At 41.5% G+C, this 60973-nt stretch overlaps 1 protein-coding gene across 1 annotated transcript; it reads right to left on the reverse strand.

Annotated features, from left to right (window-relative positions):
- Window positions 1–7113: 7113 nt before the first annotated feature.
- Window positions 7114–49315, reverse strand: Brms1l (BRMS1 like transcriptional repressor). Its single transcript, XM_048415643.3, has 10 exons — window positions 49038–49315; window positions 44436–44526; window positions 39039–39166; window positions 36813–36892; window positions 17265–17361; window positions 16315–16398; window positions 15441–15505; window positions 14473–14512; window positions 11592–11718; window positions 7114–8700 (listed from the first exon to the last, which is right to left on the reverse strand). The coding sequence occupies exons 1-10, from the start codon at window positions 49177–49179 to the stop codon at window positions 8583–8585; spliced, it is 972 nt and encodes a 323-aa protein (XP_048271600.1). The 5' UTR covers window positions 49180–49315; the 3' UTR covers window positions 7114–8582.
- Window positions 49316–60973: the final 11658 nt, after the last annotated feature.

Consider the following 60973-nt stretch of genomic DNA (forward strand, 5'->3'; position numbering starts at 1 on the left):
TAAAGATATGAAGGCAACATTAACAAAGGTGATTAAACTGGAAAGTGCGTTGTACTGTAGCCATTCATTATACGTAGTGCCCCCAAAGTGAGGAACTATTTGAAAGCTATTACCCAGTTCATCAATGTTCCTACATCACTGGCAAATGAGGGAACTGCTCATCTTTATAAGAGTTATTCTGTTTCTAGGATTATGTATAAACGGGGGGTGGTATATGATTGCACATGCCCGAGGAGTCCAGAAGAAGGCGTCAAATACCCTGGAACTGGAGTCTTATAACTAATATATTTTATAAATTCATTTTTTTGTTTTTTTAATTCATCTGTTTTTTGTTTATTACAACACAGGCTGGCCTTGAACTATTGATGTTGTTGCCTCAGCCTCCCAAGGGCCAGGATTATAAACAGACGTGAGCCACCACATTCAGCTTAACTCATTCTCTACATTTCGTTTAACTATCTTAAAATTATATGTACCTTTATCACACAGTTTAGTTAACTTGACTACATCTGGGACCAATTAAAACCCAAGATGCTGGACACTCCTGTAAAGGATTTTCTTACTCCACTTATTTAAACAGGAAGATGGACCCTAAATCTGGCCACACCCAGTGTCAGGTCTTATGAAAGGACATGGCAGAAAGAAACTTGGCTTTTTGCCTACAAAAACAAAACTTCATTCTATAAGTTCTGTTCCTTTAGAGAGCTGACAAATACAATAAGGATAAGTAGAGCATGGGAAAATTTTGTTTAATGCGTGTGTGGTGCATGCATGCATGCAAGCATGCATGATGGTGCATTTATAAGGACATGGGGACCAGGCAAACGATTGGGAAAGCACTGCCCTTGTTCACCCAGAAGGCTTTCTTGGCAGTGATTCTACAGCCTCATCTTAGGGTTTGCTTCCTATCTACTAAGTAAAACCTCTGTAAAAAAACAAAGGCATCTATTTCTGGACTCCATGACAGAAGCCTAGGCGAGAGCAGCTGGCACTGGGAATAGGCTGGAAGGGTGAGAAAATTCAGGGAGTTTACACCCCTTCCCACTTACTCGTTCGGGCACATCTCTCACACTCATTCCCACCACTGAGCTGACAAGTGTTAAGGATTTTTAAGGTGACCAATCCCTCCTCAAAAGGGATTACAAAGTCCCAGAGTTTGTAAACTGAATCCAGGAAATTAGGAGATGTCAGGTATGTCTGCTTAAACAAAGTCTGTTCTCGGACTACCTGGAATTTTAACGTAAGACCCCAAAGCGCCCTCTGCTGGCAGCCAGGAAGAAAACCCAAACAGTGGAAGGAGGGAACACAGTTACCCTCTGACCTCCTCACATTATGTAAATAATATGATGCAAAATGAAAAGCTACTCTATTTACATATATTTACAGTGCATACCTAACTTTATCTAGAAAAAAATCCTAGAAAGTCTGTATTTCCTAAGTTTTAAAATGATAATAATCGTATGCCTATATATTGAGCTAGCTAAAACCTTCCTAAATAGGTCAATGATATTTATTCTATAAGATTTTAAGAAAAAATTCAATCTAGATCCTTATGTAAAAGATGAATGGGGCTCGGAGTGCCGCTCAGTGAGGAAGCACTCCCTCAGCGTGTGCAAGGTGCTGCAAATCTAATAACCAGGTGGTAGTGGCACACGCCTTTAATCCCAGTACTCGGGAGCAGAGGCAGGTGGATCTCTGTGAGTTTGAGGTCAGCCTGGTCTACAAAGTGAGTTGCACAGCCAAAGCTGTTACACAGAGAAACCCTGTCTCAAAAAAATCTAATTAATTTTTCATTTTCCAGTGTAAATTCATATTTATTAATTTGTTCTAGGTAAAATTTCTTTATTATGAGCTAGGGCTGGATGTGACTGCAGGTATCTTCAATGTACTCAGAAGGCTGAGGCAGTAGGATGAGGAGTTCAAGGCTAGACTGAGCTCCAGGGTAAGATCCTGCCTGTCTCAAAGAAGAAAGCAAAGATAACGATGCTCCCGATAATATTGGAGCTCTAATAAGATAATAAGAGTAATGCTCTAAACCTGTGGGTCGTGACCCCTTTGAGGTCAGACTACCTTTTCACAGGGGTTGCAGATCAGATATCCTGAATATTAGTATTTACATTACGATTCATAACAGTAGCAAAATTACAGTTAAGAAGTAGCAATGAAATATACGGTTGGGGGCCACCACAGTAGGAGAAATTGCACTAAAGGACCGCAGCATTAGGGAGGTGAGAACCACTACATTAAAGAATCGACTGATGTGAACCAAATGATTACGTTATAAAAAGCACATGGGCTTTATTAAAAGTTTATTTTTAAGAGCATATTTATTTTAATAATTTCACAGATGAGCCCACTAGAGAATCAATAGACAAATACAAGCCGTACTCCTGCCACATCCCTTCAAAGCAGTTGTTTGTATGAAAGTTCTAATGTTTCTTTGTTTAACTGAATACTTTGTTACTATAGTAACTGGAAAGCATATAATTGGCTGCAACTTCCCTAAGCCTTTAACACGGCACATTCTTTAGTAAACAGTAATAAAATATAATCCTTGTTTAGAACTTCATCATCTTCCTGAATATCCCTTAATTAGTATGCAATGGGATTAAAATCAACTTTAGCCTCATAAGATTTTGAATCGTTAGAAGGAAAAGTCCAAATTCTAAACTAAGCACACATATCTTGTAGGAGTTTGCTGCCACCTTCAGGCTTTAATTAAATGCACAGGAACTAGAGCGTCTACTAAATTTCCTGGAGACGGCCCCTAGGTAGTGTAGTTGAAATATTATTGCTTTTAAAGGAAAAAATACAATTTAAATTAGCCTTTGGCAAAAGTGTCTTGAGATAGGCCTTCTTTCCTGTCTTTATGTCTAATGTGAGTCATTCAATAACATGCCATTGGAAATGAAAACTGAAGTTTATTTGATCAGGCATTCTAACTGCAATTATATAGTGGAAGCTGCCGCAACACTGCCCCAAATAGAAATATTTTTAAGTTCTAAATCTAAACAATAGTTCTTAGAACTAGTTTAAGGCCAGGCACTATGGCACATGTCTGTAATCCCAGAACTTTGAAAACAGAAGAGGATTAGGAGCCCAAGGTTGTCCTGAACTGTCTCAAAAGAACCAAGAAGGGGCCAGCAGGATGACTCCGTGGGTAAAGTGGTTTGCCAGACAGGCCTGACGACCTGAGTTCTATCTCCAGAACCCAAAGAGTGGGAAGAGAGAACCAGCTCCACAAAACTATCCTGTGACCTGCACATGTGTGCTGTGGCACACACAAACATGCACGTGCGCACACACATACACACACACCATTGATTTCAAATTAAAAAGGTTTTTAAAAAACAACTAAAAATTATAATTTAACTGTCTTAAATGTTTCGTGTAGCAAAAGCTGAAGAGATGACTCAAGAGGTTAAGAGAGCCTCCTGTTTTGTTCCCAGCACCCACCCTGAATGGCTCACAACCACTTGTGAGTCCAATTGTCACGGTTCCTATGCTCTCTTCTGGTTTCCATGGACATTCACTTACACACCATCACACATATACACATAAATAAAACTAAAATCTTAAAAAAATAAAAGTTAGTGTTTTGTATATTGATGGTCCCCAAGCAAAGGTCAGCAGGAACTCACGCTGGCCAAGCGTAATTTCTCATACACTGCTGGTTGTGAGCACACTACGAGAAACAGCAGGCTTCTGAGTAGGACAGCATTTAGAAAGGACTCATGGGATTTGACTTCTATTAGAGCTGGAGTAGGCTTCCAGGAAGGAGGCTCTGTCTTGGACAAGAAACTCACAGGGGTGCATGGAGCACTGTGATTTGGGCACATTGATAGTAAATCCAGATGAACAAAAATAAAGCAATAAAGCAGCATTTACACAGTTACAAGAGGGAACTTTTGACCTCTTGTGGTTCGCAGATAGACCTTCTGTATGTTTACAGTTAGACAAGCGTATGGACATGGAGAGGGTGTTTTTTTTCTTCTTCCCCATCAGAGTGGCCTTGCCAGATGCTGGTGTGTGGTGTTGATTGCTGATGCTTATAAGGGAATGCAGGGTCTAGCAATAAGGACCAGGTAGTACTGACTTGGGCACTGCTCTCTCTCTCTCTCTCTCTCTCTCTCTCTCTCTCTCTCTCTCTCTCTCTCACACACACACACACACACACACACAATATTCCATACACTTTAGTTTTTAGTCTTTGAAGTTGTGGTTGAAAGTATAAAAGTTTATTATGTTCTTCAAGATGGAAATCAATAGAATATGAAGATCTAGAGTTTGTCATGTGCTTCAAGAATGTGACTGGCTGAAGAAAATTTAGAAAGAGGCAACCTCTCCAGAAGTTTCTGTAACGCAAGCCTTGAGTGCAGTCAGCTGATACCAGCAAGTTCAATGCCAAGGAACTGTTAACCTCTCAGCTCTCCCAAAGGAGAAAACCTTGCCTATCATTCTCAACTGTCATTGTCCCTGCTTCAGCATCAGAGGTACACTGATTCTCTTCTTCAGTTAGTGAAGGACCCCAAGAAGGGGCTACATGCCCACCTCATCAGGACACAAGGACTTAGACAGGACGGATGTTAGAGAAATGGTGTTCTTGCTGGAACCACGTAGTCGGACCAGGCAAAAAACATTTATTGGAGAAAGTAGAAACACAGTACATAAGCAAATGAAGTAAAGTCCAGCTGGGAGTAAAAAACAAAACTCAGATCTCAGTTTTAGAAATACTGTTAACGTTTCCTATAGAAAAAGTTAGGTCATCACAATTGTTCCAGTAAAATATACCAATGGCTAAACTGGGGGCATTAGGAAGAGGAGAAAGGGGGCAATTTTAGAAAATGTTTATTAGAATCTGTAAGAATAGATAATTACATAGATGTGTGGAGTGCAGTAATATATATATATATGGGGAATATGCCCAAAGGACTCTCTATTCTACTGCAGAGACACTGAAGAAGAGAATCAGTGTACCTCTGTTGTTTTATATACGAAAAGATTTACAAGATATAATTTAACACCACAGAGTATAAGGTTCAAATAGAAGACTTTCAGTCTCAGGAGGCAGAAACAGGTGGATCTCTGAGAGTTCAAGGCCATCCTGCTCTACAAAGTATTCCAGGCTAGGACTATATGAGACCCTGTCTCAAAACAAAACTGCTAGAGTTAGGGTTCATGGATAATTTAAAGGGCTCAAGGTACTTAAGTAAAATGACCCACTAACACACTTACATAATTTACTGAAACATGACTTCCACGTGCAAGCACGTGGGCCCCTAGAGACGCTGGCTGCAGAGTCCTCCAATAACAAATGAAGTAGAATATCTCTCTCAACATCCCTGCAGAGAAGGTAAGGTTGAGCCTCTGACTAATGATTTTTCCTCACAGTTTAACACGATTTATAACCTTTAGTAAAAAAGGTTACCATTTGGCCTGCTTCTAATCTAAACCAGAACGAGGGAAATCCTCTCTTCAGAGGACTACAGCTACCTTCCGGCAAGGTCACTCACCTGAGCCTATTTTAGCAACAAAAAGACAGAAAAGGAAAGAAGACTCAAAAGGTACAGCTTCTAACTGCTTTCAGCTTTCTTTTAATCAAATGTCTTCAAAGAGAACATAAGCTTCAATTTTGGGGGAAAGGAATTATACTCTTACAAATTTTAGCTTTCCATGGCAGAACATATACATATTTTTCTGAAAGATGAACTATTTGAGCCTGTTTCAAAGTGTTCACGGTATTTACCTTTCATATTTGGAGAAAAATATAAGGTCAAAAAATCCCAACATAGGACAAATATGTAGTTAGAATTATGACATTTTATTCATTTTGGTTTTGAACATGCAAAAATTAATGAATTTTAGCTTTTACATTAAATACAAATTATCACACGAAAGGCACTCAAATTACGATTCTTTTTAAATCAGTGGATACCCAGGGTTCCACCCTGTTCCTATAAATTGGTCAGATAATAAAATACATGGTCTAAAAAGAACCTAGAAGGGGACTGGAGGAGATGACTTGGTGTTTAAGAGCATCTGCTGCTCTTCCAGAGGACCCAAGCTTGGCTCCCAGCTCTCTCATCTGGTGACTCACAAATACCTGCAACTCCAGCTCCAACGGATCCAATGCTCTAATGACTAGCACCCCATATACATGAGATTCACTCACACAGACACACACACACAAATGAGTGTTCTTAAAACTAAATCTTAAAAAAAAAAAAGTGGGAAGCTATGGAGGGCAAGATGCTGGCCCACAGTAACAATGGGGACTTCCCACAGGTCACCCACAGCGCATCAGCCGTGGGTCCCTACTGCTCCGTCCATGAGGACAAGAGAAATGCCTCCTCTCTGCCTCTGAACTTTTCGGTGCTTTTTCATATTTTACATCTCTTAATTTCAAATACACTAGCTTACATTCCAATTTGGCAAGACTATAACAATCCTAGTTAATGTACTTGTCCACCCCTTATTCAATCCCTTTCCTTAGGAGACATGAGTTTTCAGTCCACTTTGTAACAGACTTACACAGTCTTAGATAATGGCTGGGGTCTTTTGTGTGAAGTGTGAGAGGGCAGGGCAAGGTGAGCCTGACGTGAACAAGGAGCTGCGGTAGGAAAGTCCAGAAGCTGACAGCAGGAACTGATGATAAACACGGTAGCAGCAGCGGCTGGCACATCTCATCGCTGGGTTCCCGATGATCACCAAAACTAAAGCTAATAACTAAAAGACTAATGGGAAACTCTGCAATAAGGTATCTCATGGTTTCAGATCACTGACAAGGATGTGCTTGCCACAACCTTAAGATGGTGGTGGAATAGTAAGTATGACAGAAATTAAAGTCTTCACAGTGAGCATGAGAAACACGTCTTTATTTTTTTTTTCTGGTTAGAATTTCAAAATACAGAGTATACTTGCTAAGGTATAACACACCTGTGTGTATATTTTAGTTAAGTATAACTTAGGCCCTGAATCCCTACGCATGCCCCACAGAGGTGCAAGTGTGGGTAGCAGAGCACAAGCCCCTTCCTCCACACCGCTGTGCGTCTGCCCAGAAGTGGGCAGGGTAGAAACCACTAAGCATAAGTGAATAACACACAGTACCACAAATGACACTCAAACACTTCTTTTTATTACATACTAAATTTAAAAATACAAATCTCATTAAAAATGTTTACCAAACATCATATATATATATTTATATATAAGTACTGTCAAACGCTCCTGGATTGCGACAGTATGTGCAGCCGCTACAGCTGATGAGAAACAGAACAGAGCAGCGCAGCACTGCTGATACTAATTTCAAAAGTCAAACGGGTTACATTTGGCAACTGTGAAGTGGTGACCTGCACAGGATACCTGCAGAGGTAAACTCATAAGGAACTAACGGAATCATGCAGAGATTCCTTGGCTGAGTGTTAGCAAGTGAATCTTCCTCGTCCTCCTAAATACCATAGTAACAGAAATTAAAGTGCATGAGACCACCAGAAAACACTTGATTTGGTGGCACCCTAAACACATACTATAGCCAACCGTGCTGCCAAGTTGCGGGCTTCAGTTTTCTACCTGGTTCCAGAGGCTTTGGAAGTTAATTATGAATGTGGCTAAGGGAAGAGAGGCCAACATTTTCTAAATTGCACCAAATGGCCTTAAAATGTAAAAACATGGAAGATTTTTTAAAATGCTAATGGGGAGGGCTAGATTCAAAGAAAGTGTTCACATCTATTTCACCCTAGCAATAAAATTAGAATAAAGATCTAGCTTTGCCTCCAGAAAATGCTTACTATAATCTTCAGATGGTCAGACGTGCAGAAAGCACCACAGCACTGCCAGCCGCTGCTCCCGCAGACACCGCATTATCAACACCAGGGGACGCCGGCCCTCCAAAAGCTCACAATAAACACAGGCAGCAGCGTGGTCACACGTGACACAATGCTACCTATACACCTCTAATATGATCTGGAAAAGAGGCCACCACCACGAGGCAGAAGAGAAGGAGATCCAGTCTGTAAAAGTGCTCCCTTTACTTCTCAGACCCAACAGTTCAACTTGGGGTAAAACAACATTGGACGGCTGGGCTGCCGGTTCTAAGTAAGCTGATGATGCCATATATACATACTCACAGACATATGTATAAATTTCAAATGATTTAAACTAACGCACTAATACAAATTATGTATAGGAAATATTTTCTCGGTCTTATTTACAAACACAATGAGTGACGAAGGCGTGGAGACTTTAAAACTGCAGCTAACTGTAGTTTGTAGTGCACTAAAAGATGAGACACTCACATAATTAAAACAAAATGAAACAAAACTGAGGGAAAAGATACCTACCAAATATACCTGCTGGCCACTGGACCTAAGAGGCAAATAAATGTGATGGTCATGATTAAATTCTTTTCACTATTTTTCTTAATGACTTACCAAATGGGGTCTACGTAAGAGTACTACCTAAAAGACACATTCTCTCATGACTCGATGAAGATATTAAGCTGCTGAATACATTTTCTTGGCTCCCATGGCACATTACACTTGGTAACACTAATAAGGTAGATTTGGATAACACTTAAATTGTGATTACGAATGTTTAATTGAGTATTTTCCTTTCTGTAGCTGGGAAATGTAAAGCTTAGATTTGCTTCCATCAGGCCTCTTAAACCAAACTTCATCATGGTTAATTGTTGTAATTACAGCACTAAAAAAGAAAAAAAAATGAATGAATTACAATGTGGTTCATTTCATTTCATTTATTTTATTATTATGGGGGTTTATTTCTCTTTTCTTTTTCTTTTTTTTTAGACATGCCATAGAATGCCCAGGCTGGCCTTGAGCTTGCATTTCTTCTGCCTCCTCTGGGTTTTACTAATCTCATTTTAGATTACTAGCTTAAAAACAAGGTTCCATACTTTACAAGCTCAGTAAGTTCAGGTATAAAACTGACATTTACCAGACACTGCACTGTCAGCAGGGCATGGAGTAGAAAATATCACGATAATCATCAACTTACCTTCTTAATGAAATCAATAAATTCCTCTTTCTATTAGAACTAAGCCATGAGAAACATTCTGATCAACAATAGACTGCATAGACAACAGTGGCTATGAGCTAAAACTTCATAGTTAAGCTGCACTGTCAAACATTACAGCACAATGTGTTCTTCGTGTGTGCGATGACACTGGTACACAGAGACCTCCTGTGCTGTCAATCACACGAAAGCAGAGCAGATACAGTCGCATGCAGTGCCTGACACTTGACAAAGATGATTCACTTTGCTACCTGCCTATGTACTTACGACATCAACATTTTCCCCAGCTGAAGATTGACACCTGGACCTTGTGTAGGATTGCCAAGCTCCCAACCACTGAGCTACATCCCCAGCCCTGTGTTGTATTAGACTTTTTTGTTAAAATTTTAGCATATATGTCTTTCCAATTATTTTTTTAAATAAAACAAAAAGGGTTGCTACAAAACATCTTACAACTCTTGGTTGCACCAAGTGGCTGCATTATACTCCCTAGGTGTGCAAGTGAGCTCCATGGTGCTGAAAAGCCCTGTGGTACACATCCCCTCGTTGAGCGAGTCACTGGCTGTTCTAAAACACACCATTTCTTCCGCATCAACATTTCATCCTCCAAGAGGACAGAGGACCTAAAGCCCTTATCCAATAGCATCAGAGCCTCTTCTACCATCAACAGGGAGTCTTTTAAACACTAACCTGTCAATTCCCAGTGTTAGATCATCTGTTGTACTGGTTCTCTTCTCAATACTACTAATCTTTACACAGAAAAGATATTCAAAATCTATTTTCAAAAGATTTATCTCTTTTACTGCTATCTCTTTTTAATCACTTTAATGCTAAGTAATAGTAAAATGTCTCAAAAACCAATAAAACAAGAGAATCCTGGGGAATCAAATGAAATTGGTATTATGATAAACGAACTTCTATGAGAAAAGCTGTTATGCATGTTCTTGAAATCCAAAAATTTACATATGAAATCATAATCCAATTAAACTTTCAAAATAAGAAATCAAACTAAACTCAAATGTTCTTATGTAGAAAAGACTGTTTCTTACTTAGAAAGATGATACTTTGAGAATTTAACCCTAAAGGATGAAAGCAATAACTCATCGATATTTTCAAAAAGACCACAGCAAGATAACTTGTAGGCTGCATGAATAATTAACATAAACATTAAATCTAAATTAACACTTAAAGACTAATTTCTAGTTTTCAAGTTATATTTTAGTTACAAAGTACTCTTTTTTAATGCTTTACTTTTGTTCTTTGCTTTATGTGTGTGACTATTTTAGCTACATGGTGCACAAACTGTGTGCAGTGCTCGCAGAGGCCAGAAGAGGGAGCTGGAGTGAACTGACAGCTGTGGTACTGGGAACCAAGGGTCCTCTAGGAGAGCTGCTCTCTCTCATCAGCCGAACCATCTCTCCAGCCCCACTACGCATTCTTAAAGTTTTCATTAATTTTCCATTTCTTTCCTGCCTTAATACTTTTTTGTCTGAAATGGAGTCTCTCCTGTAGCCCCAGCTTGCCCTCCAACTCTAAAGCAGCTAAGTGTTGGGAACAGAAAGGTCCTTGTGCTCAAAGATAACGTCTAGCGGAACCAGGAATGTTAAACACACGGTTTTCCACCCAGAAGGCTGGGAATGGAGGTGGCTAATAGACCAGATGATCCTTGGGTTATGTGCACAGCCAACTCTCCCAGGCTCCCACACACAGGATCCAGGATGGGTAATAGTCTAGATGACCTCTATGCGAGACCACACCAGATCCTCCCGAGGCCCTTAAGATAACATATGTAGCCTATTTTTAGAACCCACCTTCACAGAAGAAGTCACATGTACTTTGAGAAGAGTTTTCATGTAATTATGACTCTTTGTGCACACAGGATTCTGTTACATCAGGAAACTTTTTTTCAAATGTACTGTATTTAAATATCCCTAAACTAAACTGCTCAGGGTTAGACTCTAGAAGTTTAACCCAGCACTGGCTACTGCATCATGATGAACTGTTACTCTGCTGGCCCTGCCATTGCAGAGACCCCAGCTAAGACTGCCCTTGAACTCCTGATCTTTCTGTCTCCACCTCCCTAGTGCTGAGATTGCAGGCTCCCCGCCTGCCCGGGTCATGTAGTGCTGGGGACTGGAGCCAGAGCTATTGGACACTAACAAGCACTCTAAAAACTTAGCTGCATTGCCAACTGATATGGCTTTTTAATCCAGAAAACTGAAATGGAACCAAAAGAGTAAAGAATTAATAGGTCCACCAAAATTTCTTAGTGGTCTGGTTTGAAAGTCATTATATTAGGATTGTAACAACTAATTATACTGTAAGAATTAACAAACAGGATCACTTCATGGATGAGTAACCCCCAACACATGCGCTTTTTAATGTTGTGCTCAACTCTCACGTGAAGTCTCGTGTATGAACATTACCAACTGTGCACACACGACTGGATCCTGAGGAACAAACGAAACATGGCAAATAACCTACAGGGGCTGCAAATGCTGATTGACAATAGGCATAAACAGCAATTCTCAGCAACACTGAAGTGACAGGAAGCTTCTTACCTTGTAGGACATTCATCTTTCTTATCAATACATATTGTTTGTCCACGTATATACCATTCACCATCATAATACAGTCTTCCCTCTTCGGATCTAGCACTGTGCAGGTGTTTCTCCAGTTTCACAGGTGCTAAAGGGATCATTAAATAATTGTGATGTTAATAAGATACTGTCAAAACGTTAAAAAACAACAGTAATCCATGTACATGTGATTCTTACATAGGAAATTCTCTGACTTTAGAGTTCACTGTCTAAGAAGAACAAAGGTCAGTGAGGAAGAGTCAGGAGAGTGCGCAGGCACGAGAAAGGTAACTACCAGCACCACTCTTAAGTGCTCCTGAAAAACATGAATTGTCTTATTTCCAATTTTGAAAATTGCTTTTCAAATCTCCTCCCCTAGAAGGCATATCATACTTGGAAAAAAGCAAAATCTAATGTATAATGAGAGGTCCCCAGAACTTTTAATTATCGTAAGCAGAACTTCCAATTCCAACCCTGAGAATGGTCTGGCATTACTAGATGAACGACTGCAGGGAAAACACGCTCTTAGGGGAACGTAGTCAAAACCACATCACGCAGTAGCTGCACCTTCATCATTCAGCGGCCACCTCTCAGAAAGTCATCACCGCAGCTTACCCGGGCTCCATATGGTTATCATCATCTGGTACTAACTCACCTACTTACTAAAAGGAGCCTCCAAATCTCCTTCTGTCCCCATTGTCTCTTCAAGAACCTAACTAGTCTCTGGTATGAAGAAGGTAGTGATAAACATATATGCATTTGTCTTTAGTTATTCATTCGTTCATTACACATCTGAGCCTATCCTATACACAGCATACTGTGCTGGGTGCTGAAGAAAAAACAAGTAAAAAGATAAGTTGCCAGCCTTTGTAAGGCTTACACTTCAGTCAGGAGGCAGATAAACAGGGTGATGAATTTAAAAGTACCAATGGGGCCAGTGAGATGGCTCAACAGGTAAACCAGATGCTATGTAAGCCTGATAATCTGAGTTTGATGTTTGAGTCTCAAAACCCCCAGTGAAAGGAAGGAATCAACTCCTAAAAGTTGTCCTCTGATCTCCACGTGTGTGCATGGAATGCGTGTAATCACACATGCCCTAGATGCACAATACATTTTCTTTAAAAAGAACTGTGGAATTTATTATTCTTAAAGGCACAAACAGAGGTAAATGTTATGGATCAAAGTCGTGGAACATTAGCTAAAGACAAGTTAGAAGAGAACCATTGGATAGGGTGGTGGGACTCTAATCCATGAGGGGCTGGGGAGACAGCTCACTTGCTACACAAGTGTGAAAACAAGAATCTGAGTAGCAGCCAGACAGGCACAGCATCCACGGAGCAGAAACAGGGGCTCCCCAGAGCATGCAGGGCAGTTAGACTCACTAGAATCAGAGCTCTGTTCAACAAGAAATCTTACATCAATAAAAATAAGTGCAGAGCCATCGAAGATACATCTGTAGCCTCCACATATACACACATACCCACACAAGTGAACATGCATTTCACACACACGCATACACACACACACACACACACACACACACACACACACACACACCAAGAAAAATCAAAGACCCAAAATCATTCTAGAGATTCAGGCATTAGTCCCTGCCAGACAAGGGTAGTACATAGGTATAATACTGCTGCAATTTATTGATATGAAATAAAGTTTAAAGGATCCATTAAAAGAAAAAAAAATGAAGCTTTCTTAAAGATAAATACCTCTTAAAGAAACTTTTGAAATGAAGCAAGAAATTCTTTTCCTCACTATTTAAAACATGTTTTTCAAAAAGCTAACCTTTAAAGAATTACAAAAATCTACAAAAAAAAAAAAAAAGCAGAAACAGACACCAGTGCTCATCACAATTTTGGCAGCTGCCTCAGAGTTGAAAACAAATATATATAGTTGCTATATATATATAAAAGCTAACACTAGCACTCAGGAGAGAGAGGCAAATAGATCCTAATTTCCAGGCCAGTCAAGGCTACTTAGCAAAGTCCTGTCTTAAAACACAACAGGTAAACCTCATTGGTAGATAATCTCTCAGTATTCCACTGTCAGAACCCTAATCTCTGCTCATGGGCAAAAGAATTCCTAAGAAATTTAATACACAACCCCTAGAGTGTCTAGACTCCCTGAAAACAATTCACGTAGTGATATATTATTTGTATTTTGATAAATAAATCTTGCCTGAAGACCAGAGGCAAAGCTAAAGCCACTAGAGATCAGGTAATGGTGACATACACCTTTAATCCCAGGATTTAAGAGTCAGATGGATCTCTGTGAGTTCAAGGCCACCCTGGGCTACAAAAGATCAATGCAGAAACAAATCCAGCTGGTGGTGGCTAATGTTGATCCCAGTACTAGGAAGTCATACGCCTTTAATCCCAGAACTGGAGGGAATCTAGAATGCGAGGAGAGAGAGGCTTAGCAGTTTAGTTTGCTGTCACCCAGCCTTGGTAGAATTAAGACTTCTCTAGTGCCTTGGCTGCTTTGCTTTTCTGGTTTTTGGGTTGAACTAAATTTCTGTCTCTGGGTTTTTATTACTCATGCTACAAATTCATGAGTTCTCAACACTTCACCTAAAGAAGTAATGGGCCAATTAAAAACAAAACAAACAACAAACAAAAACACACTGGGTAAATGCATCTTGAATTACAGAACTAATATCAGTAAGACTGATTCAGCTTAACAAGAAAGAAGAAATTGAAGAGATACATATGAAGCTTTTACATGAAGCAGGAGACTCCAGAGTTCCTTGTAATATCAGTTAGAGTTTGCTGTGATATAGTTTCTCAACACACAGGGCATTTAACCACTCTGATTCAATAACTCTCCACAGACAGGATGTCACATGACTTACGTTCTGTTTTAACTCGGTGTGGACCCAATGTAGCCATTGCCTTAGAAAAAAGAGAAAAAGAGGGGAAAGTCTGAGTTCAGACTGAAAATGCATTTTGTTATCTATAACATATATAATTTTCTTCATTGGTTCAATAATAGAATAAAATATAAACATTAGCTGCTCTCATTTTCTTCTGGTGCTGGGGAAAGAACCCAATGCATCCGGCACACTAGGCAGGCACACTAACTAGGCAGGCACACTAACTAGGCAGGCACACTAGGCAGGCATGCTAGAACTGAGAGGTATGCCAAGCCTCCAGACTGACAATGTAAGTCATAGAGAACACCTTCTCCCATAGGCATTATTAAAAGCTGAAATCTTTTCTCTGGATAAATTATAAAAATGAAAACTTTTAATAAGGAAAACAAGTCTCAAGCCAGGTCTGTATCACAAGCTTGTAATCTTGTGATTACAAGCAAGGCCAAGGCAGGAGGTTCATAAATTCAAAGTCTTTGGGAGTTACAAAGTGAATCCTAGAGCAGTCTGAGCAAAATAAAAGGTAAAAATGGTAATAGAAATAAATAAAAAGTAAAAAAAAAAAATGGGAAGATATACAGCTCCATTCTTAAACAAGCATCCAAGTCCATCTTGCCTCAATAGTTATTAATAGAATATAAGACACTTAAAGCTCAATGTATTCATTTAACAAATATTTACTGGGTACTTTCTATAGAGTAGAAATAGGGCAAGCTCTGAGTCCAAATACTCTAGAGCAAACTAAACATATTCAATTCCATATTCTTTTATAAACTATTAGTGGCTTTATTACAGGAAAAAAATACAAATTACAAGCATGTCTAATTCTTAAAATATTCTGCAGCCCACTGCAAAGCAAAGTATATTTACAACAATTATATGTTTATATATTGATGAACAAGCTCCTAAAAGGTTGACTATACTTCTGTTGTACCATTTGTTAATCATACCTTTCTAATTGTTGTCCAGTCCTCAAGGATATCAAGGTCCTGAAGCATATAAACTATATATGGACGTTGAGAAGTCAAGGTCAGCTCAGCACTGAGCAAATCATAGAGTTTGGTGGCCAATGTGGTACACGTATCTGTGATTCCTGCACTCAATGAACTGACGCAAGATTAAGGGTTCAAGGCTGATGAAGGAGGATCATCTGTCTATGTGTTACTTTCATTGGTTAATAAAGAAACTGCCTTGGCTTTTTGATAGGGCAGGATTTAGATAGGTGTAGAAGACCGAACAGAATGCTGGGAGAAAGAAGCAGAGTCAGGCAGACGCCATGATTCCCCTTCCCGAAATGGACGCAGGCTGGACTCATGCCAGTAAGCCACAACCTTGTGTTGTCATACAGATTATTAGAAATGGGTTAGTCAAGATGTGAGAGTTAGCCAATAAGAAGCTGGAGATAATGGGCCAGGCAGTGTTTAAAAGAATACAGTTTTCATGTAATTATTTCAGGGATCAGCCAGGCGGCCAGGAACTGGGCGGTAAGCAGCCTGCTGCTGCTCATCTTTACAACAGAAGGCCAGCCTGGGCTACATACAAGACCTTGTCTCAAAAACAAAAAGCACCCGTGAAAACTAATCACACTGTATTATAAACGGCTGTCCCCGCAGTCCTGTGGGTGGGACACTATCAGTTTCCAGGCTGAGGTGAGGACCAGGGTTCCTCCTCTTGTCCCCTGCCCCCAGGGCCGCAGTCTATCTCTGGCTTCAGTCATTTTGTGAGTCCCCGTGTGCTTGTTAGGAAATAGTCCCAGTAAGACCCGTGTGTGATGGAGTAAGGAAGGCGGGCAGTGTGGAAACCAGACAGCGTGGGAAAGGATATCTGAAACAACAACGGGCTTCTTTTTGTCAGGGCTGAAAGGGTCCTTCCTCTTCTTCCGGGACTGAAGCTCATCATTCCACAGCTCTGCAAGAAAATCACAACAACAGCTGACTTCCGGGGCCACAGGAAGAAAGCGTAGTACAGAATTTCACGTTTACAGCTTACTGACATACAAAGCTCCAAGGAAACTATACAGAGGGAGTTTGTTTTCAGTTTTTACATTTATTTACTCACTATGTGTGTGTTGTGTGTGTATGCACACTTGCACACCACAGCACACATGTAGAGGTCAGAGGGAACTCGTGAGAGTGGGTTCTCTCTTTCCACCACATGGGTGCTGGGGACCAAATTCAGTTTGCCAGCCTTGGGGGCAAGTTCCTTCACCCACTGAGCCATCTCGCCAGCCCTGAGGTGGCCATTCTTTTCCAGACAAGGACATCCATTTAGAAAAACTAAGCAACTGTCCACAGACACCCAACTCACAAGCAAGGAAACACCCACACTGATCTCACCACATCTGCCCCAACTATAGCAGAGAAGCAAAATGCAAACCATAAAGACAATACATACTAAAGAACTGTGGGCTAACCTAGTAAAACGTCTATTAGTGTGCAACAGAAAACTTCTCTACTGCCATCCAGAAATGGACACATTTCATACTGAGCTGATCTAATAGTCAGGGTAATATTTCCTTTCTCCAAGGCAAAAACCTGTCACCCTGTAACATTTATCCACTCGCCTGGAAGAACACGGGACTGTCTTCCAGTCTGGTCCCGTGGCAGCTCCTGTCATACTTCTGTCCCTTTTCCTATGCTGTGCTTTGTACATCTTCCTAGACAACCTCAACCTGATCATTCTTTAGAAGGCTCCTCCCCTGCTCCCTCTGGCTGGGACACTGTATTCACATGAACAGCATTAACACGAGGACACCATCACACCGCGGCCCTGACCTGAGGTAATGTCGATGCTGTGCCTGTCCTCCTCAAGCCTTCTTATCTTCTCCTCAAGCTCACTCTGGACTGTATCATATAACAAAAGCTTTTCACTCTGGAAAGAAACATGATACTCAAGTGAAAAGAAAGAAAATATCAGTTCATCTTAACTAACAATACCAAATTATTTAGAGTCCTATAATGCATGGTGGTTGTGCTTGCTTTTTTATTTTCTCTTATTTTTACCCTGCAGCTCTGAGGACTGAAGCAAGGGTGTGTGTGCTAGGTAAGTGCTCTGCCACTGAGCTACGTCCTCAGTCCCACAACTGAAAACTTTTAAAGAAGAAATGCGCAATATGTAAAATAAAACCAGGGAACAATTATAAAAATAGATTTAACTAAGTAAAATAACATCCTGTTTAAGAATGTCTTAATTAGAGCCAGAGATGTGACTCAAGGCAGTTGCTGCTCTTGCAAAGGACCTGGGTTCAGTTCCCAGCACCTATGTGGTGGCTCACAACCATCTATAACTCTAGTTCTAGGGGATTTGATGCCCTCTTCTGACTTTCATGGGCATGCACACACACATACACACATGAGTAAAAAAAGCTTTTCAAAATTAAATAAAATAGATATTGAATTTTTACTGTCTCTACATCATATTAAATACAGCAATATACTACAAAGAATAATATTTAGATAAAAACATTACAGTCATTTAAAGTAATTCAATAAAATATCACATTTCAGCTAGAATATATATAAGCAATAGACTGACCTAGAGAAAACTGACATGTTAATTGAATTATAAAATTATAGATTAATTACACCATATTCACATACTAAAACAGGGTAGGGATAGAAATACAGCCCTAGCGGGAGAACACTTATCTAGCATATTAAAAGCTTTATGTTCAATCCTTAGCACCACACACAAAAAATAAAAACATGAATAAAACAGACAAGAAAAACAAAACAAATAAATAAACCAGCAGATAGACAAATAAAAGAGAGCACTGGGATTAGAGAGACGGCTCCACAATTAAGGCACTGGCTGCTCTACCGGAGAACCATGCTCAACCCCAGCACCCACAGCAGCTCACAGGAGTTACAGCTTGTCTGTAACTCCACTTAGGGGATCCAGGACCCTTTTCTTGCCTCCTCAGGCACGAGGCATGCAGGTGGTACACAAACAGGCAAAATATCCACGTGTACAAAAATAAATGTATAATTTGAGAAATAGTAAAATAAATAAAACAAAAACACTGTTTTACCAGATCAGGTTCTAAAAACACTGTTTTAGAACCCAGGCTACAAGGTCCAGTTCATTGGTTTTGACTGCACGCCACTGTAGCTCTTTTTATAAAAGCCACAAAATGTACATAAATATAATACAAGGCCTTTTCATAAAAAGCCTATATAAGGCTAGTCATGGTAAAGAAGGTCTATAATTGCAGTTTCATGGATGACAGGGGCAGTAAGATCCCAAGCTCAAGAGCTATCTGGACTCCAGACTGAACTCAAGGTCAGAACAGGCAACTTAGTAAGATTCTATCACAAACTAAAAGTAAAAGACAGCTGTAGGTCAGTGGTAGGTACTTGCCCAGTATGTACAAGGCCCTAGGTTCAATCCCAAGTACGAAGGTGAAGAGGGGATAAACCTCCAACAAAATCGAAACCCACCCCCACAAGATTAGCTCAAAATACTAGGTTATTGTAGACTTGATTGTCTTATGAAATCTACTATAATAGATAGGACTTCTTGTGGGGGAAGGTGGGGAAGCCACACTACTGTAGGTAGCATGCCCATGTCAATTATGAACTCTTCTAATACAGATTTGAAATTTAATCTGCACATACCTGAAGATTATCCTGTATGATAGGGAAAAGACAGGGGTTAAAGAGACAGCAGCTTATCTACGGCCAGAGTATGCAGAACTTGCCATGCTAATCTGAATCCAGAGGCTCAGGTGTGGTTAGTATCCTGATGGGAGGGTGAAAGCTAAAGCCCAACAAATGTCAGATGCCGGAAAGAGAGCAAGAAAGGGTGGTGAAATGGATAAAGAAAGAGTACACGGTACAGATATACAAGAACTTAATGAAACCTCTCGCTTGGTACATTAAAATATTTAATAAAACACTAAATATCAGGGCTGGAGATATGGCATAGTCAGTAAAGTGTTTGTCACATAAGCATAAGGACCCCAGTTAGAATCCCCAGCCCCCACTTAAGAAGCTACATTTAGTAGTACACTCCTTGTGGTAATGTGAATGTAACTGGCCCCCACAGGCTCATAGGGAGCGGCACTATCAGAAAGTGTAGCTTTGTTGGAATAGGTATGGCCTTGTTGGAAGAAGGGTGTCACTGTGGAGGTGGGCTTTGTGGCTCAACCACACCTAGTGACTCAGTTCACTTCCTACTGCCTATGTAAGGTGCTACCTCTCCAGCACCATGGGACATGCTGCCATGTCCCAACATGATAATAATGGACTAACTCTTTGTTAAATGTTTTCCTTTGTAAGAGTTGCCATGGTCATGGTGTCTCTTCACAGCGATACAAACCCCAACTAAGTCACTCCTGTAATCCCCGTGCAAGGGATACAGAGACAGGGGGATTCCTGGCTTGTTGGCCAGTCTACCCAACTTAGCAAATTCCAGGCTCAGTAAGAGACTCTGTTTCCAAAACTAAAGTGGAAACTAACTGAGGAGACATCAGATGTCAACCTCTGGCCTCTACATGCCATGCATGCACACAAACATGTACATACACATACATACACAAAATAAGTATGTACTGGGGTGAAAATTATCTCATTACATGCTGCTCTAAATACTTCCTTTTGTTTATTTCTCTGACTTAAAAAAGTCTTCTGAAATATTCCAACTATATCTGTATTGCGTTACAGAAATGAATAAGTTACAGAGAAGAGAAAAGGAAAATAATCCTCAAGAGAGAGGCCTCATGGAAGCTGTCAGCAGATCCAGTTTCCCCAAGCAGAGATGACTTACATAAAGAGATAAGGCTTTGCATGTATGAATATGAAGTTAAACTGGTATACTCTCCTTCCTTTATACTGGTATACTTGCTGTAGGCGACACAGAAATTAAGTCCACTAACCATTCTTCATGATTTGTTTTAAAAATCCACCAACATAGAAAAATGTTTGAAGCTTTCAAGTCCTTTTTTAAAATATTAGATATATACCCTACAGTGGGCAGGGAGGGGTGAGGCTAGGAATGTAGCCTAATTGGTAAAGTGCTAGACTAGTATTGACAAGGCCCTGGGTTGTATTTTTAGTACCTCATAAACGAGGCGAGGTAGGACACACTTCTAATCCCAGCTGAAGGGAGTTCAAGGCCAGCCTGATCTATAGTGAGTTCCAGGTTACCCAAGGCTACATACTGGATCCAGTATTAAAAACAAAAGACAAAAGCTTAACACTGGAAACAAGAGAACCTGTTTTAAAAAAGAAATAAATTAAAGAATGAAACACCTTATATCCATTCACATTTCAGTACCTCCCTGAATTAGCCACTTTTTCATTGTTGTCGCAATTATACATCTGGCAAAGGCAACTTAGGAAAAAAACTGTTTATTCTAGCTTCCAGTCTAGCCTGAGGCGCTGGACATAATGCATCCAGTACACAAGTAGAGAGACACTGCTAGTGCCCAGTTATCTTCCGCCTTATTGACTACATGACTCTAGGCTGTAGAATGGTCTTTTTTTTTTTAACTGATTTTATCGAGCTGTACATTTCTCTCTGTTCCTCCCTGTTGCTTCCTCTCCCCTCCCCTTCAACCCTCTCCCATGGTCCCCATGTTCCCAATTTACTCAGGAGATCTTGTCTTTTTCTACTTCCCATGTAGATTAGATCCATGTATATCTCTCTTAGGATCTTCATTGCTGTCTAGGTTCTCTGGGATTGTGATTTGTGGGCTCGTTTTTTATTTTTTTGTTTTTTGCTTTATGTTTAAAAACCACTTATGAGTGTGTACATATGTTAATTGTCTTTCTGGGTCAGGGTTAACTCATTCAATATGATATTTCCTAACTCCAACCATTTGCCTGTAAATTTCAATATGTTATTATTTTTTCTGCTGTGTAGTACTCCATTGTGTAAATGTATCACATTTCTCTTATCTTTTCCATTTGATATTTTTTGCTTCTTTATCAAAGATCAGGTGTTCAAAGATGTGTAGATTGTTATCCAGGCCTTTGATTCAGTTCCATAGGTCCTCCTGTCTGTTTTTATGCCAATACCAGGCTGTTTTCAGTACTGTAGCTCTGTAGTAAAGTTTGAAGTCAAGGATTGTGATGCCTCCAGAAGTTCTTTAATTATACAGGATTGTTTTGGCTATCTTGGGTTTTTTTTGCTTTTCCAAATGAAGTTGAGTAACATTCTTTCAAGGTCTGTGAAGAATTTTGCTGGGATTTTGATGGGCATTGCATTGAATCTGTAGATTGCTTTTGGTAAGATTGCCATTTTTACTATGTTAATTCTACCTACCCAAGAGCATGGGAGATCTTTCCACTTTCTGGTATCTTCTTTGATTTCTTTCTTCGAAGATTTAAAGTTCTTGTCATACAAGTCTTGCACTAGTTTAGTTAGATTTACTCTGAGATATTTTATGCTATTTGTGGCTATTGTGAAGGGTGATGTTTCTCTGATTTCTTTCTCAGCCCACTTAGGATCTGTGAAAAGAAGGGCTACTAGTTTTGTTTTTGTTTTTTGGGGGGTTTTTTTTGTTTGTTTTTTGTTTTGTTTTTTTGTTTTTTGGGGTTTTTTTTTTTTTTAGCTAATCTTGTATCTGGCCACATTACTGAAAGTGTTTATGAGTTGTAGAAGTTCCTTGGTAGAATTTTTGGGGTCACTTATGTAAACTATCATATCATCAGCAAACAGTGAGAGTTTGACTTCTTCTTTTACAATTTGTATCTCCTTGATCTCCTTTTGGTGTCTTATTGCTCTAGCTAGGACCTCAAGAACTATATTGAATAGAGATGCAGATGGTGGACAACCTTGTCTTCTTCCTGATTTCACTGAGAGCACTTTGAGTTTCTCTCCATTTAGTTTGATGATGGCTTTCTGTATGTTGCCTTTATTATGTTTAGGCATGTGCCTTGTATCCCTACTCTTCAAGGTCTTTATCATGAAAGAATGTTGTATTTTGTCGAAAGCTTTTTCAGCATCTAACGAGATAATCATGTGGTTTTTTTTATTTTTAAGTTTGTTTATATGGTAGATTACGCTGACAGATTTTCATATGTTGAACCATCCCTGCATCTTTGGGATGGACCCCACACAGCCTCACAAACATGCCTAGTGGTCTGTTTCCAAATCCTGGCAAGTTGACAATGAAGATTAATATTCACACACTTTTTCTTTTTTTCCTTATTTTTTAACCCTAGAAGACCCTGAGAAGCCTCCCCACAGAGAGAGAGAGAGAGAGAGAGAGAGAGAGAGAGAGAGAGAGAGAGAGAGAAAATCATAATTGAGCAGCCAGAAGCCAAAGGATACCTGAAAAAAGACACACAAACACAAAAACTGTGCCTGCAGTTGCTGTTCGGGAGGTGATTTTGTCTTTAACTACTTATAAGGGATCCAGACCTCTGTTCTCACACTTAGACTAACTAACTGAACTTATTCATTAGTCCCTCCCCAGGTTGACATGTCCACTATTCTAATTAGGAAAGTGATGGAGGAGGGTCATCTGTCTATGTGTTATTTTCATTGGTTACTAAAGAAACTGCCTTGTCCCTTTGATAGGACAGAAAATTAGGTAGGCAAAGTAGACAGAACAGGATGCTGGGAAGAAGAAAGCAGTGAGGCAGTCGCCATGACTCTCCTCTCCAAGACAGACACAGGTTAGGATCTTTCCTGGTAAGCTACCACCTCATGGTGCCACACAGATTACTAAATGGCAAGATGTGAGAATTAGCCAATAAGAGGCTGAAACTAATGGGCCAGGCAGTGTTTAAATGAATACAGTTTGTATGTAATTATTTCGGAGGTAATGCTAGCCGGGAGCCAGGTGGTGGGACACAGCCCGCCTTTCCTGTTACAGAATGGTGCCCACGTGGATAACTGCATCCACAGAAAGCCTGAGAAAGCTTGGGAAAGAATAGAGTAAAGCATGTTTTCCTGGTAGCAGCAATTTCTCAGGTCTGCTCTGCTTGCTAGAGGCAAGCAAGTGCTCTCATTTAAGAGAGGCTTACTGACTCAGCTTTAGCTGCAAAACCCTGCAGCTCTTTTAAGAGGTGCTGCCATGAAACACTTAAATGATGTTGATGAAAAGATGAACGCACGCTTTTAGGTTTTCAGTCATAGCAGGAAAAAAGCTGCACTGTTTTAAAATGCTAGCTTTCTGGGCTGTCCTGCCAGGGTAAACTCTGAAAGGCAGTCCGACTGAGTGTGGTCTATGAGCAGAAAGCTGCAGCTTGCATACTGGCAGGGACCTTGAAACGCCATAGAGTTGTGGCAATAAAAATGGTTCCAGCGGTACCTCTACCATGAGGCTGGAAGGCTAAGGAATGGGCTGGATCCAGCCATCAAAGCCACAGCTTTAATCCTCTCCTTAAAGACTCACAAGATCAGAAAAAGAGAGATATACAGTAAAGATAGATTCAAAGATAAAGAAAACCTCTAAATGTTTTACAGTGTGATAAAAATATATGCATGCTAAAAGTTAAAGTACATAAAGTTAAAAAGAAAAAGAGAGTAGTTGGGTGTGGTGGTACACACCTTTAATCCCAATGCCTGGGAGGCAGAGGTACATTGACCTCTGTGACTTCAAGGGGCAGAGGTAGATTGACCTCTGTGACTTCAAGGTGTGGTAGCGCAAGCCTTTAATACCAATGCCTGGGATGCAAAGACAGACACATCTCTGTGAGTTCAAGGTGTTGTAGCACACACCTTTAATCCCAGCACTGGGGAGGCAGAGACAGATGGAACTCGGTGAGTTCAAGGACAGTCTGGTCTACAGAGTTATTCCAGGACAAAGATACACAGAGAACCTGTCTCAAAAAAAAAATAAAAGTAAAAATAAACGAAACAGAGGTTAAAATAAAGCCGCATAAAGATGGAAAAGACACAGAGAATCTTGATACTGTATGTTATTATGCTCTCTTTGAATTGTTTGAATGCTGAGGAAGGAGCAACAGCTGCTAAAAGACTTTTGTTTATAAATGCTGCTGAACTAACACAAGATAGGTATTTTGAAAATACCTTGGCATCAAAACTGAAGTCAAAAGGTATGTTACTTTGGAGAAGAGATTTTGCTTTTGTTTCCACAGAAAATGAAAGGCTGTGGATTCACTCTGAATTAAGAAAAATAAGGTTCAATCAAGGAAGACCACCTGAGAAATCTCCAGTAGGAACAGATGGCCTAGATACAGAGTTCTACATCCAAAACAGATTCAGGATTGCTGCCTGCGGTGATCAAGACTCACAGGATACTCCAGTCAGGACTTGATGATAATTTTCTTTAGTTTCCCATAAGATTATCAGCGCCCCCAACCAGCAGGAAGTAGCCTGGAATACTACGTCCACATTCCCAAAAAATGGACTACGGATATTTTCCTTTGTTTAAAAAAAAAAGAGGGGGAAATGCTGCGGGAGAATTATCTGTAATCTGTCAATCATATTTTAATTAAATGCTGATTGGCCAGGCAGGAAGTATAGGTAGGAAAACCAGACAGGAAGTAGAGGTGATGCAATGAGAAGCAGAACACTCCCTCTGCCATTCCTGCCCAGACCACAGAAAAGCAAGATGTAATCTGCCCCACTAGAAAAGGTACTGAGCCACATGGCTAACACAAACAAGAATTATGGGTTACCGTAAGATGTAAGAATCAGTTAATAAGAAGACTGAGCTAATAGGCCAATCAATTTATAATCTTATGGAGATCTATGTGTGATTTTCTTTGGGGCTTGCTGGCTGTGGGGTACTGGGTGGGACAGAAACCCCAACAAGCTGGCCCTCATGTTACAGGGAAGGTAACATGAAGGAATCCCAGGATAATGACCCCAAGGTTCCATTTTTATACGAACTTCATACTGACCTATGTTCAGAATAAACTTCCCTCTGGTAGTTCTGGATTTAAGTGCCTCAAAGTTCTCAGCTTCCTTCAGGATTGGAGCCCTGGGAGATTTTGAAGGAGTAGCATTATCAGAGAGTAACACACACCACAGTAGCCAGGATTGGTGGTGCATGCCTGTAATTCCAGGACTTAGGACGTGAAGGCAAGAGAATCAGGAGCTCAAGGCTAGCATGGTTACGTAAGTGACTTTAAGGTCAGCTAAGCTACCTGAAACCTTTTCTCAATAATACCTTAGGCTGGCAAGATGGCCCAGCAGTTAAAGTCACTTATGGGACAAGCCTAGCGACTTAAAATTCAATCCCTGGAACCCATGTAAAAGTAGAAAGAAATGGTCGGGAGGTGGTGGCACATGACTTTAATTCCAGCACTTGGGAGGCAGGGGCTGGTGGATCTCTGTGAGTTCGAGGCCAGCCTGGTCTACAAGAGCTAGTTCTAGGACAAGCTCCAAAACTACAGAGAAACCTTGTCTCAAAAAAAACAAAACAAATGTAGAAGGAAAGGTCTGACTCTATAAAATTGTTCTCTGACCTCCACATGTACACTGTAGCAATGCACATACACACACACACACACAGAGAGAGAGAGAGGGGGGAGGGGGAAAGTAATATTTTTTTAAAAAGCAATGCACTGAAATTTGAAAGAAAAAAAAAACTTAGAACAAACCTGAGGCCCTGGCTACGGGAAAATCCTAATAGTAAACTTTCAAATCAACCACAAATACAATGGATGATAGTAGAAAAGTAAGTTTAACTCTATCTACAGGGCTGCAGGCGTAGCTCCATGATACTTGTTATGCACTAGTTACTGGTATCACCTCCAGAGACCTCCCCAAAATGAACTAGAGTTCAGTTTATAAATTGAAATCCAAAAGAAATAAAAATACAAATTTTTCTCAGAACAGAACGTAAGTGTCCTGATTAAAAGTCTCCCCTGAAAGTGGGTAAAGCAATGGACTCCTGAAATCTTTGCACTTGGAAGTCTGTCAGAAAGACTACAAGTTCAAAGCCAGCCTTGGCTACATAGGAAGACCCTATCTCAAAAAAGTAAAAGTTCCAAGTACCAGCACAATGAAGAAAAAGACGCACGCAGCACTGCTCCCCACACCAAGGATGAAGAGAAAAATCCTGGATGCATTCAGGAAGTACACTGGGCAGGAGCAGCAATCAAAAGGACTTTTCAAAAGCAGCAAGGAGCCAGGCCTGGTACACATTCAGAAGACTAAGGATGCTGAGGTTAAGGACCAAAAGTGCAAGGTCAGTCTTGAATCCATAACAAGATCCCATCTCGGAAAAAAAACACTGGGAATGGTGGCGCTCGCCTTTCATCCCAGCACTAGGGAGGCAGGTATCTGTGAGTTCAAGGCCAGCCTGGTCTGCAGAGTGAGTTCCAGGACAGCCAGGGCTACACAGAGAAACCCTGTCTCAAAACAAACAAAAAGAAGGAAATGAGCCCTGCACCTCTTCTGGGCAGCACAGGGAAGCTGACCCTGTTGGGGTGGAGGGAGTGGCAGGTGAGCCAGCCCAGAAAATGTCTGAGTGGGGAGATCTAGCCCCACCTCTCATCTGCCATATGGTGGCATAGGCAGGGGAGAGATGCCCCACCCACCCAACGCCTGAGGCAGGTGGGAGAGCTGGCACTAAGATCCTAAGAGCAGCACTGCCCCTCACCAGCTGCAGCACTTGGGACAGTGTCCCCTACTCCTCCCTGGAAGGTAAGGACCTGGGAGACCTGGCCCTGAAAGTATGGGTGTGGGAGAGCAGATCCTGAGGCTGTGAAAGCAGGAGAACTAGCCCCACCCCCTGCTCCCTGCTGCAAGGGGTGAACTAGCAAGCGCAATGCTGGAGAGCGCACCCTGGTGGTGATGTCAAGAAACAGCTGGCAGGCTAACCAATGCTGCAACTACCCAGGCTCAGAACCAGGGTTATAAGCTAGCCCACCCCAATGTCCACCCCAGATCTGCTGGAACACATGAAGATATCAGTCCTGCAGACCCAAAAATGCAGGATCTCCATGATACAGGACAACAGCAGGGTACCCAAGAGGAGTCCCAGTAAGGGTTCGGCATCAATAGTGTAATAGAAACCAGGGGTCTCAAACCAGACCAATGACTCTCTGCAATGAGCTTTTGCACATAAAGATATATGGAGATATGAATAAAAGGGTTTACTGCATAACTCACAGTGTCACACTGCAGCTTCCATAAGATTTTTTTCTTTTTTTTTCTCTTAAATTTAATTTTATGGGGGGGGTTGCAAGGGCAGAGGGTGGATACAAAGGGACAGGAAATGAATGGAATTGAGAAGCATGACACAAGATACATGACACAAAGGATAAATAAAAAGAAAGCTTAAAATATAGTAATACAAGGTAAGTGAAGGGCTCAGGGTGGAGCACCTGAGCGGTCTGTGTAAAGCCTTGCGTTCAGTCTTGGCACAAAGAGAAGAAACAAAGCTATCCAACAGTAAGTGAAGGGTTGTTAGTCCCACCGTGATAACAAAAGTGATGTCAAAGAAAAGATTAAGTAGACCATAACTTTTTTCATGTTTAATGTAAATTTTAATTGCTAAGTTTTAAATATAGTTATTATCAACTTCTGCATATATAGACATGGTATACATGTGGTATACAAAGGCATTATCTGCCTCACAGAAAGAATCAACAGCAGACCATAGCTCTGGCCCATGAACAATACTTACAATTGGAAAAAAACAAAAACTAAAACACAAAGACATAAGAACAATACAGTGAAGAGGCTCACAGAATGCCTGGCTTTTGCTAACAAAAAGCTAACCAAGTGTAAATGATAGAAATATGGCCTAATTCCAGGGCAGCATCTAAGAGTCACAGGTAACAGTGAGATGCAGCTTAGAGAAAGGATAGCACACTTGTTTCATTGCCAGCCTCTGCCTTCAGGAGGCTGTGTGCAGGCAACAAAGAGCATCCAGAACCACAGCATGTGCGTGAAACCCTGCTTGAAAATACACTAGGGTACTAAAGAGCTGCTCAGAGTCACACCAGCTATGTGGTAAAATACACACAAACATGCTCACTTATTGACAGTGATTATCTCTGCATAGTAAATTATGATTTCGGCTCCTTCTTTACACTTATTTTTCAAATTTTATCAGTAGACATTTTAAGCTTATAAAACAAAAGCAAACTTTCTCTTTTTTTAAGAATTTATTTATTTATTATGTATACAGTATTCTGTCTGCATGTCTGCCTGCACACCAGAAGAGGGCACCAGGTCTCATTAAAGATGGTTGTTAATCACCATATGGTTGCTGGAAATTGAGCTCAGGACCTCTGGAAGAACAGTCAGTGCTCCTAACCTCTGAGCCATCTCTTCAGCCCCAACAAACTTTCTTTTTAGCTTGCATATGTCTATATATGTTCCAGTGTGTGTGTTTGTGTGCAGGCAAGTACATGTGCACATGTGTATTTTGCATGTGGAGAGTAGCATTCACAATCAGGTATCTCCTTCAATCACTTCCAGCTCATCAACTGGGCTGCAGTGCAGGGTCAGCAAGCTCCAGGGACGTGCCACACATCAGGCTTTCACACGAGTTGGGTTCTTGTTGATCAAAAGACACCAGAACCTTGAAGAACTCTCACCAGTCTTCCCAAGAACCAGAAGCTGAACTGACTCTGAAAGTCACTGAGTCCTGGTTCCCACCTGCTACTAAATCAGTATCAATCAATCAAAAAAATCAATCTCAATCTATCTATCTGTGTGTGTACACGTGTTTGTGTGTGCGCACACACACACTCACTCACTCGCACAAGTTTTCTGGGACAGTCTCATGTAGCCCATGCTTGGCCTTAATACTCCTACTTCCACCTCCCAAGTGCTGGATTACAGGCATATGCTACCACCACATCCGATTTTATGAAGTGCTGAGGATTAAATCCAGAGCTCTGTGCACGCTAGGCAATCACTCTGCTAACTGAGCCATATTCCTAGCCCCCGCTGTCTAATCTTAATAGTCACTGAAAGCCCTGTACTAAGGTTCGCCTAATAAATCATCTCCAGCCTTTTTCAAGTAGAACACTAGTACTCTACACATGCAATTTCCTTCAGACATGATACATCCTATCTGCTGCCTCTATCCCTCAGCAAGGCAGCAGTACACTTTCCACGTGTGTGCCCATATGGACATGTCTAGTCTCAAAGCCAGGCTTCGCCACACTGTCTGCTGCTACTCGAGCAGACAAATGGAGCAATGTCTTCCGTCTTTCCTCTTCTCTTGACTCTCACTTCTACGTAAGTCAAATGTAAGAACCACCAAATAAGCAGACAAAAAGCCCTGACTACTGAACTTCAGAATTAATGGCAAGGCACACGAACAGAGAAAGAAAAGGACTCCAGTGCTGGTTTTCCGATCACTAACTGTGCGGCCCTGAGCAAGCCACTCAACCTCTCAGTTTCACTGACCCCGTTTCACATGCTTAAAATAATTCCTATCTCATCTGTTATAACAAGGCTTAAAATAAAAATTTAAATATTAAACACACAGCATTGAAAACATAAGTTACTGGGCTAGAGATGGCTCACTGCTGTCTCTAGAGCCTCACAGCTATAGAAGGGGTTTGGCTGGGTTTGGCTCTAGCAGCTCACAACCATCTGCGACTCCAGTTCAATGGAATCTGATGCCTTCTTTTGGTTTCCACATACACAGCACACACACAATACATATACATACACATAGGAAAACTACCTACACACACATGTAACTCATTTTTTAAAAAGTAAGTTCACTTTCATCTTTTATTTCATCTTTCTAAAATTCCCTTGAACTCTGCCTTCTTCAGACTTTTTTATAAAAGTTAATTACACACTAAATATAAAAACACCAAGTTTTTTACTATACTACAAGTTGAAGCAAATAGCTTGCATCTCCATAGATGAGAGCAGACTTTCAACACTGAAAAATTATAGAAGAGGAAGATCAATATTTTTCTAGTTTAAAAAACTAGCTTTTGCTTCTGGCAATGCAGCAGGCATAACAGTCTGAAAAAAAAAAAAACACACACCTAAGGGGATCCGCCGGCTAAAGTAGCACAGGCATCCCGGACACTAGCATATTAGTTAACCTGACTCTAGAGCGGCAGCTTCCTTGAGGTGTCAACGCCTCACAGCACACATTTAGGAAGAATGAAAGTCCCCATATAGGAAGAAAGAAAGGTGTGGACCTAAGCAAGGTAGGGAACTAGCAGGGGTCTCCTGACAGGCCCTAGAGGTGTATGCCTGCAGTGGACAGGCTGCCTAAGAGAGAGATATCTGTCTCACACTAGACAGTTATGTCAGACCTGATATCTGCACAACTGAGGGTCAAACATGGACTCTCTGCAGCTTCCAAAAGATCCCAAGCACTGCATGAGAAGTCATCAGCCAGGACACGCTAGACACCTGGACAAACAACTAGGAGAAACACAGCTGGCACTTCCTTTGGGGATGCCCACAACCCCAGGATCCAGTGTCAGGAAATCAGAAGTTTATATTGCAGTATTTGCTGGAAATTTACAAGAGGACATAGATCTAACTTCAGGTAAGGACCTAAAATTGTGATTTACATACTGGAGACCTGGGCTTGGTAGCTCACACCTGTAACTCTGGCATTGGGAATCAAGAGGAATAAGGCCAAGGCCAGCCTGCCCTACATAGCTAGACCATGTCTTACAAAGTAAAACAAGGAGTTAGAAATACGGCTCATCAGTTAGGAGCACTTGCTGCTCTTGCAGTTCCCAGCTCTCACATGAAGACTCAAAACCACACATAACTCCAGTTTCAAGGAATCCAACACTATCTTCTGACCTCTGTTCAGCACCAAGCATGTACATGATGTGCATACACACATGCAGGTAAAACATTTGCACATAAAATAAATCTAAAGAAAAGAAAAGAAAAAGATAAGGACTACAGAAGGAGGGCTTACTTATGGTGAAGGCGCACAATAAAGCAGAGAAAGGGGAATGAAAGTAAGATCAGAAAAGATGATAGCTGCGAAATGTCCAGAATTTATGGCAATCACAAACTCCAAAAGTGCAAAAAAATAAGTGAAGAGAGAGAAATGTATATGGGGACACACAGTAGAACAACTGAAGAAAAGTGGAAAGAGCTAAAATGCAGTCAGAAATGAGGAAATAACTTAATTAAAAACTGACTGCAGTCACCTGCAAGCACAGACTATGGAAAAGCAAATCTAAAAAACGTTAGAGAAGCTGCGCTGGGGTGCAGCTCAGAAGTCTGCCCAGCGCTCCATCGTCATAACACACAAACATTAGCAGAAAATAGCTGCCATACGAGAGCGCCATGTGCTCTCCTGTGCCCCAGAAGTAGAGCTGGGCACGGTGGCACATGACTTAACTGCAGTGTTTGATAGGCAAAGGCAGGAAGCTCAGGGCCAGCATGGGGTACATTAAAAAAAAAAAAAAGAAAAAAGACAAAAGAAGTATTTCAAGTAATGCTATTTTGGGACAAAAAAAAACAGACTTTTCTACTGAAAACAGAATTTTCTGCTAAGAGACTCTGGGTGACAGGCCAACTAGAATGTTCTTCATGGAGCCCATGAATCTGCAAAGGAAGGCTGTGACTGAAAGCAGAGAGTAAGAAGCTGGACAAACAACGATGAGCCTGAAAAGAACGGACTCTGGGAGACCAGTGTCTCACATAAAGGAGCGCGAGGTGACCCTAAGGGCTCTGCTGACACATGGGAGAAGGAACTCGATGTGCTCCAGCTCCAGACAGAGGCACGCTCAGGGTTAGCATTCAGAGCCACGTGCATGCTAAAAAGGTAACATAAAATACATACACAATCCCTAAGGCACAAGAAATAGAGATTACAATCTTAGGACATGCCAATAAAACACCCTTTCAAAAAGGTCAGAAAACAGGAAAAACTACAAGCCAGGTATGGTTGTGCACACCTGTGGTTCCAGCACTTACGAGGCAGTGGCAAGAGGATCAAGTTTCAGGTCATTGTCAGCAATTCCGTAAGTTTAAAGTGAGTCTGGAATGCATGGGCCCTTAAAAAAACAAAACAAAACAAAACACAGGGTCCATGGCCTGGCACTTAAGAACACTCACTTCTCTTTCTGAGGCTGGAGCTCAATTCCTAGCACCCATTTCAGGCTGCTCACAAATGCCTGTTAACTCCACTTCCAGGGAATCTGAATGCCCTTTTCTGGCCTATGTAAGCACTGCAGCACATACATACCAGCACATACATACACGGGCGCAAGTATACGCAAAATAAATCTTTAAAAAAAAAAAAAAAGAAAAGAAAGAAAGTACAAATCAGGACAGAGCCAGGATCAATGGCACAAGCAGAGGCATACACATAAAATACAAAATAGACTGGTATTAAACAACCACTATAAAAATATGTGAAATAAAATTACCAGTTAAAACACAGACACAGTGGCTGGAGAGGTGGCCCAGTGGTTAAGAGGAATTACTGCTCTGGCAGAGGATGTGAGTTCAGTTCTAGCACCCACACCAGGCAGTTCATAGTGCCTGTAACTCCAGTTCCAGGGCATCCAACATCATCTTCTGGCCTCTGTGGGCACTGGCATGCACACAGCACACACACATGTATGTAGGCACTCATATATACAGAAAAAAATAAAATAAAAAACACAGATACAGTTTGAATATAAAGGCATATGCTATTTGAGAAAATAATACAGAAAAATGCAAAGCGGAGGGGGGGAAGCTTAAAAATAAATTCAAGCCAGGCGGTGGAGATCCACATCTTTAATCCCAGCACTCAGAGGCAGAGGAAGGAAGATCTACGTGACTTCAAGGCCAGCCTGATCTACAAAGGAGTTCCAGGACAGCCAGGGCTACACAAAGAAACTGGCTGATCTTCCAGAGGATCAGGGTTCAATTCCCAGCATTCACATGGCAGCTCAAAATTGCCTATAACTCCAGTTCCATATGATCTGACCCCCTTAGACAGACATGCATGCAGGTAAAACACCAATGTATACAAAATAAAAAAATAAATAATATTTTAAAAAATAAAGAAATAAAATAAAACAAATCTTAAAAAATTTAATAGCCAACCCCCCATGACAAATAAAACCAGGATAGCTGTTATTCACACAAGTTAGATCTCCAGATCAAAATCATTATTGCAGAGATAGAAAAGATAAAAATTAAAGTTATTAAAATGTATGAAAAATGTAAGATATGTGTGACTATGTAAAAATTTATAGAAATATAAGGAGATACTAGAAAATTTTTAATCTCATTAAAAGCTGTGCATAAGGACACATTTGTGTCACCTAGCACTTGGGAGGTAAAGGCAAGAAGATCTCTGTGAGTTTGAGGCCAGCCAAGGCTGTGTAAGAGTGTGTTTTGAGAGAGAGAGAGAGAGAGAGAGAGAGAGAGAGAGAGGAGAAGGAGGAGGAGGAGGAAGAGGAGGAGGAGGAGAAGGAGGAGAGGTGAGAGGGGAGGGGACAGGAGGGGAGGGGAGGAAACACTAGTTTTTAAAATCCACTGGCAACAGCCAACGGCATCTAGCACAGTGCGGTGGTGAGCACATGAAATGACAACACAGGAGGCAGAGGCAGGAGAAGCAGGAGTTCATGGTCATCTCCGGCTGGACAGTGAATAAGGAACTGCCTCAAAAGCCAAAAAGCAAAATAACGTAATATGTCCAAGAGACAGATGCACACCCACGTTCACTGCGGCATTATTTACGATGCCCACGCTATGGAATAATCAACCTAACTGACCACCCACAGATGAATGAATAAAGAAAATGTGATGCTCAGAAAATATCCATATAAAAATGATGGAATGTTATTTAGCTTTGACAGAGAACAAAATCCTGTTACTTGTGACATGGATGAACCTTATTCTAAGTAAAACAATCCAGAAAGAGATAGACAAACGCTGTAGGATCTTACTTATACATGAACTCAAATGAAAAAGTGCAGTAATAACTCATAGCAGGAGAGGCTAGGCTGGGAGCCACCAGGCACTGGGGTAGGAAGGGAACAGGAGATGCAGGTTTAGAGAAGAGGACCAGGTCCTGGACCTACTGCACAACAGTGGTGACTGCTGGTACCAGGAACACACTGCACGCTTGGAAGTTGCTATGAGAAGAGCTCTACAACACTGACTCAGAGAATGATAAATTTGTTAAAATAGATACTGTTGTAGTTTGAGTAAGAATGGCCCCCAAAGACTCACATGTGTGAATACTTGGTATCCAGTTGGTGGGACTGTTTAGGAAGGATTAGGAGGTGTGGCCTTATTGGAGGATGTGTGTCACTGGAGGGATGGGCTTTGAGGTTTCATATATGCTCAAGCTATACCCAGTGTAGCACACAGTCTCCTTCTGCTACCTGTAGATGTAGAGCTCAGCACCTTCTCCAGCACTATGTCTGCCTGCATGCCACCGGTGATGTTGCCCATCATAATGACAATGGACTAAACCTCTGAACTGTAAGCCATCCTTAAATGTTTCCATATAACAATAAAATTCTAACTAAGACACAAATAAAGAAATTTTAACATATTTCCATCAGGAAGTAGTAGGCAAAACAAACAAAAATAGAGAAGCAATGACTTCATATTAACACAAACAAACAAATAAATGGAAAGTTGTTAAGAGAAACAAGTTCTTTGCACAGTTTTAAAGTTTACTTAGAGAAAGCTGCAATTCCAATCAAGTGATTCATGTAACATCACCAGTAATGGGACATAGCAAAATTGTGCACTCCTCATCAGAATTCAATAAAAATATAACATCAGCGATATTCCAAATTTACAAAACCTTGCTCATAAATATTAGCAAGCAAAGCCCTTGATTAAATCTGTAGCATCACAAAAAATAAAGAACAGATCATGAAGTCAAGGAAAGCCCAAAGAAGTACTCCACAGCGTACCCAGCACCAACATGCAGGCTAACTGTCTATAACTCCAGTTCAAGAGAATCCAATGCTCTCTTCTGGCCTCCTTGGGCACTGCACACACTTTGTGCATAGCAAGCAAAACACCCACACAAATAAAATAAAAATAAACAAAAAATTCTTTAAATCACAAACACACTTAGCACATGCAGAACTACAGCCAAAGTCTTAAATTCATATTTCTACAGCACAGAAAATATCAACTATTCCTAGCTCATCTTATACATCCTGAAATCAAAAAAAAGTACTGAAATTTGAAAAATAAATTTTACCTATAAACAAAGGAATGAAACAACTGAACAAAATATTACCAATGTCCCTGGCATAGTGGCACACCTGTTATCATGATCTTTAAGCAGAAGCAGGAGTATGAAAAGGTCAAGGGCAACCTGTACTACATAGTAAGCTTCTGCCTCAATAAGAGGGGGAAAGCAACAGCAGCCTGAGTGTGATGCATTAAAGGTCGGCACCTTTAATCCTAGAACTCAGGAGACAGATGCTCTGGGAGCTCAAGGCCAGTAGGTCTACATATCAAGTTACAGTCTAGGTATGGCTACATATGGAGATCTTGTCACACGCACAGCACACACACACACACACACACACAGCAATAGGATCCACTGCTTTTATACATATTCAGAATAGCACATTAAAATAAGGAGGGTTAGAGGCTGGAGAGATGGTTCAGTGATTAAGAGCACTTGCTGGTCTTGCAAAAGTCCCAGGTTAGATCCCCAGCACCCACTGGTGGCTTACAATCATCTATAACTCTAGTTCCAAGGGCTCCAATGCCCTCTTTCCAGATCAAGATACCAGGCACACACAGGTGCACAGACATACATTCAGGCAAAACACATACACATAAAATAATAGAATATTTTTTAATTAAAAGTAGGAGTCATTCTAGAATGTGTCCCCTATTTATCCTTGTCTCAGTTTTTTAAGATATCTAAGTCTAAAGAAAAGTTATTTGCGAAATGACCATGATGTCTTTAAACACTATTCAATATAAATATAGCATAAAAAAAACACACCTATATTTCTTCACATAGAAAATACTGCCCTAAAATGTGGAAACCAGTCCGACCGTCCAAACTTAATTCTATAGCCCAATGTCCTAGCTGGATTATGCCATATTCATTTCTGGCATAAAGTTCTATATTGTGCTAATTATACTATAATTTCAGTTGTCTGACGGCATAACCACTACCCAGCTCTCTGCAGCAATGGTCGCAGGCTGTGGGCAGCTCGGCAGCGCAGCACTCGCCTGCTGCAGATTATGTACAGGGCTCAAGGAGGTTCCCAGTACCATAATGTAAATATTTTTTTAAAGTAACAGTTGAAAAATTTCCAAAATTATCACGAGTCTTTCTTGTGTTCCTTTGAGCCCTGTCTCCAGTCCAGCTTCCAGGAGACTGCACTTTCTAAAGCTCACCAAGTGATGAGCTAAAGCACCCCTGAGTTTTGCTTCCCTCATTTTGTTTACTTTTTAAGGCACTCTATGCAGAAAGGACTCAGAGCTAGACAGGACGACGGTACCTCGCAGTGCTGGCGAGAAGCCTGGACTTCACATTCGTACTTGTTCTTCACAGACTCTAGGCAGAGCTCTCTGTAGATGCCTGCAACCAAGCACAGTGGTTCTGATTATGTAGGCGACAAAGACTTCGGTATTTTCCTATATGCTGTCTCCACCATAGTATGAGTCAGTAAGAAAGTCACAAGCAATTCTAACCTTACCCTTAAAAACCAAAAAAAAAAAAAAAAATGAAAAAAAATAATCAAAACACATATCAAAGAAGAGGAGAAAATAAGAATTTATAAGCTAGGAAGAAGTCATACAATTACTTTTTGTTTTGCCTCATACTTTCAAGAACAGTCCTAAATGTTTGCTAGAGAATCATCAAAATAAAAAGTACAATCCTTTTCTGATAAAAAAAAAAAACACTCCTCAGATTTCTTCTAACAGAAGAGAGACAGACAATAAACTCTGGTTTCATTGGGCATACATAATCAAAGCAAGAAACGGATACTTTACTCTGTCAAAGCACTGTACCCACACCAGGCTCTTCAGAGTCAGAGCTCTGAGGGAAGACAGGCTGTGCAAATTGGCAGAACAAGGCAGATCGTGCTGAGAGCGCTACTCTCACAGGGAACAAGTAACATTATAAAACAGGCAGCAAGGCCACGCACACGCACACATAAAGACGTGGCAAAGACAGTAACTCTAGGTGTGTATACTCAATGCCGAGCAACAAGTGACCTAGGGACATAGTCAGATGTCCGTTCTGTCAAGGAGGGTGGCAGGTACCTGGACCTATGCCATCTGCAACACGTTCACCCAAACAATGTCACAAAATCAAAGTGACACACAGGGTGGACACATAGGAACAAAGTGACTAATTCAAACAATGTTTTTCTTTGAAAGACTAAAAAGGAAAATCAGAAACCTTTTTTTACATTTGAAGATAAATTAATCCAAAGATGTAGGCTAATTATAATATAATATAGTGACTATTAAATATTTAAGGATAAAAATTGGTTTAATGTGCAACTAGTACAAAAGACTGTACCAACAATGTGTTAGATATTTATAACAGGTATACTAAGGATCAATTCATGTCCTAAAAGACAATCAATCAGTATCTTTAAAGTTTAGTTTTTAGTTCAACTATGAAAAAATCATAATTGATCTTAAATGGATATATACCTAACTCATGAAAACTAGGACACGATTCTGTGGTTGAGTTCCAGTTACAAACACTAGAGTTTAACCACACCAATATACTGGGTTGAAAAACAATCTTGTCAGTTCTCCAACTGAAAGCTAATTCCCTGTTCTACAACATATCACTCTAACGTTTTTTTAAAATATTGCTATATTTGAAAAGAAAATTCAATTTCTCAGGAGGCTGAGTCAGGGCGATATCCAGAGGGTCCTGAGGCAACACACTTAAAATACATCACTTATACAGATTTAAAACCAAACAAGAGTACTTAGATTTCTACCACTGAACTACACTGTGTCAGTAATAGCATCACTGATTAGAGGTAACATGGTTTCTAATGCCAGGTATTAGCTGTACCTTGTTAACAGCACTGAGCAACTGGGGAGGTCTTTTGTTGCTGTGAAATTCCCCACAGCAGCAGAGAGGAGACTTTCCTGGCTAGCTGTCCTGGAACTAGCTCTGGTAGACCAGGCTGGCCTCGAACTCACAGAGATCCACCTGTCTCTGTCTCCTGAGTGTGTGCCACCACCGCCAAGAGAAGAGGCTTTGATACCCTGGCTGACTGACAGTGAGCACACACATTTTCTTGGCTGGGTTTGTCAGACTGCCCTGAACCTGACTACGTGGCTCAGTCTGGCCTGGGACTGACACAAATTCTCCTGCCTCAGCCTCTTAAGGGCAGGAGCACACACTGGCTATAAGCACCTTTGGAATGAACTATAAATGTAGACATACATTTGTAATCCCATCAACAGCAAACACGTGTGAGGCTGGAGTACACACTACACCATATGCACAAAATGCTCCAATCGGGCAGATGCTATTCTTTTAAAATAGGCAGCAAGGCCACGCACAGGCTCACATGCAGACGTGACAAGACAGTAACTCTAGATGTGTATACTCAATGCCAAGCCACGAGTGACGTAGGGACATAATCAGCTGTCCGTTCTGTCAAGGAGGGTGGCAGGTACCTGGACCTACACCATCTGCAACATATTCACCCAAACAATGCCACAAAATCAAAGTGCCACTGTCCTACCTGCCACCTTTGTGCGAATCTGCATATTTTCTTGCAAAGTAGCCAGTGGTTCCAAATACTCTGGGGCTTTTCCAGCTATGACTTCTTGAAGTTTCGCATCCACCTGACTCAACCGCTCTTTATAAAGTCTTAATAAAGCAAAAATTAAGACATTAATTAAAAGTTCCCAACAAGGAGCAACTTGCCACCCCCCCATGCATTACTGTTTACTAATAGTACTCATGTTCCAATAACCTATCAAATGTATTTCTGTCTTGACTGCAATCAGAAAACTCACATTATTTGACTTTATATACATCGTAATACTAAATTGGATACAAGTCCAAGGTTTTTTAAAATTAGTATAGCTCTTGAGTCACAAAACGCTACAATTAAAATTCAGGCTCAGTGTCCTTTGTCTTATTGTCTAACATAACTGGGGGAGGGAGTGAGGAAAGAAAATGGGCTGGATAGCACAACACAGCAAGAATATCTCAGAAAATAAAAGTGGAAAATAACTTGAAATGACTATTTGGGGACTCCCAATTTTTGTTTTAATTGAACAACAATAAATCAATTCTAAAAGAAAAAGTTATTTTAAACACTAAGCTTAAAAGAAATAAGGAAACCATTTTTAACAGTTTCGGTATAGATGACGTTACTGTCAAAGTACATAAATCCCTGGCTGTTCCCCACAGTGCCACAGTCACCAGCTTAATTTCTGTTTGTTGTTTCTGGTAATGTGAGACAGGTCTCACTAAAAACACTCAAGCTAGTCTAACATTCACTGTGTAGCCCAGGCTAGTCTCCAACTAGAAGGTCTTGTCCCAACCTCCTGAGGGCCAAGATTACAGGTGAAAGTGACTACGCATGGCTTCTAGTTAGTGCTGGAATTAAAGGCCTGTGCCACCACCACCCAGCCTGTTATATAACTTTTTAAAGACAAGGTCTCATTGTGTATCCCAGGCCAGCCCAGAACTTTCCATCTTCCTGCCTCAACCTCCTAGCACTGGAATTACATCTGCCATCATGACCAGCTCATCTAACCTTTCCAAACAGCAGATTCCTCAAAATCAATATATATTCTATAAGCTTGGAATTCAAGCTAAAATTCAAAAAATGCAAGCCCTTCACAACAGTAACTATTACCATTTATTACAGAGCAAATGTTCAATTATTTGCTCATTGTCAAGTAGTAAAATGAATGAGGGAACTAGAGGTAGTTCAAGTCCCAGCACCCTGTGCTGGCTCACAGTCATCCCTAACTCCAGGGCCAGGTGATCTAATGTCCTCTTCTGACCCCTGCGGGCACCAGGTACATATGCAGGTGACTGCAGCGGCTGGGCTGGCTGCTTTATGCAGAGCGCTACAGCGCCCTAGGGTGCTAGAACAGGAGGAGGAGCAGCACGATTGTATCATTCCCTATCTCTTCTAAAGCTTTAAGACACCCTACAGAGACACACAGCATGGTAGGCTAAAAGTAGGCAAGACATTTGGAGCAAGATGAAAAAGTAAAGACTTAAAACCCAATTTAAAATTTTTTTAAATGTTTTTCTGATACACTGTTCTACAAATCAATTCCTCAAGGAAGAACATTCCTATGCCATGGATCTATTCCCAATACAACCAGAGAAGAATGAAGCTTCGAAGGGAAACTAGTTGGTGGTCACAGTGAACCAGCAAAGTAACGTGGCCTAAGGTGAACAAGATTGGATTCCATGACTACTTGCAAAGCTGTTCCACATACGAGAACTTGAAGCAGTCTTCCTTTGAGGAGTCTACAAGACACCTCACTAGATTAACAGGAAAACTTTAATCAACTGCATGAGAATTCTTCATTCATGGGTTACTTCTGCTAAAATACAAAAGCCCAAATTTGGGGCTGGAGAAACATTCCAGTGGTTAGGAGTGAGTGTTTGGTTCTCAGTAGGCAAGTGCCTCACAACCACCTGCAGGGAATCCAACTTCTGACCTCCACGAGCATCTGCACACTCATGTGTGCGTGTTCATCCCCAAACACACCCCTGCTCAAGCATACACATCATTTGAAATAATTCTTTAAACACACATACATTTGTCTCCTCTCTGTCAGAATGATGCTAAACTCTCTATGTTGCCCAAACGGACTTAAACTAATTTTATTCAAGACAGGGTTTCTCTGTAGCTTTGGAGCCTGTCCTGGAACTAGCTCTTGTAGACCAGGCTGGCCTCGAACTCACAGAGATGCACCTGTCTCTGCCCTCTGAGTGCTGGGATTAAAGGTGTGCGCCACCACCGCCTGGCATGGAATCTTTTTTTAAAGGGTCTTGCTATGTGGTCTAGGTTTACCTGGAATGCCAAACCACCTATCTCTACCTCTCAAGTGTTGAAATTACAGGCATGACAGCAAACACGCTACAATAATATAAACCTATACAATAAAACATTATACTGCCAGGTGATAGTGGCGCACACCTTTAATCCAGAACTCAAAAGGTAGAAGCAGGCAGGTCTCTATGAGTTAGAGGCCAACCTGGTCTACAGAGCAAATTACAGGACAGCCAGGGCTACATAGAGAAAATTTTCCTCAAAAGAACAAAAAAGTAATAAGAAAATTATATACATATACACGTACATATATATACATATACACAAATATATATATACATATATCATGTGTATCAAAGCCAAAATAATATACTTTTTGATTTTTAATGTTAAACTTACAGGAAATAATACTCACATTCCTCTCTAATACCAATGAAAGTTAAGAGAAGAAATGGCATAAACAGGTAAACACATTGTCTCACTCTAACCTGATAATTCTACTAAATCTACTCTATGTCCTCTCAAGCACCCCCCCCCCACCTCACCACTCCCACCACTCTGCACTGAGCATGATGTAGACACTTGCAATCCCAGAACTCAGGAAATGGAGGCAGTAGAATGCCAACTTTGAGGCCAGGCTAGACAAGACAGCAAGATCCAGTCTCCAATGTCTTAGTTAGGGCTTCTACTGCTGTGATAAACACCATGACCACAAGCAACTTGGGAAGGAAAGGGTTTATTTCATATTACAGCTTATAGTCCGTCATCCAGGGAAATCATGGAAGGAACTCAAGGTATCAACCTGGAGGCAAGAACCAATGCAGAGAGCATGGAAGAGCGTTGCTTACTGGCTTACTTCCCAAGACCTACTCAGTCTGCTCTCTTATACATAATAGGACCACCAACCCTGACACTACCTACCTACAATGGGATGGGATGGGCCCTCCCACATGAATCACCAATTAAGAAAATGCCTTACAGATTTGCCATAGCCCAATCCTATGGAGGCATTTCTTGATTAAGGTTCTTTCTTCAGAATGGTGAGATGGCTCAATGGTTTAGAGCCCTTCTTGGTTTCCCAGAGGACCTGGATTCAATTCCCATCAGCCACATGGTGGCTTATAACCATCTGCAAGTCCAGAGTGCTTACCTAGCATATGCGAGGCCCTGGATTCAACCAGGACTAAAAGCAAAAAAGAAGTCAAGTGGGGAGAAAAGTTGGTATCTCTTAGACACCTAACATATGCCAAGCAAATGGCAAAAAATTTTATAGATAGTTCCTTGTGGTGGTCTGAATAAGAATGGTCCCTTGGGCTGATATACTGTAAGGCTTAGTCATGAGGGAGTGGCCTACTTAAGTAGGATTAGGAGTGTGGCCTTGCTGGAGGAATCCTCACTGGGGGTCGGCTTTGAGGTTTCAAAATCCCAAGTCAGGTCCAGTAGTTACGCTATCTTCCTGCTGCTTGTGGATCCAGATGTAGAACTCAACTACTTCTTAAGTACCATGTCTGTCAGCCTGCCACCATGTTCCCGCCGTGATGATAACGGACTAACTGAAACTGTACGCCAGCCCCAATTATATGCTTTCTGTCATAGGAGTCACTGTGCTCATGGTGTCTCTTCAGAACAACAGAACACTGACGAAGACACTCCTTAATAGCTTTACAGTGGATTGTGAGATCACTAACAGCATTGTTTTTATGTATGGACTGACATATTTATTTACATATTAACTTCTGTTGCTGGGCACCAAACAGGGCTTTCTAACCTCCTGTGCTCGGCAAGTTCCCTAGCATTGAACTTGTCCCCAGCAACCTTTACTAGCCAGGCGGAGGTGGCACACGCCTTTAATCCCAGCACTAAGGAGGCAGAGACAGGCGGATCTTTGTGAGTTCGAGGCCAGCCTGGGCTACAAGAGCTAGTTTCAGGACAGGCTCCAAAGCTACAGAGAAACCCTGTCTCAAAAAAAAAAAAAAAAAAAAGCCTAATTTAGAAGCTGGTGAGATAGCTGAGTAATTAAGAGCAGCTGTTCCAGAGATGGGAGGATGACTCCCCATCACACAAACGGCAGCTCACAATCATCTGTAATTCCTCCCAATGCCCTCCTCTGGCATCCGTGTGCATGTGATGCAGACATACACACATGAGAAATACACACACACCACACACACACATACACACACACAGAGAGAGAGAGAGAGAGATGCATTCAAATCTGATTCATCAGAGCCTATGCTCTTTCATTCTATAACAATTCCTCCAAAGATGGAGCCTTTAGGGGAACACACTTGTAACACTAGAGGTAAAAGCCCTGGCTTTATTTATACTTTTTGATAAACTGTGGGAACAAATAAACGTCTCTGAGCATCAGTTTCTTCATTATTAAAATGGAAGACTACCTTCTAGCCTTACAGAGTTGTTACAAGTAAATTAAGTAACACACATGTGAAATAGGTAATATACACACTATTCAACGTTAAGATATAAAATCAAATTACCAAATAGAAAACTGGAGGACAATACTCTACTTTATTCTCAAATTTTAAAAATGGTATCTCAGCCTGGTGGCAAAGAGCTGTAAACCTAGCTATACTGGAGGCTTGGTTAGAAGGATCATAAGCTCAAGGCCTACCTGAGTTATAAAGCGAGTTCAAAGCCAGCCTGGGCAACTTTGCCAGACCCTGCCTCAAAGGAAAAAGTAAAAAGAGGGATGTAGAGCCATAGCTTAGCGGCAGAGCATTGCTTATCACGTACATGGTTTCATCTCCAGCACCAGAGGGAAAAATCTTCAGCCAATTATTTAACAAAGGAATGAAAAATGCAGATTAGCACCAAGTGTGCAACAATACAAACACTTGAATCACCAACACCCACATGCCAGGCATCTAATCTATCTCCCCCCCCCCCCAAGCACTTACTTGCCTCAAAACTCTGTTTAGTTAATGAGGTCTCCAACGCGTTAACAATAACTGAAGCCTCCTTCGGATCAGATCAGTCTGTTCCCATAAAACACAAAAGGGAACACAGTGGAGGCCATGTAACGGCCCTTGTGCTGGTAAAAATGATACTACTGAGACGCAGCAACAAAGACCTTCTGAAGTCGATACTTACTGATCTTTGAGATCCGTAAACTGTTTCTCAAGATTGGACATTTCATCTAAACATTCCATCCTTCTCCTTTCACAATCTTCATCATCCATCTCTGTTAATAAAAAAACAAAACGAAAAATATCAAAGATAAAACGTCAAGGCAGGCCTGGAGGCACACACAGACCTGGATCCCAGCATTTGGGAGGTACAGGCAAGAGGGTTAGGAGTTTAAGGCTACCTAAAACTATACGCCACACTGCAAGTTGGAGGCCAGCCTGGGTTACATGAGACCATATATCAAAAAAACAAAAAAGATAAAACTGTTTCAAATATATCTGGTTAGTCCAAATAGGAAAAAAAAAAAATGTTGTAGGGGGCTGGAGAGATGGCTCAGCAGTTAAGAGCACTGACTGCTCTTCCAGAGGTCCTGAGTTCAATTCCCAGCAACCACATGGTTACTTACCACCACCTGTAATGAGATCTGGCACCCTCTTCTGGCCTGCAGGCATACATGCAGACAGAAGACTGTATACATAATAAATACATATTTTAAAAAATGTTATAATATGAAATTGGACATCCAAGGTCTATATTAAACCTTAAAGGAAAATAAACAATTTTTTCCAAAATAATTACCGCTATAGAATTAATTTAATGACAGATTAAAACCCCAGCAGTCTCTAGAGCTTCTAGTGTTTATCCATTTTTCAGTCTTCTTAAAGGACTTTAAGAGCTATGTCAACGAAGCTAACTAACCCACCTTTGGTTTTACACTAATTCTTGAGAACTTAGCACCAAAAATACCTATGCTCGTAAAATGTCATTATTCAAATAACACATCTGGCATTCGTTCCTCACAACTGCAGCGTGTCAGCTGTGGCAGCGCATGGCTGCAAGGCCAGCACTGGAGAAGGAGGCCGGAAACGATGAGCATTCAAAGCCAGCCTGGGCTGAAGGGGGAAAAAAAAAAATCAAAGAAAGAAAAACCAGAACTGGAAAGATGCTGCAGAGGTTGAGAGTGAGTACTGCTCTTACAGGAGTCCCAAACTCAGTCTCCAATATCCATGTCATGGCTCACAACCGCCTGTCACTCCAGTTCCAGGGGACCAGATGGCCTCTTCTGACCTCTAAACATGCCACACACACATACACACATGACTTACATTTTTTTTAAGTCTTAAAAAATAATGAGGATGGATGTAGAGAAGTCACATGGCTGATTATCTCATCACATTTTAAAAAAGCCACTAATTGCTAGGCAGCACAGTGGCTCACACCTTTAATTCCAGCACTTAAGAGGCAGTGGCAGGCAGATCTGAGTTCAAGGCCAGATTGGTCTCCACAGAGAATTCCAGCCAAGGCTGCACAGTGAAACCTTGTCTACACCAACAAAAGCAAACTAATCTCATTACCTTTAGTTAAGGAATCTTAGACTGCCACTCACCCTCACCGTCCCCTCTCTCCAGGTATTGTCAGTCAATGAAAAAGAGCAAATGAGGAAAAAGAAAAGCTAGCGTCTAAAGACAGCGACTATTAATTACCACATCTTCTATTTTTATATCACATATACGCAACACATCAAAATAACTGAGGCAGAAACTAATCTGCATGTTGATCTTCATCAAATAAAGGGTCAAACTATGAGAACCACAGAATGTATAGTTATTTTCATATAGCAAGGAAGTATATGATGATAATTTTCCAACACGGAAATATTTCTGCCTCTTCGGAGCTTGCTCTGCAGGGCTTTAAAACCCGTCCCTCAACTGGAGAGCTAATCCCACATAAGAGCAAGGGCCCAAAATGCTCAAGTCTCGAGGTCTGACAGGGAGCAGAAGGGACATAACAGAGACACATGATCACACACACAACATTTGCTCCCTCAAAATGTCCTATCTTCTAGATTCTGTAGGAAGTTTCTGTGTCCACAGGACCTGCTCAGCACCGAAGTCTAACAGAAAAACTCTTGACAAGTAAAATGCAAAGCACAGTAGACGAAAAATGATCCCAGAAAAAGCGAAAAGGCAAAGTGCATCTAAATAATTTACCTTGACTGACAATGCAAATATTAAAAGGAAAGAATTATAATACATTTAATGGGAACATGGTTCCCATTAAAGCCTAAGAAGAACACGGACCGGGGAATCTGAGCACATACTATTCTTTAGCGGACAAATAAAATCTTCTTTTTCTTTCTTTCTTTCTTTTTTTTTTTTTGTTTTTTGTTTTTTGAGACAGGGTTTCTCTGTAGCTTTTGGAGCCTGTCCTGGAACTAGCTCTTGTAGACCAGGCTGGCCTCGAATTCCACCTGCCCCTGCCTCCCAAGTGCTGGGATTAAAGGCGTGCACCACCACCGCTCAGAACAAATGAAACCTTTTTAAAAACAAACAAACAAGAACACTCGAATATAAAAATGCTCCTGGGCTACACAGCACAACCCTGTCCTCTATACCCCACCAGGAAAAGGAAAAAAAAAAGGACTAAACAAAAACTGTTTTACAGATCCAAGAACTGTATTCAGAGTATAATAATCCCTACTTTATGCTAAATAACCGGCTAATTTTGAAGTCTCCCCTATGTCCCTAGCTAGGCAGAGGATCTCAGAATCCTTCTCATCTCAGGCAGGTTCCAACGTTAGATTTCCGCCTGTCAGTACAGACATTCTTACCTAAGCAGACGGCATACTCAACCGTGACAGGCTCGAAACACTTTATCTTCTATCTTCCACCCCAGGATTTATCTTCCCATCCGGCTGCTGCTCCCCACACCTCTCCTGTATCTGAGCGTTCCTCTTACCTTCGCTCCTAAAGTTGGATTCCCCAGTTCCGAGTTTTGCCTTGTTTGAAATCTCTCACAGCTACAACGTTCCTGGCCTTTTCAAGCTTCTTGGTCTCCCAACCAAACTGGTTTTCTCATTCCCCTAGAAGCCTTGAACTCTGGCCTTTGCACCTTTTCTCACATTCCTTCCCCTATACGAACTTTCCACCTAACTATCCCAACCCAAAGGCTTCTAAACAAGGCTTGCTCAACTCTGGGTGCTGACCACTCAGTTCAGAGAGTATTTCCTCTGTCTCTGAATTCCCACAGCATTATTTACATTCGAGGGTTTATTTGGCAACTTGTGGAAACTCACAACGGTATTTTTAGACACTTTTATTAACTCTTTGAGACTTGTACAATGTATTTTGAACACATTCACTCCCCTCCCCCAATTCCTCCAGATTCGCCCATCTCCCTACTCACACAAGTCCTCCACTTCTTCTTCTTTGCAAAACCATGGAGTTCGATTTGTTCTACTCAGTCGTTCTTGGGTTGGAGCCTGCCCTGGCATGTGGCTAACCTACCAGGACTCATCTATTAAAGAAAACTGTCCCCCCCTCCCTCTCTCTCATTCTCTCTCCCAAATGCTAATAGCTCATGAGAGAGTGGTAGAACCTCATGGCCACCTTCATCCCTTCATATTGGGCTTAGGTCTTGTGCATGCTGTCGCGAGTGCCATGAGTTTGTATGTTCAACTGTTCTGTTGAGTAAGGAAAACGCCGTTCTTTATCTGAGAAAAGATAACTAGATATTTATACCTCAGGCTGAGTAGTGCCCAATATTAAGTAAAAAGTCTTCCTCACAATTATTTACTTTTGGATGGCTGATTTTTGCCATTACACTCTTCCCGTGGAGGAGCGTAGTCTGACAGTGAAGCCTGAAAAAAGGTGCGGAGTGATAACACGCTGTCATTAACCTGTCATCAATGCTTCCCTCATAAACACGGTCAAAAACAGGTTTAGGCAATGAAGCCATTCTCCGTCAGAGAATGCGCCAGAAAATCACTACTACTCGTTTTTGAATTATTAAATTATTTACTATTATTATTACTCGTTTTTGAATTATTAAATTATTTTCTATTAGTTATCATCAATTATTAAAGATTTACAAAATGTATTTGTAGTGTTACTCTACCTCCCCCATTAAAAAAAATAAAATAAAATCAGAAACTGTCTAAAGTTAACAAAACTATGAACGCTAGAAGACTAGGAACGTCGACACTGCTCACATCGTCCAGATTATAAACCCATAAAGATTCGAAATCATCCCTCAGGCTGGTCCCTTCTGGGTCTTGGAAACTTTAGGAGGGACCTACTATGAGCCGGAGAGTTCCCAAGTTAGTTCCCTCCAGAGCACTGATGACAGCACTAGACAGGACGACCTACAAGCAAATGCTAATGAGTTCCAAGCCCGCCAAGGACCGAGTCAAATCTATCCACAGCCCCGACACACGCCGACAAGGGTGTGACTAAGTAGGGACTTCTCCGCGGTCTTCCAGACCAGCCAGCGGGGCATTCCACTCAGGGATCGGTAGCCCCAGGGCACTGCCAGGCGATCCTAGGGCAGGCCCCACCCTTGGCCAAAGCCGTCTCGGGTCGTCAAGTCAGCGCCCGCCCCGCCGCCCGGGAGCCCGAGCTGGCGGCGCCCCGCAGCTCCCGGGTGCCAGAGGCCGAGCCAGTCCCCGCCCCTTCCCCGTCTCCCCGCCCCGCGCTCGCAGCAGGACGCGCCGCCCGGCGTGAGCACCGCGGCCTGTCGCGCGCCGGTCGCGGGGACCCGGCATCCCTGCCCGGCTGGGTCGCGCACCTGAGCTGTCCCCATCCTCGGAGACCGACGAGCTCTCAGTGTCCTCGTCTTCGGAGCTGCTCCCCTCGTTCTCCGCGTAGTCCACCTCCATCTCATCGTGATGATTCGTCTCCTTCTTATCCCCTCGGGAATGGACCGGCATTTTCCAACCGCGCCGTCGCTTCCCACTCCCTGCTCCCAGCCCGGCCACTGCCGCTTCGGTGAAGGGCGCGCCGAACGCCCCGAATCACCGGCCGCCGAGCTCGCTCCGAAACCCTCGACTCCTCCCCACCCCCGGCCCGGGCCTCACAACCTAACCCGCAGGCTGTGCGCTCCGAGCTCTGCCATTGGCCAAGGCAGTCCTGGGGTTGGGGGGCGGGGGTTGGCCTTGTAGGAATACGATTGGTTGCCCGTGATTACGGCGCGGCCTTCTGATGTATTTCGGGAATTGTAGTCCTTAGGCCTCAGAGCTTCAGGGGCTGTGGGTTTCTAAGGTCCAGCTAGCTGAAACGCTTCTAACTTCGGACTTCAAGTCCCACAAGGCAGGAAAGCTGACATACTGGAACGCAGTTTATAAACTAAACAGAAACAGATTGTGCTGATTTGGTCAGTAGTTATCCTTTTCCCGCCAAGTGGTTATCTGATCTCCCTAGCTATGAGAAATGTGAAAACGTCCTTTGCCTGAAAGGGTCTTTCCCTATGTACTCTGAGCCTTGGGAGCTACAGAATTGTTTCTTCTACCATATTAGTACATTTATTGCCGTGAACAAACTATTAAATTGAATGGTATGTATAAGAAAAAAAAACTTGTACTTTTTTAATTTTCACAAAGAAATTTTAATCTTGGAATTTTTACAACCAAAAATACAGAGGGGAAGGTCAAGTTTTATCTTAGTGTTTCAGTCTAGCATTTTTGCATATGTTTATTTAATGGAAGATGCCACCAGTTGATTTAATTTCAGATTCCAATGAGAAATACCTGTTTGACTTAAAGAGATTTCCTATCTTTTTTTCAAAGACAGGACACATTAAATACTAGGACTGTTGTAACTCATAATAGCTGACCTCTTTAGTGGTAGTGAACCCAACAACAGATTGTCTTGGTAAGCTCATTGCACGGGTTAGATGAGTTGAATTTTCAGTTCAATAGCCATGAGGCGGGAGTCAGTATTATATCCATTTTATAAACAAGAAAATCATTTCCAGACAATTCTTTTAAGATGGGAGTGGTGGCACAGGCCAGTAACCTCCACTTGGGAAATAGAGGGAGGGTGGTCACAAGTTCAGAATCATCCTCAGCTACATATTGTCTACCTGAAACCCTGGAGGTAAAACATGAAAACCTGCACTTCATCACTCATGAAGATAAGAGCAATTTACTATTGAAAGATATCTCATAGAATGGGCTGGAGGGATAGCTCAGCCTTTATTTATTTCAAATAAATAAATAAATAAAAGAGCTTTTCAGGGGGCTTTAGAGCTGGCTCAGGGGTTAAGAGCACTCGTTCTTGCAGAGGACCTGAGTCCGGTTCCCAGAATCCACATAATGGTTAATCTAGGCAGTTTCTCTGTGTCCCAGCAACTGCTTCATAATAACCACATGGAGCCTTAATATCAATTATAAATGCTTGGCCAATAGATCAGGCTTATTACTAACTAGCTTTTATATTTTAAGTTAGCTCATATACCTTATTTACATTCTGCCACATGGCGGTATCTTTATTAGCATAGCACTTTTTATTTTATTTAAAAAAAAACTATCTCTTTTCATTTTACATACCAATCCCAGTTCCCACGCCTTTCCCTCCTCCCATTCCCTTCACCACCTTCCCCCCACCCCATTCCCTTTGCAGTCAGTATCCACTTGAATGAGTACATACCATGCTCATCTTTCTGGGGCTGGGTGACCTCATTCAGGATGGTTTTTCTAGTTCTATCCATTTGCATAGCATGGCACCTTCATCCTCTGCTTCCTCTGCACATGGCCAGCAACTCCAGACTCTGCCCTTCTTCCTCCCAGCACCCTCCTAGTCTGTCTCTCCGCCTGAATCTGTCTGTATCGCACACCTGTAACTTTTCCGGCCTGCATGAGAAAAGACCCCAAACCCACTATGCAGCATGTACTTTAACTCTCAGGCAGCACCTGGGAGAAGCCTCTCTGTACCACTGTCCATGTGAGACTCTGCAGGAACCTGCCACACAGGCTGGTGGCTGGCTTCATCTCGCAGGTATGTGTCTCTGCACTGCAGCTGGCGTGAGACTGTGACACTAGACAGCTGCAATTGTCTATTTCTGTGCATTAGGAAACTTTTAAAAAGCTTTCTCAAATTTTATGTAGATGGATATGGCCCTGGACATTGGGCATCATGTTCACAATCATCTAACTTTAGTTCCGAGGGAGTCAATGCCTTCTTCTGACCTCTGTGGGCACCATGCATGCACGTGGTTCACATGCATACACGCAGGCAAAAATGCTAATGTTGTGGAATATCAGTTTAAGATATATTACATTCATCTATTCTGTGGAATATTTGCTTAATGGTGCAAACACGTGCTGCATTCTTTTATGTTGCATTTGTTTAACTCTGTAAAGCTGTGTTACTTTGGCTGCCTAAAACATTTTATTGGTCTATGAAGAGCTGAATGGCCAGTAGCTAGGCAGGAGAAAGGGTAGGTGGGGCTGGCAGGCAGAGAGAATAAATAGGAGAAATCTAGGCTCTAGAGAGAGGGGTGAGCAGTGAGAAAAAAGGGGAGGAGGATGCCAGGGGCCAGTCATCCAGCCAGCTGCAGAGTAAGAGGAAAGAAAGATGCACAGAATAAAGGAAGGTTAAAAGCCCGAAGACAAAGCGTAGCTAACGAGAAACTGTATGATTTTAAGTTAGAAAAGCTGGCTAGAAGCAAGCCAAACTAAGGCCAGGCATTCGTAAGTAAGAATAAGTCTTTGTGTATTTATTTGGGAGCTGAGTGCTGGGCCCCTAAAGACTAAAACGAAAAACAAAACAGAAACCACCCCCAAGGCATTCTACCAAAACTGTCAACTTGCTGCAGGGTTTTCTATCTAGCTTTGTGGTTTTTTTCAGGGAAATTCGAGTATAGACAAGGGGCCATTCCTGGGGTGAGCTAAGCCCGCCAATTTGAGAACCAATGAAATGCTTGTTGCTATGCAGCCTCTCATGTAACTCTTAAATCCCTATAAATACATAATGTGCCTTCAGCCTGGCATGCTCAGTAACTTGGTTGCTGTAGCGTCCGCAGGCGCCTGTGCATCTGATAAACTGCCTCTTGTTCTTGCATCCAGTGGACTGGTTCTTGGGTAGAGGGCTCCAAGTGAGACCCCCTTGACTTTTGGGATCTTTCAACATAAAATTAATAAATCTAAAATGATTGTTTCAAAATATTCTTTTCCTAGGACACAATGCATCACACAGCATTTCTTTCTCAAGAATGAGGTCTATAGGCATTAGACCAACTGTGATAACAACAACTAGACAAAACTACAGTGAAAGTTAGATTTGTAATTTAATGACAGAAAACGTTTCAAGAGTTGTCCATTTCCCACACGGTAAAATACAACTTAGAGACGTCTATTATTTTGTGTCACTCAATCCCAGCCTAGATAAACTCTGTAGAAAAGCTCCCGTCATGGTTGCTAAGGCTTTCTGCAAGCCCCTCTCTTTTCTTTTCTGTTTCAAAACCCTTTGACCCTTTGTTGACAACTCACATCACCACCAGCATCTCCACTATGTCAGATGCTGTTGTGTTCCACCAAGCTGCAGTTCTGAAATTGGCAATACTGTCTTTTTTTTCCCCCCGCTACCAGTCTATATTCAGTCCGTGTGAGTCACCTACAAGATTGTGAGTTCCTTGAGAACAGGATTGTTTTAGACAAGGATGAAAATACAAGGACAAGCAGTAGGCAGGCTACTATCCTTAAAAGAAAGAACGGTGTGTGTGTGTGTGTGTGTGTGTGTGTGTGCGCGCGCGCGCGCGTGTGTGTGTGCGCGCGCTACTATGTTACAATCAGCCAGTTGTCAGAATCTACAAATTTTAGCCTGCCTTCCAATTTTCAAGAGAAACTAAAGTTGAGATTTTTGCATGGAATGTCAAGATATAAATATCTTTTCAAATGAAGTTTTTGTTTTGTTATGAGCATAGCTGTTGAGACAGAGGCTCCTTGACCTTGAACTTGAACTTGTGTCACCTGCTGAGAGCTGGGATTACTGGTACGCAACACCACTTCTGGCCCTGGGTCCTCAGACTGCGTCCTCAGACGGACTGCTCCTCAAATTGCACTGAGCTTCTGTCTTCTCCCACCTTACATTCCTCTCTCTGCCCAGCCATATCACTCCTGTCTCCACCTCCCTAGTGTTGGGATTAAAGGTGTGTGATCCCAAGTGCTGGGATAACTTTAGTGTGAGCTCTGTTTCTCTTTTAGACTAGTTCAGTTTCATGTAGCCCAGGGTAGCCTTGACCTAACAGAGATCCCTCTGCCTCTGTCTTCTGGGTGCTGGGATTAGAGACCACTGCCTGACCTCTAGTGGCTTAGTTCTGCACTCTCATCTTCAGGCAAGCTTTCTTTACTTACGTACTTACTTACTTACTTATTTTTATTAAAAGTTTCCTCTTCCTCCCCTTCTCCCATTTCCCTCCCACTCCCCCCCCCACTCCCCCCTCCCTCTCCAGTCCAAAGAGCAGTCAGGGTTCCCTGCCCTGTGGGAAGTCCAAGGTCCTCCCCCCTCCATCCAGGTCTAGGAAAGTGAGTAACCAAACAAACTAGGCTCCCACAAAGTCAGTACATGCAGTAGAATCAAAACCCAATGCCATTGTCCTTGGCTTCTCAGTCAGCCCTCATTGTCAGCCACATTCAGAGAGTCAGGTTTGATCACATACTCAATCAGTCCCAGTCCAGCTGGCCTTGGTGAGCTCCCATTAGATCAGCCCCACCATCTCAGTGGGTGGGCGCACCCCTCACGGTCCTGACTTCCTTGCTCATGTTCTCCCTCCTTCTGCTCCTCATTTGGACCTCGGGAACTCAGTCCAGTGCTCCAATGTGGGTCTCTGTCTCTATCTCCATCCATCGCCAGATGAAGGTTCTATGGTGATGTGCAAGATACTCATCAGTGTGGCTATGGGATAGGGCCAGTTCAGGCGCCCTCTCCTCAGCTGCCCAAGGAACAAACTGGGGACATCTCCTTGGATACCTTGGAACCCCTCTAGAGTCAAGTCTCTTGCCAACCCTAAAATGACTTCCTTAATTAAGATATCTACTTTCCTGCTCCCATATCCACCCTTCCTCCATCCCAACCATCCCAATCCCCCAAGCTCTCCCCATCCTCCCCTTCTCCCTTCTCTCTCTCCCTCTCCCCTTACCCCTATCCCACCTCCAAATGCAAACAAAATATTACCCCAAGGACTGGAGTTCAGACAGCCAGAATCCAAGTAAAATTTAGGCAGGCACAGTGGCCTCCCTGTAATCCCAACTCTAAGGAATCGGGGACAGAGACTCCTAGGCTGTCTAGATCAGCTGTATCAGGGTTCAAGAGAGAGACCCTGTTTCAATGTCTACTGAGGAACATAATTGAGAAAGGCATTTGACATCAATCTCTGGTCTCCATATGTACCTGCAGACACATGTGAATATACATACCTGTCCTAGCTGGTCTTATGTCAACTTGATGCACAAACTAGAGTTATCTGAAAGGAGAGAATCTCAGTCAAGAAAATATCTTCCTAAGATCCGGCTGTGGGGTATTTTCTTACTGAGTGATTAATGGGAGAGAGCCCTGCCCATTGTGGGTGGTTCCATCCTTGGGCTGGTGGTTCTAGATTCTATATGGAAGTATGCTGAGCAAGCCAGGGGAAGCAAGACAGTAAACAGCACCCCTCCATGGCCTCTGCATCAGCTCCTGCCTCCAGGTTTAAGTTCCTGTCACGACTTCCTTCCGTGATGAACAGTGATGGGGAAATGTAAGCCAACTCCATCCTTTCTCCCCCAACTTGCATTTTGGTCATGGTGTTTTATCCCAGCAATAGCAAACCTAAGAGAATACCACACACACTGCACAAAATAGTTTTAAATTTTTCATAATTCTAGTCAACATTAAATTAATGTGTGAGGTAGAAACCAATAGCTCTCTCTCCGATCATCTACCTGTAGCAATTGGTTATCATTTTGGTTTTGTGTAGATAATTTTATTCCATTCCCTTTCCAGTTAGATTAACTTTGGCACAGTAGACAAGAATGAGGTTGACCTTTTGCTCCTACTGCTTCACCTATAGATTTGGGGACATAGAGATTTTTCTAATCAGGTTTACCAAGTCTTATAATATTACCTGGAAATGTAAGCACCTAAAAGGTCGTCAGAATATTATATTACACACTACCTACCTCTAGGCTTTTCCAGTCTTCTTATTTTTTTATGTTTGTATAGTGTGTACTCATGCATGAGCACATGCATATGTGACTGACAACTTCTGGGAGCCAAATTGGTTCTCTTCTCCCAGTACCTTGACCCTGGGTACGGAAGCTCATGAGACCTGGTGGCAAGCGTGTTTACCTGACAAGCCATCCTACCAGCCCCACTTTGTCAGATCTCAGCATCTTACTATGCTTGTTTCTTGACTCTCCTCAATCCAATTCTCTCCTTCCTCACAGTAACCACTATTCCAACCCTGGTGCTTTGTAATACTATAACTGTGTACATACAACTTCCCTATGCATATTATTCCCAAACTAGCATAGTATGGTTTAGCCTTTTAAACTGATAATTTAAAAATAGTCTTGAGATCTTTTATTCTTGTCTCTCCAGACTTTCCTAGTCCTGTGGCCGCCTGCCTTTGGGAGACCCACCACCTCCATTCCCTGAAGACTCTTGGTGCAAACTCAGGGTCCCTTAGCTCTTTCTCACTGCCCCTCTTAGCCTTTCCTCTTAGCCCATTTCCCTTCCTTTGTGCCACCCACGGACCAACAGGAGCATGCTCTACCAGGGACTGCACAGCCGCCACACTTGCCTGGGATCCAGAGTGGGCAACAACAAAGAACAAAACCCTCACCCATTTAACACCCCACTTCCACCAGTCAAGAACTAAACCGAGAAATGCTGTAGGGAAACAGTAAACAGTGTCATAAATCAAACTGGCCTGGATGACCGATACAAAACATTCAACACAGACACAAAAGAGTACCGTTTCTTCTCAGAGGCTCATGGAACCTTATTCCAAATTGACCATATACTAGGATACAATGTAAGTCTCCACAGATGAGCACTTTGTATCTTGTCTGACTGCGGTGGATCCAAGCTGGATGGCAACAATAGAATCGGAAGACAGCATACAAAACTTGTGGATGTGAGCAACTTGATGATGGAAAAAAGTGGGTCAAGAGAGAAATGAAGGAAAGGAAAACCTTTTAGAATTTAACGAAAACGAAAACATGACATAACCAAACCTGTGGGGTACCATGCACACAGTTCTAAGAGGCAAGGCCACACTACTATGTGACTATATCAAAAAATTAGACAGATCCCTCATTAGGTACTTAGTGACACACCTGAAAATTCTGGAACAAGAAGAAATAATACCCAAATAGAGTAGATGGCAAGAAATAATATCAGAGTCAAAACGAGTGAGTTAGAAACAAACAAGCAGAGCCGGGGCGGTGGAGGCGCACGCCTTTAATCACAGCACCTGTGATTAAAAGCAGAGGCAGGCGGATCTCTGTGAGGCCAGCCTGGTCTACAAGAGCTAGTTCCAGGACAGGTTCCAAAAGCTACAGCTACACAGAAACCCTGTCTCAAAAAAACAAAAAAAAAAAAGAAAGAAAGAAAGAAAGAGAGAAAGAAAGAAAGGAAGAAAGGAAAAGAAAACAAACAAACAAACAGCAACAAAAATAGGAAGAGTCAATGAAATTAAGAGTGATTCTTTAAGAAAACCAACACAGTTGGCAAATAGTTAGCCAACTTAATAAAGATGGAGAAAGGAGATTCAAATGAATAAGATTAGAGATGAAAAGAGGGACATGACAACAGATTCTCACTAAGAAAATTCAGAGAATCATAAGCACATACTTTACTTTTGCCTGCTTTTAGGACCCTTTCTCCTCCTACAGGGTTGCGTCCTCCAGTCTTAACACGAGGGTAAGTGCCTAGTCTTACTGTGGATGTGAGGGAAGCGGGGGCTAGGAGAAGAAGGAAGAGAAACCTTGGTCAGAATAAATATATGCAAGAATAAATTTTAAAATTAAAGAAAAAAATCTGTACTCCCCCAAATTGGAAAATCTAAAATAAATGGATAAATTCCTTGATATATATGGCCTACCAAAGTTAAATCAAAACCAAATGAATAATTTAAACAGCTCTATAACCCCTAGTGAAATAAAAGCAGTAATTAGAAGTATCACAATCCAAAAAAGGGGGTGGGGAGGGAAAGACCAGACAAACTCAGCACAGAATTCTACCAGACCTTCAGAGAATTAGCCTCAACACTCCTTAAATTATTCCCTCAAATAGAAACTGAAAGAGAATTGCCTAATTCTCTTCATGTGATCACTATTATCCTGATCCTAAAACCATACGTAGACCCAACAAAAAAGAAGAGTATAAACCAATCTTCCTATGTGTACACATGTGAAAATTCTCAGTAAAACCCTTGCAAACCAAATCCAAGAACGTATCAGAAATATTATTCACCATGACTAAAGTAGCTTCATTTCAGAGATGTAGGGATGGTTTGACATATGTAAATATGTAAATGTAACCTACCACATAAACAGACAAGAGAACAAAACCACATAACCATCTCATTAGATGCAGAAAAGGCATTTGACAAAGTTCAACATCCTTTCATGATAAAAGTCCTGAAGAGATTAGGGATACAAGGGGCATACTTCAACATAATAAAGGTAATTTACAGTAAGCTCACAGCCAATATAAACCTAAACAGAGAGAAACTCAAAACAATTCTACTAAAATTAGCAACAGAACAAGGTTGTCAACTCTCTACATATCTATTGAATATAGTACTTGAAGTCTTAGCTGGAACAATCAGACCACCGATAAAGATCAAGGGAATATACAATCAACAAATAAAATATTCAACCTTTCTTTATTTTCAAATATTCTTTTTATTTTAAAAAATGGAATATAGGGGGCTGGAAAAATGGCTCAGCGGTTAAGAGCACTGACTGCTCTTCCAGAGGACCCGGGTTCAATTCCCAGCACCCACATGGCAGCTCACAACTGTCTGAAAATCTGGTTCCAGGGAATCTGACATCTTCACACCAATGCACATAAAATAAAAAGATGAATAAATCATAAAATTTTAAAAAGATGGAATATAGATCTAAACAGAGAATTCTCAAAAGGTGAAACTTACATGTCTGAAAAACACTAAGGAAAGGTCATCAGGGAAATGTAAATCAAAATTGCTTTGAGATGTCATCTTATACCTGTAAAAGTGGCCAAGATCAATAGAACAAATGACAGCTTCTGGTAGGAAGAATGTCGGGAAAGGGGAATACTTATTCATTGCTGGCGGGAGTGTAAATGGGTACAGCCACTGTGGAAACCTGTGTGGCAGTTCCTTAGAAAGGCATCTCAGCTAATCTGTTTGTGATGGCTATTCTTGGTTGTCACCTTGACTACATCTGGAATTAACTACACCCAAATGGCTAGGCACAACTGTGAGAGAATTTTCCTTAGTTAAAGCATTAGAAATGGGAAGACCCACTTCTAAGCAGGATCGTTGAGGTGGGAAAATCCACCTTTAATCCAGATCTTCAAGGTGGGAAGATCCACTTTTAATCTGGACCACACCTTCTATTGGCAGCCTAGATAATGAACCTGGGAGAAGGAAGCTTGCTGTCTCCCGGCCTGTTTGCTTTCCCTCTTGCTAACAAGTCTATTCCTTCGCTGGCATTAGAGCCTACTTCTTCAGGATTCCTGTATGTACTGAAGACCAGTTGAGACATCCAGCCTCGTGGACTGAACAACTACCAGATTCTTGAACGTTCCATTGATGGAAAGTCATTGTTGGACCAGCTGGACCACAGCTTATAAGTCAGTCCCTTGAGGCTAACGAATCTATGTAAAAGAGGAGGCAGAAAGATCGAAGAGCCAGAGGTGATGGAAGACACCAAGGAAACAGTGTCTTCTAGAGAGACTTGACAGGATTGATGAATATATGAACTCAGAGACAGACAGCATACACAAGAACAGCGCAGGTTCTAGCTAGATGGGGTCACAGTACTGAGAGGGTGAACTGGACACAGATTCTAACTAAGAAACTATCTGCAATTGGTACCCTTTTACAAAGGGATAATCAGTTTTCTTCAATGATGCATCACTGGGTAGATCAACCACACATCAGGGCAGACTCCTTGCCCAGGAGAAGGGAGTCAACACAAAATGAACTCAGTGGTATATTGTGGGCTTTTTGTTTCATTTTGCTTTGTTTTGGCATTCTTTGTCTTATTTATCTTTCAGATGGTTGCTCTGGTTTTTGTTTTTATGTGTTTCTTTTTTTATTTTTGCTTTTGTTTCTTGTTTCTCTTTTTTGTAAACTATTTTCTCTTTCATTACTAAAAGTAGTTGTCCTACTTTTTTGAGGGGAAAATTTTTGTTCCAAGTGTTTGCTAAATATTTTGACAAATGATCTAGAGCAGTCACAGTATCGAAATTGGGGTGATTTTTTTTCTGTCTTTTTTTTAACATTTGAAAGACCCTCCCAAAATAAGGTATGAATTTGTCAAATAGATACAATGATACTAGAATATGTCTTCCCAGTTTATAGTATTTTTGTTTTTATAACAAATATCATATTTCATTATATTTTAAACTATAGTCTAAGTCCTTTTTATTTTTTTTAAAGATTATTTACTATACAGTGTTTCTACCTGCATATATGTCTGTAGGCCAGAAGAGGGCACCAGATCTCATTACAGATGGTTGTGAGCCACCATGTGGTTGCTGGGGATCTAACTCAGGGCCTCTGGAAGAACAGCCAGGGCTCTTAACCGCTGAGCCATCCCTCCAGCCCCCAGTCTAAGTCTCACAGTAGCAGAAGTATAATTCTAGTTTTTACTTTGTATGGTGCAGACTTGATAAACTGGAGACTCTGAAGTGGAAATCTCCAAATTGTAGTGTCAGGATTTTAGCTGCACCAGTTATTCTTATGTGCTACATATAATTCATAAAAATAAAACTTACTTGCAAATTGGGTATGTAAACAATTCTGCATTTCCCTAAGGGAGCAAAATGAATGGAATTTCATGAATAAATATAACTTGTATAATTCTCAAAAGATAAAAATTAGTTGCCTGAATGAACACGGTTGCATGGGTCTCTTAGACCATATGTATGAGAATTTCTCTACATCGGAATCACAAAACTGGATTCTGTTTGTGCAGAGAAGGGTTAAGGAAGGAGACATTAAAACTTTTATTTGTTGACTAATAAAAAAATTGTTCAACTTCTTTAACCATCAAGGAAACACAAATCAAAACATTGAAGTTTTATGTCATACCAGTCAGAATGGCTGTCATCAAGAAAACAAATGGCAAACATTAGTGAAGGTGTAAGGGGCAGAGAGGTTCTTACACAATGCTGATGGGAGTGCAAAGTGATGCAACCATTATAGAAGACAATATAGAACCATAGTTCTCAACCTGTGGGTCTTGACCTCATTGGGGTCAAATGATCCTTTCACAGGGGTTGTCTGAGACCATCAGAAACTACAGATATTTACATTATGATTCATGATAGTAGTAAAATTACAATTATGAAGTAACAACAAAAAAATAATTATATGGTTGGGGGTCACCACAACATGAAGACCTGTATTAAAGGGTTGCAGCATTAGGAAGGTTGAGAACCCTGATACAGAGGTTTCAAAAACAAACAAGCAAAACCAAACCAAAAGTGGAATCATAACACAAAATGAGTGTGGTGGTGCATGCCTAT

This window comes from Myodes glareolus, chromosome 11 (assembly GCF_982192425.1).
Source record: "Myodes glareolus chromosome 11, mMyoGla1.1, whole genome shotgun sequence".
Taxonomy (NCBI): domain Eukaryota; kingdom Metazoa; phylum Chordata; class Mammalia; order Rodentia; family Cricetidae; genus Myodes; species Myodes glareolus.

Bases quoted from the DNA above. Each gene is read 5' to 3' on its own strand.
- Brms1l (XM_048415643.3), bottom strand. From the start codon at position 49,179: ATGCCGGTCCATTCCCGAGGGGATAAGAAGGAGACGAATCATCACGAT. The intron at 39,167-44,435 runs GTAAGTATCGAC...TGCTTTATTAAG, and splicing joins TTTACGGATCTCAAAGATCA to ACTTTATAAAGAGCGGTTGA. The intron at 11,719-14,472 runs GTAAGTCATGTG...TGATCCCTTTAG, and splicing joins ACACCGAGTTAAAACAGAAC to CACCTGTGAAACTGGAGAAA.